Below are 72089 nucleotides of genomic sequence, written 5' to 3'. Positions count from 1 at the left end.
TGGTTGGTGGGGCTGTGTCCCTGCTTGGCTAGCTGCTTGGCCTGGGGTGTGCTAGGACTGGTGCCAACCAGCTGGTACGTGGGGCCAGGTCCTGGCACTAATAAGCTAGAGGGAGGATTCCAAAATGGTGTTCGCCAACACCAGTGTTGTCATGCTAATATGAGCCCACCAAAATGGCTGCTGCCAGCGCCTTGTCCCCAGCATGAGTCCCATTTGCCTCCTGCCTCTCTGGGAGACTCTCCAATGTCAGTAAGTGGGTCTGACCCAGGTTCCTTTCAAATTACTGTGTCTGCCCTGGGTCTTGGAGCATGTAAGATTTTGTGTAAGCCCTTTAAGAGTGGTCTCTCTTTCCCACAACCCTCTAGCTCTCCCCAAAGTAAGCCCCAATGACTTTCAAAGACAAATGTTCTGGGGGTTCTTCAACCTGGTGCAGTATCCCCGGGCTGGGGAGCCCAATGTGAGGATTGGACCCTTGCTCCTTGGGAAGAACCTCTGAAATTGTAATTATCTTCATGTTTGTGAGTCATCTATCTATGGGCATGGGTCTTGACTATACTGCATCTCTGCTCTTCCTACCCATCGTGTTGTGGTTTCTTCTTTATATCTTTAGTTTGTAGAAGATTTTTTTTGCTAGTCTTCAGGTGGTTCTCATCAATAGTTTCTCTGTAAATACCTGTAATTTTGGTATGCCCACGGGAGGAGGTGAATTCAGGGTCTTCCTACTGTGCCATCTTTGCCAAACCCCCAAAGTCATTGATTTGATGAAGTCCAAACTACCTATTTTTTCCCCCATTTTTGCTCCAGCACTGCTCCCCTTTGGGGCAAAAGTGCCAATACTGAGAGGGGGGAGAGCACACACTTAGAGGGAATGGAACCAACTTGAACTGGGCCCTGAGGGTTTCTGCTCCAGTACCTTTGGACCTGATCCCACCCTGATAGGGCAGTATTGTCTATTCAGCATAGGAGAAGCCCTGGCTCACACCCAGCTCTGGCTTCAGCCCCTCTGCCTCTAGCCCCATTGACCACCTGGTGATAGCTGCCAACACAGCCTGAGGTGACGTGATGAGATAAAACTAGTGGTCACTTCAGGTCCAGCTCTCAAACCAAAGCCACTGGGCACACAAGAATGTATAGGGACTTTCCCACACAAAACACACATTTAACCTTGGGATAAGTAACTGTTTCACCTAATTTCATAGAGACAGAGAAAGTTAAGCAAAATGAAAAGACAGAGAAATTTGTTTCAAACAAAAGAACAACAACAAAAAAGAAACCCCTGAAAAAACAACTAATGAAACAGAGATGAATAATTTACCAGTTAAAGAGTTCAAAGCATTAGTAATAAGAATGCTAACTGGGGACCTCCCTGGTGGCACAGTGGATAAGACCCCATGCTCCCAATGCAGGGGGCCTGGGTTCAATCCCTGGTCAGGGAACTAGACCCCACATGCATGCCACATCTAAGAGTTCTGACGTCACAACTAAGGAGCCTGTAAGCCGCAACTAAGGAGCCCACTTGCCTCAAATAAGACCCAGCACAACCAAAAAAAAAAAAAAAAGAATGCTAACTGAACAAGGAAAAAGAATAGATGGACAGATGGACACAGTGACAATTTTAATAAGGAGCTAGAAAATATAAAAAAGAAGCAGTCAGAGCCAAAGAATACAATAACCAAAATGAAAAATACACTAGAAGGAATTAACAGCAGACCAGGTGATACAGAAGAATGGATAAGAGATCTGGAAGACAGAATAATGGAAATAATCCAGAACAGCAAAAAGAAAAACAAATTAAAAAAATAAGAACAGTAAAAGGGACCTCTGAGACAACAACAAGCATACTAAAATTTGCATTAAAAGAGTCCCAGAAGGAGAAAAGAGGGAGAAAATGGCCAAATATGTATTTGATAAAATTATGATTGAAAATATCCTGAACCTGAAGAAGGAAACAGATACCCAGGTACAGGAAGCACAAAGTCTCAAATAAGTTGAACCCAAACAGACCTGCACAAAGACATATCATAATTAAAATGGCAAAAGATAAAGAGAGAATTCTAAAGGCAGCAAGAGAAAAACAAACAGGGGACTTCCCTGGAAGTCCAGTGGTTAAGACTCCATGCTTCCACTGCAAGGGGTGTGGGTGCAAACCCTGGTCAGGGAACTAGGATCCTACATGCCACACAGCATGGCCAAAGAGAGAGAGAGAGAGAGAGAGAGAGAGAGAAAGAGAGAAACAAAGAGTCACATAAAAGGAAACCCCTGTAATGCTATCAGCTGATTTTTCTTCAGTAACTGCAGGATAGAAGGGAGTAGCAAGGTACATTTAAAGTACTGAAAGGAAAAAACCTACAACCTAGAATACTCTACCAGCAAGATTATCATTCAAAATGAAAGGAGAGATAAAGAACTCAGACAAGCAAAAACTAAAAGATTCATCAATATTAGACTGATTCTAAAAGAAATGTTAAAAGACCTCCTCTAAGTGGAAAAGAGAAGGCTGATATAAGAAGTAAGAATTCACAGAAAAGAAAAAATCTCTGCAGTAAAAACAAATATACAGTAAAGGCTGTGGATCAACCACTTAAATAAGCTAGTATGAAGATTAAAAGAACTTAAATGACTATCAGTTTAAAACAAGTAGATCTAGTTAGCAGTCAACATATATAAACTCCATGGTAACCACAAACCCAAAACCTACAAAACACAAAAGCTAAGGAGAAAGGAACACAAGTATACCACTAAAGAAAATCATCAAACCAAAAGAAGAAGAAAAGAACAGAGAAGAACTACAAAAACAACCAGAAAACAAGGAACAAATGGCAATAAGTACATACTAATCAATAATCATTTTAATAAAATAATGATTTAAACGTCAATGGACTAAGGCTTCAGTCAGAAGACATGTTATCTGATTGGATAAAAAAACAAGACCCATCTATATGATGCTTACAAGAGACTCACTTAAGATCAAAAGATACACAGGACTGAAAGTGAAGGGACAGAAAGATATTTCATGCAAATGGAGACAACAAGAGAGCTGGGGTAGCAATACTCATATCAGACAAAATATACCTGAAAACAAAGTCTATAACAAAAGACAAAGGAAGGCATTATATAATGATAAAGCGTTCGATACATGAAGAGGATATAACACTGGTTAACATATATGCACCTAATATAGGAACACCTAAATAAATAAAGCAAATCTCAACAGTCATAAAAGGAAAAATTTACAGTCATACAATAATAGTAGGGGACTTTAACATCCCAGTTACATCAATGGACAGATCTTCCAGAGAGGAAATTAATATGGAAACAGTGGTCTTAAATGACACATTAGACCAATTGAACTTAATAGATATCTACAGGACACTACATCTCAAAATAGCAGAATACACATTCTTTTAAGTGCACATGGAATGTACTCCAGGATAGATCACATGCTAGGCCATAAAACAGATCTCAACAAATTTAAGAGAACAGAAATTATATCAAGCATTTTTTCCTGACCACATGGTATGAAACTAGAGATTACAGGAAGAAAAATGGGAAAAACACAAACACATGGAGACTAAACAACATGCTACTAAAAAAACAATGAATCAATGAAGAAATCAAAGAGGAAATCAGAAAATACCTCAAGACAAATGAAAATAAAAAGACAACTTGGGAATTCCCTGGCGGTCCAGTGGTTAGGACTCCACGCTTTCACTGCAGGGGGCACGGGTTTGACCCCTGGTTGGGGAACTAAGATCCCACAAGCCATGTGGTGTGGCACAAAAAAAAAAAAAAAAAGACAACTTTCCAAAATCTATGGGAGCAGCAAAAAGAGTTTTAAGAGGGAAATTTATAGTGATATAGGCTTACCTCAAGAAACAAGAAAAATCTCAAATAAAAAACCTAACCTACCATCTAAAGGAATTAGAAAAAAAAAAAAAAAAACCAAAGTCAGCAGGAGGAGAGAAATGATAAAGATCAAAGAGGAAATACATAAAACAGAGAGAAAAAACAATAGAAAAAAAATCAAGCCAGAGTTGATTTTTTGAAAATATAAACAAAATTGATAAGCCTTTAGCCAGGCTCATCAAGAAGAAAAGAAAGGTGACCCAAATAAAATAAGTAATAGGGCTTTCCTGGTGGTGCAGTGGTAGAGAATCTGCCTGCCAATGCAGGGGACACAGGTTCAGTCCCTGGTCTGGCAAGATCCCACATGCCGTGGAGCAACTAAGCCCATGCACTACAACTACTGAGCCTGCATTCTAGAGCCCATGAGCCACAACTACTGAGCCCATGTGTCACAACTACTGAACCACAGTAGTGCTAACTGGGGACCTCCCTGGTGGCACAAATTTAACCACAACCACAACTACTGAAGCCCACATGGCTAGAGCCTGTGCACTGTAACAACAGAAGCTACCACAATGAGAAGCCCGCACACCGCAACGAAGAGCAGCCCCCGCTCGTCGCAACCAGAGAAAGTCATGCGCAGCAACGAAGACCCAACACAGCCAAAAATAAATAAATTTACTTAAAAAATTAAGTAATAAAAGAAGAGAAATTACAACTGATATCACAGAGACACAAAAATATCATAAGAGAACACTACAAACAGTTATATGTCAAGAAATTGGACAACACAGAAGAAATGGATAAATTTCTAGAAACTTACAATCTTCCAAGACTGAATCAGGAAGAAACAGACAATCTGAACAGACCGATCACTAATTGTGAAATTGAATTAGTAATTTAAAAAACTCTCCTAAACAAAAGTCCAAGACTGTGCAGCTTTAAAGGGAAATTCTACCAAACATATGAAGAAAAGCTAATAACTATCCTTCTCAAACTATTCCAAAAAAATTGAAAAGGTGGGAACACTCCCAAATTCATTCTGTGAGGGCACCATTACCCTGACACCAAAATCAGAAAAAGACATTACAAAAAAATTTACAGGTCAATATCACTGAGGAATATAGACACAAAAATCCTCAACATAATATTAGCAACTGAATTTAACAATGTATAAAAAGGATCAAACACCATGATTAAATGCAATTTATTCCAGGGATGCAAGGATGGTTCAATATCTGCAAATCAATCAGTCTGATACACCACATTAACAAAAGGAAGGATAAAAATCATGTGATCATCTCAATGGAAGCATAAAAAGCATTTAATAAAATTCAACATCCATTCATGATAAAAACTTTTACCAGAGTTGGTATAGAAGGAAATATCTCAACATAATAAAGGCCATTTATGACAAACTCACAGCTAATATCAAACTCCGTGGTGAAAAGCTGAAACCTTTTCCTCTAAGATCAGGAACAAGACAAGGATGCTCACTCTCACTACTTTTATTCAACATAGTACTGGAAGTCCTTGCCACGAAAGTCAGAAAAGAAAAAGAAATAAAAGGCATCCACACTGAAAGGGAAGAAGTAAAACTGCTACTATTTGCTGATGATATGATACTTTACTTAGAATACACTAAAGTCTCCACCAAAAAACTATTAAAACTAAGAAATAAATTTGTAAAGTTGCAGGTTTCAAGATTAATATACAGAAATTTGTTGCATTTCCATACACTAATAATGAAATATCAGAGAGAGAATTTAAGAAAACAATACCATTTACAATTGCATCAAAAAGAATAAAATACTTGAGAATAAATTTAACCAAGGAGGTTAAAGACCTGGAGTCTGAAAATGATAAGACAGTGATGAAGGAAATTTAAGACAATACAAATAAATGGAAAGATACCACATGTTCAAGGATTAGAAGAATTAATATAGTTAAAATGTTCATACTATGGCAAGCAATCTACGAATTTAAGGCAACCCCTAACAAAATACCCATGACATTTTTCATAGAACTAGAACAAATAATCCTAAAATTAATAAACTATTAATAGAATAAACGTCAAAATCTAAATGATCATCTCATTAGATGCAAAAAGCTATTGACAAAGTTCAGTACCCCTTGACGAGGAAAATGCAATAAACTATGACTAGAAGAGAATTTCCTCGACCTGAAAAAAAGGCATTATTAAAAAGCTCAGAGGTAACAACATACTTCACAGCGAGCCTGAACACCTTCTTTGTAAGATCAGAAACAAGACAAAGATGTCTGCTCTAACCAGTTCTATTTAACACTGTAAGGGAAGTGCTACCAGGGAAATTAGGCAAGAATATGAAATAAAAGCATTTCAGATTTCATAGGATATATACACATAACTCCTCAGGCAGACACACAAAATCATACGGATGTTGTCATGGCACATACAGGAGGACACACGCAGACACAGACCCAAAATCCTCAGAGTCAATGGCTCAGACACACAGATGCTCCCATAGACACATGGATCTCAAGCCCTCTGCACTCCTCCCCAGTTTTCTTTCTCTGTTTAGGACTAATCACGATCAGATATGCTATAATTTTACTTAGATATCTTCTTTCTTCTCTATTAGAATGTCAGCTTTTAAGCACACAGGGATATTTCTTTGGCTTTGTTCACCACACCACCTACTAGTAGGGCACTCACGCTTCTATAATCACTTCCAGAAAAGCCCTGGTCACAATGTGACCGTTCCTCACTTTATTTTCCCATTAGAAGCTCAGTGAGGGCGACAAAGGTTTCTGTGTCCTCACTCGGCCTCCATGTCCTCTGGGAGGTCTCCTCCGTACGGTATCCATCACCCCCCAGGTCTCACCTGCGCACTGAGGTCGCTCCGGTCCGCCTCACAGGCCGTCCCCACCGAGCCCTTGATCGCTGTCCCCTACTTGAACTTCCACTGATGGGGAGAGAGGCGGCCTCCAGACCTCGGACCCCAGGTTTCCCAGCCACACAGAGAGCACTTTCTGGGACCCTGAAAAGCACTGAAAGCTGTTGCAAGAGCAGGTGGGGACATGGCTCCGCCCATTTCTGCCTCTTGAGAAACCCGGAGCTTGTCCTCCGATTAAGGAGGAGGCACCACCTCCTGCGCCTGTGCACTTCAGGGATCCCGGGCGTTTCCTGCATCTTATTTGGAGACAGTGTCGCGTTGCATTCTAGAGTTCTGGGAAGCAAAGGGGCCCCAGAAGCGGAGGGTCTGGCTGAGATCACAATTTCCCACAGGCCACGGGTCAGGAGTTCTGCAGAGATTTTCCTGCACCAGGAAAGGGTAGACACCAGCCTCAGCAGCAGAGGGCCAACTCTCTGTGGAGGCAGACACCGAGGTGAGGAAGCCGCGCGTGGTCGGTGCATACGCTGCCGAAAGCACGGGGTAGTATGTGCCAGAGAACAAAGAGAGGGTGGTTTGCTGACAGTGGGGTCTGCCTGAGTGATTACTAGACTTAGGGCAAGGCAGGGTGCCCCTTTATGACATTATTGTTTTGAGACTATTGTGGAACCATGCTTGTTGGTGCAACGCTGTTGCTTATGTGACAATGGGGAATATTGTGTCTGAGGGCGCTGAGCCTCATGACATGGGTTCTGGGTTTTGTCACTGCTTCACCTCACAGTCACCTGGAGTTACAACAAAGAAAACTGCCGGAGTGAGACAGTGTTGCATTTAAACGTGTTTACTGGTAAGAAGGCACAGAGTATGCTAGAGATGGGAAATATAAGCTGGAAATGGTCTCAAGACCGGCTCTGGGAACACGTGATGTTGATGCCCAAGAATTAGATTAGGACACACCCAGCCATTTTCCACTTGGGGAGGTCTGTTACATGCACCTTTGTGTCAGGCCACAGCATTGCCAAGATATGACCCGAGAAACCTGGAGTCAACTCAGAGGTGGACTCCGAAAGCTCTATTACTTTCTCACCAGTTATGTGAATGACAGCGAGAGCAGATGTAGCCCTGGAACGATTTTCCTAAATCAGATTTGGTACCAAGAAAAGTCCTGTTGTGGCCCATTCCTTTCCTAGTCCTTCCATTCTTCTGAAGAAGGATCCCAGAGGGTAGAAGAAATTGTGGAACATGTAAAAATCATGGTTTCGGAGAGTTTAACATTCTCCTAGCATGTGAAAGCATTTTTGTTGCTTTCTATTAGTTATTAAGTAGTATACACTGTTGGGGCCAAAATGTGCCTCAATTTTATATTGATTAATTTGGATTTTTTTTTTTTTTGGCCACACCATGCAGCATGCAGATCTTCCCCAGCCAGGGATCGAACCTGTGCCCCCTGCATTGGGAGCAGGGAGTCTTAACCACTGGACCACCAGGGAAGTCCTATTTGAATTAAAGTTACTTAAGAAATGGATAGGGGCCTCCCGGGTGGCACAGTGGTTAAGAATCTGCTTGCCAATGCCGGGGACACGGGTTCGGAGCCCTGGTCTGGGAAGATCCCGCATGCCGCGGAGCAACTAAGCCCATGTGCCACAACTACTGAGCCTGCGCTCTAGAGCCCGCAAGCCACAACTACTGAGCCCACGTGCCACGACTACTGAAGCTTGTGGGCCTAGAGCCTGTGCTCCGCAACGAGAAGCCACCACAATGAGAAGCCTGCACACCACAACAAAGAGTAGCCCCCACTTGCGCACAACCGGCCCCCATGCACAGCAACGAAGACCCAACGCAGCCAGAAATAAAAAATAAATTAATTAATTAAAAAAAAAGAAATGGATAACGCAAGAGGGATACTCTGACTCTTCCTGAAAGCAGGAAAGAAATCTCTTACGTGAAGGGTCTACTGCTTGCATGTGGAGGTAGCAGGATACCCTTATGACCCAAGATAGAGAATTCTGGTGAAGAAGCCTATAGAAATGAACCTTGTTACTTCTTTAATTCACTACCCCAAGCCCAAACTCTGTTTAGATTCTTCACTAATTGGGCACCCAAAACCTAAGTTTCTTTGTCCTGTCAATTCCACACAAGTTTATTATTTCTTTGTCTAAAAAGTACAAAAGCTGCCTGCTTTGGCTACTTCTTAGGTCCCATTTCTATGGGACTTCCATGCGCATGAATTAAAATGTTTTCTTTTCTCATGTTAATCTGTCTGCTATCAACTTTATTATTAGTTTAGCCACAAGAACTCAACACAGGTAGAGGGAGAAATTTCCCCCTCCTAACAATATATATACTATGTTAAGTGTAGTTGTTAGTTTTCACAAATGTATAGTTATACCGCCATCAAGACGGAGGACACTGTCACCCCAAGAGAACTCTCCTGTTTGTACTGAACCCTTCCCACCCTTAACCACTGATCTGTTTTAGCTTCCTATATCGTTGCCTCTTCCTGAATGTCATACAAATTGACCGGCATATTGCCTTGAGTCTTAATGGAAAATTTGACTCCGTATCTGTAAAACTGCATATTGATACAAACTTTGTGTTCTTCTGAGTTTGCGATTTTTGACATTGCCCAGAAGAGTGGCACACATTATGCTTTCAAAACTGAGAGATTTCATTGTCATCAGCTATATGAATTAAGTTAAGACCCCATGCTTAACTTTCTTCATTTGTATGTGGGAGGAATGATGGGGACAGATCAAATGAGATATTAATAATTGTAAAGTCACATGTCAACACTGCTAAGAAAGCATAAATTAGTACTGAAAAATAAGGGGAGCAAGTTTGAACTTCCACCGCTGTCTAATGAAACCAAACTGTCACCTTTTACCCTACCTTCCATAACATGTGAAAACGTAAACACGGATATGATCCCTGAAAACAGAAAAAAAAATGAGCTTTGAGGGCTTTGCGCATAAACCTCCCAGCTGCTCCTCTTATAAGAAGGCATAGAAAATATCCTAGTTTGAGGACGTCAAATATACCTCTTTTCCCACTCCATTCAGATATTACTCAAAATGATACCTCTGATTGCAGCTTACCTCATTTACTCCTTGGATAACTGCCCTCTAAACAGCCATAGCTATTTTTGGTGTTTCAATGAGGAAATCATATTGGACTTGCACAGATATCACTCTACTCATAGGAAAACTAATGATGAGCTACAGCTGTGCAGATGACCTTTACTCAAACCCAAAGGAACTCGAAAGTTTCATGGGGTACAAATTGTGTCCGTCGGTCTAAAATAGCAGCAAAATGATAATGCCAAATCAAAAGGCAATTTCAATTCCCTTCAAATGCTAATCAGAAACATAAATACTATGAAAACTGATAGCCAAAAAGCAAAGGGGAAACTCACATCCCAGATACCCATGTCCAAACTCATGATCAAACAGCACATGCACTAAAACTTTTAACCATGGCTAAAATGAAGATGAACCATGTCTATACCAACCACTGCTGCTAATCCCAAGAACGCAGGACTGAAGTATTGTTTACATCCACATCCAAGCAGTTCCTCAGTATCTTAAGATGTTAGATGGAAAAATGATCAGTGGTGACATCCTCACTCACTGAGGCCACTACCCTCCATAAAAAAGATATACAACATACCCTCCCTTCCCTATCATCTCACCTGTCATCCTTTCCTTTCCTTTCACACACTTATATTCTTTTATAAAAGCAAAGGTTTCTTATTTAACCATCTCTCTTTTCCTACAAAAATATAAGCACCCAGAAGTTCAGGAACTTCTTTTATACTTCCATATCCAGAGCCTAGAGTGCCTGGAAAATTTTTGCTAAACTGTATATGTTTTCAGTCTACACTGCCTGGCATATGAGGAATGTTGAAAAATTAGCATCAAGAGATTAGTCTCTGAGCAAGAAGGTTTCACTGGACCAGGTATCCTGACTTTTTCCTTTGCTTGGTTTGTGTTCTCTGAAAAGTTGTAAGCTTCACTTGACTCATAAAGAAATAACAGAAGAAAATCTAATTTGCTAAGGAGTTTGTCATTACAAATACATATTTTAAGTGTGTACTTCTTTTAAAACCATCCAGTACACTGCAGGAAATATTTCAGTATTTAGACAAGAAAGGCAAAACCTGTTTCAGATGACTGGGAGCTGGCCTCACACTCCCCACAAGGCCTAGATATATCCTGTTGAAGAGAAAAATGTGACACACATCCATCATCAGACAAAGCTACTCTGTGACCATGATGGATCAAAATGAAAACAAAGACAAAATGAAAACCGTATCTCTATAAATAATAAAAGAGAACAGATTCTAAAGTTTTTGTTTTGTTTTTTGTTTTTTCTGGCCACACCAGAAAAACAGGATCTTAGTTGCAGCTTGCAGGATCTTAGTTCCCCAACCAGGGACTGAACCGGGGCCCTCGGCAGTGAAAGTGCGGAGTCATAACCACTGGACTGCCAGGGAATTCCCTAAAGATTTTAAATGACCCAAATTCCCCTCTTCTCACTAATGATTGGTACTTCTTAAAAATTAACTTCAGGGCTTCCCTGGTGGCACAGTGGTTGAGAGTCTGCCTGCCAATGCAGGGGACACGGGTTTGTGCCCTGTTCCGGGAAGATCCCACATGCTGCGGAGCGGCTGGGCCCGTGAGCCATGGCTGCTGAGCCTGCGCGTCCGGAGCCTGTGCTCCGCAACGGGAGAGGCCACAACAGGGAGAGGCCCGCGTACCGCAAAAAAAAAAAAAAAAAAAAAAAAAAAATTAACTTCAACATCATGCCATTCTTTCTGCCTTGTTAGATAATAACTATTATGATTACCCATGACAGAATTTGGCTCACTTCCTCACAGCATCCAATGTAGAATAATGTCTTGCTTCCTTGAATAGCAATCAAATCATCTAACACAAGTCAAAATCCAATAGGAAGTCCTCAAGTGCACCGTTCCTGTTACACCCCACATTTTGTGGTCATTCCTAGTATGAGAACTCATTACACCCCTCCTTCTCCTTGACAACAGACGTGATCATGGTGGTCTTGGCAAAATGAGACAGAAAACACCACGATTTAAGTGCTTGGTGTTATGAATGAAGAAGAAACTAGTCTCATGACAGAAATTATAAGTATAAAAGAATAAAAAATAAAAAGTGCCTGAGGTAAAAATACCTGCCCTTGTATGCACAATAATACTGACTCAATGTATAATGATTAGGTGGAGAAAATTACAAGTTGATCTGAAATTCTATAATTACAATGGGATATTTAATATACCCTCTCAGGAAATGAAAAACAGTTATTTCCTAGCAGATGAGTGCTTGTTAAACAGCTAATAAAATATTTCTAAGAAAAAGCTACAAAAGCACTCATTACAGAAATTAATGCACATGCTTTGAATCATATACAATCAAAGAGAACTGAAAACATATTCAGGGATTACACTCAGATGTGAGTAAAAGGAAACACTGAGAATCTGCCTGATATGAGGAAGGTGCTGATTCTACACGGAAGGACTGGGTCTGAGCAGTCACTGCACAGTGAAGAACAGGAACAAACTCACAGGTAGTTCTTTTGGACTGCAACACAAAGGGGAATCAGGAGCACAAAGTCAACAGCAGTATTAACAGACCAAGGTGTTATTACAAATTAGAGCTTATATGAATACAGTCTAGAGAACAGTGTTCAGAGGATATTCTCAACCACGACAGCCTAAATTTCTTGCCAGGTGGACACAGTGGGCTTGCAGGAAAATCCAAACTGTGCTGAATCTTCTAGGTTGAACTTTGGAAAACACTGTGGAAGCCTACAGCTCTGATCAAATGGAAGTCAAACAGTCTGGTGGTTTTGAGGATATTCTCTTTTCCAGTTTTATTGAGAAATAATTGACATACAGCAGTGTATAAATTTAAAGAGTACAGTATGATTTAACTTATATACATCATGAAAGGATTATCACAATAAGGTTAGTGAACATCCTTCACTTCATATAGATACAAAATTTTAAAGAAATAGAAAAAATTATTTTCCTTTTGATGAGAACTCTTAGGATTTACTCTCTTTAACAACTTTCGAATGTTGTACATTACATCCCTAGTACTAATTATTTTATAACAGGAAGTGAGTACCTTTTGACTGCCTTCCTTCAATTTCCCCTTCCCCCCACACCTTGCCTCTGGTAATCAGAAATCTGATCTCTTTATGAGTTTGTTTTTGAAATATAAATGACCTACAACACTGTTAGTTCCTGTTACACAACATGGTGTTTCGATATTCCTATACATTTCAATATGATCACTAATATAAGTTTAGTTACAATCTCTCACCATACAAAGATATAATTATTGACTATATTTCCCACACCTTAAACTTCATACCTGTGACTCATTTTGCAACTCTAAGTTTGCACCTCTTAGTCTCCCTCACCTATTTCTTTCCTCCCCTACCTCTTCTCCCTCTGCCAACTACGTGTTTGACACAGTATCTGTAACTCTGTTTCTGTTTTGCTATGTTTGTTTGTTTTGTTTTTTAGATTCCAAAAGTAAGTGAAATTATACAGTATTTGTCTTTCTCTGTCAGACTTATTTCACTTAGGATAATACCTTCTAGGCCCATGCACAATGTTGCAAATGGCAAAATTTCATTCTTTTTTATGGTTGAGTAATATTCCATGATATATTATAATATAAATATATACAATAATATATATATATATGGATTAGATTGGTCCTTTTGGGACTGTAATTCCTGAACCTGGATGTCTGTTCCCTTACCAGGTTACGGAAGTTCTTGACTATTATGTCTTCAAATATGTCTTCTGCCCATTTTCTTTCCTTTCTTTCTGGGACTCCTATAATGAGAATGTTAGTATGCTTCTTGTTGTCTCAGAAGTCTCAAACTCTCATTTTAAAAAAATTCTTTTTCCTTATTTTCTGTTCAGATTGAGTGATTTCCACTACTCTGTCTTCCAGTTGCTGATTCATTCCTCTGTATCATCTAATCTACTACTGATTCTTTCTAGTGTATTTAAAAGTATCATTTATTGTATTCTTCAACTGTTTGGTTCTTTGTATTTTTAAATTTTTGTTAAAAATGACTAATTTCTCACTCTGTTCACCCATTCTTCTCCCAAGTTCTTTGAGCATCTTTATGATCATTACCTTGAACAAGCAGATTGCTTATTTCTGCTTCCTTAGTTCTACTTCTGGGGTTTTATCTTGTTCCTTGTTTGGAACATATTCCTGTCACCTCACTTTGCCCAATTTGCTTTTTAAATTTCTATGTATTTGGCACATTGCTTGTTTCCAGACGTTGGAGAAGTGGCCTTTTGTAGGAGACGTCCTATGTGTGCCAGCAGCGCTCTCTCCTCTGGACACCAGAGGTATATGCTCTAGGTGTGCCCCCTATGCGGGTCCTTCTCGTGCAGCAGGCTGACTAGGTGTGGCTGCCCCTTGGTCCAGTTGGTTGCCAGGTCCTGCCTTGTGGGGAGGTTGCTGTTGGTAGGTAGGGTCAGGACATGAAGTGGCTGGCTATAGAGCCCCAGGGGTTCCGAGGGCCAGTGCTGCCCCACTGGTGGGTGGAGCTAGTTTCCAGGGTGGGAGGTCATGGGCCTGGGACCCCCAAATCTACTGACAGCCTGGTGGTGACTGGGGCCAAATCCCAGGGTGGCTGGCTGAAGGGTCCAAGGTGTCTTAGAGTTGGTAGGTGGGGCTGAGGCCCAGGGGGTCCTGGGGTTAATGCCAGCTCACTGGTGGGTGGAGCCAGATCCTGAGGTCTTTGGCTGCAGTAAGCTGGGGGTCTCAGAGTTGGTGTCAGCCCACTGGTGAGCAGGGCTTATTTCTGTCACAGACGGCTACAAGGTCTGGGGTGTCCCAAAGCTGGTACTGGCCCACTGGTGAATGGGGCTGGATCCTGGTGTAGGCCCACTGGTATATTGGGTTGGGCCCCAACAGCTGGCTGTGGGGCCTCAGGGGTCCCAGAGCCAGTGCCAGGGCAACTGGGGGCTCAATGTGTCTTAAGGCAGCCGGCCATATGGTGGGTGGCGCTGCATCCCCACCTGGCTAGCTGCTTGGCCTGAGGTATCCCAATACTGGTGCCAACAGGCTGGTGGGTAGTGCACGTCTCTTGTGCTAATAAGCTAGAAGGACAATTCCAAAACCACACTTGTCAGCACCAGTATCCTTGTGGACAGCCCCAAAAGGGCTGTCACAGTGTCTATGTCCCGAGAGTAAACACCAGTTTCCTCCTGCTTTTCCAGGAGTCTCTCCAAGATCAGCAGGTGGGTCAAACCTAGGCTCCTTTCAAATTACTGCTTTTGCCCTGGATTTTGGAGCACATGAGATGTTATGTGCATCCCTGAAGAGTGGAGTCTCTATTTCCTACAGCCCTCTGAGTATCCTGAAAGTAAGCCCTGCTGGCCTTCAAAGCCAAATGTTCTGGGGGCTTGTCTTTCCAGTGCAGGGCCCTTAGGCTGGGGAGCAAGATGTGGGGTTTGGACCCCCTTGCTCCTTAGGACAACTTCTGCAATTGTAATTATCCTCCTGTTTGTGGGTAATGGGTCTTGACTAACATTTCTCCACACTTCCTACTGGTCTTGTTGTGGGTCCTTCTTCCTATCTTTACATGTAGAAGATCTTTTCTGCTAGTGTTCAGGTCTTTCTCATCAATAGTTGCTTGGTAAACAGTTGTAATTTTGATGTGCCCATGGGAGGAGGTGAGCTCAGGGTCTTCCTACTCCACCGTCTTGGACTCTCTTCAGTTTTGAGAATATTCCTGACTGGCAGAGCAAAAAATGAGGAAAATGAGCTGGAAGCAAGTGTCTGCAAAGGCCCTATGCTTCTTGTATGTCTCTTTCCATACAAGTGGCTCCAAAATCTACCTACTCCTATTTCACATCTGCATTTCAAGTTACCTGTAAATTAGGCTTTGGTGAATTCTAACATGGGGCCATAAAAGCAACAGAGTCTAGAAAATGTAATTCACAACATTACTCACATTGACGTAACAGAGTCAAAAAGAGTCCTCTCCAACTCTAAATTTTATTGTCCTCTCACAGGTCTCTCTCTCTTTTTTTTTTTTTTTCAGTACGTGGGCCTCTCACTGCCGTGGCCTCTCCCGTCGCGGAGCACAGGCCCCGAACATGCAGGCCCAGTGGCCATTGCTCATGGACCCAGCCGCTCCGTGGCATGTGGGACCCTCCTGGACCGGGGCACGAACCTGTGTCCCCTGCATCGGCAGGTGGACCCTCAACCACTGCGCCACCAGGGAAGCCCTCACAGGTCTCTCTTAATGCAAATTCCATAGCCCAAATCTCAGCCAGAAGGAATGACAAATAACAAAGGACAAAAGATGAAAACAATAATTCACATGAGAGTATATGATGAACTTTGCATACTTACAAATATATGCCAACTCATTGTTAGCAAAGAAATGGAATAAAGCTCTTCAGGCCAATGAAAAGTTAGTTTTCTCTTAAGAAGTAAAGGTGGAATATGTATATAATGTATAAGGGATGTTGAGTACTTGCTGCAGGAGGCCAGTACAATAAACAAACAAGTACCAAAGTGTCATTTTTCAGTGTTCTCTTATTTGCAGAAGAGTATTATATAAAAATTAACCCCACTTACATATTAGAAATACACTTCAATTCACCCATGGATCAAAGAGTCTTCAAAATAAAAACAAAAATTTTACTGAGTAAAGGATAAAATTACCTATTAAACTTAGGAACAATTGCCTAAAGAGTACCTACAGAATTATCTTACCTCAATATTTACTTGCAAAAGTAAGTACTACTCCATACTACAGATAATAATTTTAAGAATGTGCCACTGATAAAGACAGTATATGTTTAAAGTTTATAACACTTCTTCCATACTGTAACTTTGAGTATTCTACATGAATTAATTTGTACCAGGCTTACCCATATTACTTACATTAACATGAGTTTTTTCCAGTGCAGTTTTCACATGACTGCAAAAATATTTGTTTCAACTGAATAGTTTTACTTTTCAGTTACTTGCTATCTATCCAGTGTACATTCTCACATGGTTTTGTAAGGATGTAGGGCAAATGAAGGTTTTCATATATTGTTTATATTTAACAGAATTCTCTCTAGAGTGAGTTCTTTCCCAAGAAAATGGGACTGAAAACCTCCCCAATTCCTCATGCTTACATGGTGTGCACCATCTTGTGTCCTTAAAACGTTGTGTGATAAAGGCTTTCCAATATTCCTTACGTTCAGTTTCTGGTAAGAGTTCACATATTTGAACATAATAGGAATTGCTGAGGGCTTTACCATACAGTTTGCATTCACAGGGTTTCTCTCCAGTGTGAATTCTTTTTTTGTATTCAGAATGAACTGGGACAACTGAAGGTTCTCCTACATTCCTGACATTCATAGGCCTACTTTCCATTATGAGTGTTTTCATGGTTTTGAACAGAACTGGGACAATCAAAGGCTTTCCTATAATTTTCACATTCGTGTGGTTTCTCTCCAGTGTGAGTTCTTTCATGATTTCATAATGAACTGAAAAAAATCGAAGGCCTTCCCACATTCCTTACACTATTAGGTCCATCTCCAGTGTGCTTCACTTGAAAATTTAGTGACAGAACTGAAGGCTTTCCCAAGCGCTACTCTCCAATATGAGTTCTTTCATGGTTTCGTAAAGAACGGAGATGACTGAAGGCTTTACTACAATTCTTACATTCATATGGTTTCTCTCCAGTGTGAGTTCTTTCATGGTTTTGTAATGAACTGGGACAATCGAAGGCTTTCCCACATTTCTTACATGTGTAAGGTCCAACTCCAGTGTGTTTTATCATGTGTAAACGAAATTTTGAGAGAAAAATGAATGCTTTCCCACATTCCTTACATCCATAGGGTTTCTCTCCACTATGAGTTCTTTCATGACTTCGAAGGGAACTGAGATAACTGACGGCTTTACCACATTGTTTACATTGATAGGGTTTCTCCCCAGTATGACTTCTTTCATGTTTTTGAAGGAAACTGGGATAACTGAAGGCTTTACCACATTCTTTACATGCATGAGGTTTCTCTCCAGTATGAGTTCTTTCATGTCTTCGAAGGGACCTAGGAGTACTGAAGGCTTTACAACATTCCTTACATTCATAGGGCTTTTCTACACTGTGAATCCTTTCATGACTTCGAAAGTAATTGGGACAATCAAAGACTTTCCCACACTCCTTATATTTATAAGGTCCATCTCCAGTGTGCTTCATCACGTGTCTTTGAAATTTGATGAGAGAACTGAAGGCTTTCTCACATTCTTTACATTCGTAAGGTTTCTCTCCATCATGACTTCTTTCATGTTTTCGACAGGAATATGGACAACTGAAGGCTTTACCACATTTTTTACATTCATAAGGCTTTTCTCCACTGTGTCTCCTTTCATGGCTTTGAAAGGATCTGGGACAACTGAAGGCTTTTCCACATTGCCTACACTCATAGGGTTTCTCTCCACTATGACTTTTTTCATGTCTGCGAATGGAAGTGGGCCAATTGAAAGTTTTCCCACATTGTTTACATTTATAAGGCTTCTCTCCTGTGTGAGTCCTTACATGTATTTGAAATGAACTGGGAGTAATGAATGCTTTCTTACATTCCTTACATTTATAAGGTCCATCTCCAGAGTGACTTATCATGTGTGCCCGAAGGCTTGAGAGAAAAATAAAACCTTTTCCACAATCCTTACATTCATAGGGTTTCTCTCCAGTATGATTTCTTTCATGTTTTCGAAGAGAACTGGAATAACTGAATGCTTTACTACATCTTTTACATTCATAGAATTTCTTTCCATTGTGATTTCTTTCATGGTTTTGTAATCCTACACGGGAAATAAAAGATTAAACACATTGCTTACATTCATAGGGTTTCTCTCCTGTGTGAATCCTTTCATGTGTTTGAAAAGTTCGACGATATCTAAAGGCTTTTCCACATTGTTTACATTGATAGGGTTTCTCTCCCATGTGGGTTTTTTCATGTATTTGTAGTGCACTTAAAAAAGTAAAGACTTTCCCACATTCCTTACATTTATAAGGAGCATCTCCAGTGTGTATTATCATGTGTCTCCGAAAGGTTGTGAGCCACTTAAAGGGTTTCCCACATTCCTTACATTTATAAGGAGTATCTCCAGTGTGCATTATCATGTGTCTTTGAAAGGTTGTAAGCCACATAAAGGATTTCCCACATTCTTTACATTCATAGGGCTTTTCTCCTGTATGAATCCTTTTATGTGTTTGAAAGGATGTGCGAAAACGAAAAGCTTTCCCACATTCCTTACATTTATAGTTCTCCTGTCCACTGTGTTTTCTTTCATGTTTTTCAAAACACTGAAGATAACTGAAGGCTTTACCACATTCCTTACATTTATATGGCTTCTCTTCATATTTCTGATACTCATACAGTTTGTGCCCACTATGACGGTTGATATGCCTATTAAGGGATGAATGATGCATAAAGACTTTTCCACATGCACTGCATTCATGTAGTTTCACTCCAGTAGTTTTCTTCTTCAGACTGAGTTTTGGAATAAGGCTGAAGTTTCCTGCACACTGACTACCCTCTTTACTTTCACAGAGTCTCTCTACAACATGACTTCTGTAAAAAATGAGAATTGCGTTAGTAATGATTTCTTTACCAACAATTTAATATTTATTAGTAGGATATTTGAACTACATTTTTATGATCTATAGCAAAAGTGTAGGTTATCTCCCTTCCCTGAATTGTTTTTGATTGAATATAAGAAATGCCCTGCAAGAAGACTTCACTCTTGGAATTATCAAAACACTGATATTCACATATAGGGCTTGTTAATACTGTTTCCAAGAGAACTATTTTCCAAACACTTAGTATCTATGTCACATATTAGAAAGTATTTGGGGGAAAGTTTTTCTGAGAATAAATAAATGTCAAGCAGGCATTATGTGTTTAGGTCCCTTCTTTTAAAATTTCATCACATACCAGGACCCTCATATAAGGCACTACTTTCTGTTGTGAGTGTGACTTACCTTAGTTTTCTCCCCTGGTTTTTGTACTGATCTTCAATGTCATGATCCTCCCATTTTTTCCCTAAATTGCAGATGCAGAAAAACGAATCCAAAATATTAGAAATTATAAAATAATTATTAGATTCTATATTCATTGTTGGCTGTGACCAGGCCTAGTTTATACACCAACATCCTTCCTTCCACATAGGACATCTTAGAAGACCATCAATGAGCAAGAAACATTTGTTCCCTAATTGACAAAGTAAAGGAAAGCTGTCACCCTTACCTACTGAGGCCAGGTTTCTGAAGGTTTCCCACATCACATCTCTGTAGAGTTTCTTCTGTGAAGGATTCAGTAAAGCCCACTCCTCCAGGGTGAAATTCACAGCCACATCTTCAATGGCTACCGAGTCCTAAAATACCCCAAATATGTGTATAGCAGGATGAATGACACTGACAGGACTAGACATCTATACACCATTTTTGTTTTGTTTTGTGTTTATTTTTGGCTGCTTTGGGTCTTCCTCTAGTTGCAGCAAGCAGGGGCTACTCTTCATTGCAGCGCGCAGGCTTCCCATTGTGGTGGCTTCTCTTGTTGCAGAGCACAGGCTCTAGGCGCGCAGGCTTCAGTAGTCGTGGCACATGGGCTCTAGAGCGCAGGCTCAGTAGTTGTGGCACACGGGCTTAGTTGCTCCGTGGCATGTGGGATCTTCCTGGGCCAGGGATCGAACCCATGTCCCCTGAATTGGCAGGCGGTTTCTTAACTGCTGTGCCACAGGGAAGCCACATACACTATTTATATGAAGGTTATGTATGATTCTGTCATATCCAAACATTTATTCTATGACTTGATCATCAGGAACTTACTCTGTCTCTACTTCCTCACAAATTTAGCAGCATAATGAACATGGAAATATTTACTCTGATCCCATTACATCTCATTTCTCACTAACAGCAGGGTCCAGAACATGTTGGGAAATGACAGACATGATATACAAATGAAACAAATGTTACCATTTTAAGACCATCAATACTTTTGAGGAAAAACTCTTTCATCTCCTTCCTTTTTACATACCATTTTTAGCACTTATGAGGCAGAGGGTCAAATCTGCACAAACTTTTATGAATAAGAACATAGTGCTGAACTGGAAGCTTTTTCTTCTATTCCCATCACGAAACAAGAGTCCAAGAAAACTGTAAAACTTTTAATAGGATCCAGCTGGCCAATTTGGCCGTAAAGTAATCCAGGCCTTTATAAGTAGTCAGATGTAGGTGACAAAAAAAAAAAATTCTTGTGGGGAAATAGTGCTGTTAACTTGTGTAATATTTACCACAGATTCAGTTTTTCCTTTCTCTTTGTTTGATCTGATGCACTAGAAAGTTAATTGGCGCAGACAGTAGGAAGATAGCATGAAAACACAGACCACAAAATTCCTAGTCATGTACCTCAGGGCTGTTTAAGAGGCATACATAGCCACACAGAGTAAGACAATATGCCAGAAGATCTCTTTATGGCAGATCTAGAACACAGTGCCCTGTGCCTTTCTAACCTTGAGGAACAGATTAAGAGTTGTAGATTGCAAGTGCATTCACTGAAAATCACAAGGGTTTGATGGTGAATCTGCCCAAAAGTATGAAATACACAAAGGATTCAACAGTGCTTTCCTCCTAAAGAACATAAAATCTCCATTTTCAAATTGCAAGAGGAAGTTATTTCCTGACCAGCCACTCTAGAGGCTGCCCTGCCAACTTCTCTAATTTCCAAGCTCCAACAAGGTTTACAGGAACATGACAGCTTGACCCCTGGGGATAGGAATTCCTTTGTTGATGACAGCACACATTGCCAATAGTGTATGAAAGGTTTTATTACCTAAATAATTGAGGTATCTGAGGAAAGTAAGGCAGGCCTCTCCAGAGCTTTCAAGAAATGGCTTCACAAGCAAGGAAAGGTAATTGGACTTTTAAAAACTGAAGTTAGGGGCTGGGTTAGGATGAGGGTTCACACACAAGAGCAGGGTCTTAGGAGGATTGAATCTCTTGCCACTGCCAATGGAAGAAGGACTAAGGCTTTCTGATCACTTTGTATAGATGTGGGCAAAAGTGTAAAGAGAATGAATGAGGTTTTAAAGCAGTCAGCAATCATCAAAAATTGAAGACAGAGACTTACAGGTTCTAATCTGGCATATAAGGAGCTTAGAAGTCATCATTCCTGGCCTCAAAGAAAAAAAATGAAAAAAACTTGAACAAGTCTTCTTAGACCCATCAGAGCATTGAGGTCACAGGCAAAACACTCTCTCTAAAACTGGGAAAGAAGAAATAAAGATGGCATGTAAAAATAAGCACCAGGGACTTCCCTGGTGGTCCAGTGGTTAACACTTTGCCTTCCAATGTAGGGGGCGCAGGTTTGATCCCTGGTTGGGGAGCTAAGATATGCCTCGTGGCCAAAAAACCAAAACATAAAAATAGAAATAATATCATAACAAAATTCAATAAAGACTTTTAAAAATGTCCACATCAAAAAAAAAAATAATAAAAAATACCAAATACTCTGTTCTTAACAAGGCCTGTACTGAAAACAATATATTTCACCAGAGGCTAACACAAAGTCAAAAATACAAAAACAAAACAAACAAGACAGAACACGATATCCATGAACTGTACAGCAATGACAGGTTTAAAATACACAAAATGGGAATATCTGAAAAAAGAAAGGATACACAGAAAGGAACAGAAAAAATGAAGTAATAATCATTGAGATTTTCCTAAAATTAATCATAAATGGCATGCTGTAGATCCAAAAAGCTTAAAGAACACTAAACGTCAAAAATGCATACTAAGGGCTTCCCTAGTGGTGCAGTGGTTGAGAGTCCACCTGCCGATGCAGTGGACACGGGTTCGTGCCCCGGTCCAGGAAGATCCCACATGCCGCGGAGCAGCTAGGCCTGTGAGCCATGGTCTCTGAGACTGCACGTCCGGAGCCTGTGCGTCCGGAGCCTGTGCTCCGCAAGGGGAGAGGCCACAACAGTGAGAGGCCTGCGTACCACAAAAAAAAAAAAAAAAAAAAAAATGCATACCAAGTATATAATATTCTAACTAGAGAAAAATCAAAGAGAAAGAGAATATAGTGAAAAAAAGCCAGAGGGGAAACCCACCTTACTTATAGAGAAAAACGATTAGAATTAAATCAGACTTCTTTTCAGAAACCATGCAAGCAGGAAGAGAGTAGAGTGAAATATTTAAATTTTTGAAAGAAAAAACTACTCTTCTACTTTTCAAAACTAAAACCTGGTCCGCAGAAAATACTAATTATAATAAAATTGATTGACATCTAGTCAAGATAACAGAGAAGAGAAGGCAAAACAGAAATAATATCAGAAATGAAAGGAGGGGGGAAATGAACATTAAAAGATTTGATACAATTCAACATCCATTTATGGTAACAAACTAATAATAGAAGGGAACTCTCTGTCCTTGAGAAAAATGTCTACAGGACACCTGCAGCTAACATCATACTTAGATACAACACCCAAAACAAACAAACCAACCATGAAAGGAAAAAATGATGTCTCACTTTATTAAAAGGAAAATTCCTGTGCTGGGAAAGTGTTAAGACAATGAAAAGACAAGTCACAGACTAGGAGAATGTCTTTGTAACACACACATCTGATAAACGACTGGTATCCAGAATATACATAGAATTCTTGGGGACTTCCCTGGTGGTGCAGTGGATAAGACTATGTGCTTCCCAACGCAGGGGGGCCCGAGTTCAATCCCTGGTCAGGGCACTAGATCCCAAATGCATGCCACAATTAAGAGTTTGCATGCCACAACTAAGGAGCCCATGTACTGCAACTAAGGAGCCTGCAAGCTGCAACTCAGACCCAGTGCAACCAAATAAATAAATAATTTTTTAAAAACCCCAAACCAAAATATATATATATAATTCTTAAAACTCAACAGTAAGAAGACAAACAACTCAATTAAAAATGGGAAAAAGATCTGAACAGACACCACACCAAACAAGATATACAGATGGGAAATAAGCAACATGAAAACATGCTCAACAAATGTCTTTGGGAAATTACAAAAAAAAACCAACAATGATATGTCACTACACACTTATTAAATGGCTAAATTCAAAACACTCAGAACACCAGATATTAGTGAAGATGTTGAAGCTGCTGGTAATCCTCATTCCTTGGTGGTGGGAATGAAATTTGGTATGCCTACATTGGAAGATAAGAATTTTCCATCAATACTTAATATACTCTTATAGTAAGATCCAGCAATCACATTCCTTGGTAGAGACCTAAATTAGTGGAAACCTTAAGTACACAAAAAAGCCTACACATGAATGTTTCTAGGTGTTTTATTCATAATGGGCAAGAGTTAGAGTTAAGCATGATGTCCTTCAAGAGTCGAATGGATAAAAAATCAGTGTCGTTCCCACTGTAATAAGATGAAATATTGTTCAGTGAAAAAATGAAATGAGGTATCAAACCATGAAAACACATGAAGGAATCTTAAAAGTACATTGCTAAGTGAAAGAAGCCAATCTGACAAGGCAACACAAGATTCCAAGTATTTGACATTCTGGAAAAGACATTATTATGAGCCAGAAAAAGATCTTTGGTTCTGAAGGATTTGGGGGTTGAAGGGAGAGATGAATGAATAGATGAAGCATAAGGGACTTTGAGGGAACTGATACTACTCTACAGGATAGAGAAATGATGGATACGTTTCAATAAACATTTACCAAAACCCATAGATCCTATAACACAAAGAGTCATTGATAATAAAAACTGTGGACTTTAGCGCATCACTATTGGTTCAGTAATTGTTATAAATGTACTGTGGTAATACAAGATGTATAAAACAGTGCATACTGTGTGGATGCAGAGGGGTTATGTGGGAACTACTAAGGAAAAGAATTACAGGACCACAATGTTCAAGAGATAAAGGAATCCAAAGGAAAGAAAAGCAAATATTTGAATCAGCTGAGATAAGCACACTGCTTCCCTACCGTTCAAAACGAAAATCCACATTCAGAAAGTTAAATACATTCTTAAAATTGTGGTCCAGACACTCCCAACTGAGATAGAACCCCTAGAAGTGAGTCAGTCCCTGGTGAAGAAGGGTAGGGACCCAAAATAAACTCTGGCAGCTGCACATACTCTTCTCTTGCCTGGCCACGTGTGAGCCCTTCCTCTCCCAGGCTTCCATTCTCACAAGTGAGGAATTTCTCAGCAGGTTCCGACCCAAATGAACTGCCAAATTCATAAACCCTTTGTCAAGGAGACAGAACACCAACCTCCATAGACTTTCCTGTGCACAAATTACACTGAATGCACCAACATTTATGGATGCAACACTTAGGCATACATCTGCACCTGAAGAAACCACTATTACAACTGCAGAAAGAAATCACCGAGTCTCCTCCACTTACCCAGGTGCACTTCAACCCCCATCTTTCCAGGGCTCTGCACCTTCTCTCAGCATAAAGGCTCCTTCTGTAGTGGGTGTGGGCAGGTGAGAAAACCTACAAGGAGAGGTTCCCCAGGAAGAACCAATTGGCCTTCACTTCCACCTCTCTGTGCACGCTCAGAGAGGGCCTTGGTTTGGCTCACCCACCACAGGCCATACTCAACACTGGAGTTACTTGGCACCACTATTACATTTTTTTTTTTTTTTTTTTTGCGGTATGCGGGCCTCTCACTGTTGTGGCCTCTCCCGTTGCGGAGCACAGGCTCCGGACGCGCAGGCTCAGCGGCCATGGCTCACGGGCCCAGCCGCTCCACGGCATGTGGGATCTTCCCAGACCGGGGCACGAACCTGTGTCCCCTGCATCAGCAGGCAGACTCTCAACCACTGCGCCACCAGGGAAGCCCCTACTATTACATTTTAATGACACAAACACTGACCAATCCAGCAAATTCACTCAGATTCAGTGTTTATGTGGAAAGGAGGAAAGAAAACTGGAACGTACTTTACTAGTTCAACCAGAAAATCCCAAACATATATTCCTTTCAGCAAAGAAGATGTCAGTTAATTATTATTTCATGGCAAGACTTGTTTTGTAATTAATTAATCATACTTGAACACTTCTGGTCTGCAAGTCTAAACCCTGGAATTTCATTTGAAATCATCCAAAAGTAATGAACAGCCCTCTGAAACAACTACAGTCAGGGTAAGAGGGAGTGAAACCAGTATCTTAAGTGAAATGCAATACTGGAACCTTTCTTTTCACCCCTGAAATTCACCTCTTTTTTTTTTGCCTCTTTGGAAATGTTTTATGCTATCTTTCGAGCCTATTGATTAAATAAAAATGTATTTACCCCTACTGAAAACGAACACTTAAAGCAATAAATCTTTTCAGGTCAACAAAAGCAGGGAGGGGCAAGGCTGACAGAACAGATCACCCAGGAAAGTTTCAAAAAGGAACCTCCAACCAAAGGATTTTCCGTAGGATGTCTGGGCCCAGGAAAGATCCTGGGACGAGAGGCACAAGGATTTCATACAACATAGTTCCAGGCGGTCATTCTCGGCTTTCCTTTCATGTAAAATACACACAAAAAAATAAAGCTTTCAAAATCAGCCCATTCGTGGCTCTACTTAAGAAGGATAAACAATTAAAATATTGAGGCTATTTGAAATGTACCACGGCGGACAAACAGTAGAATATGTTGTGAATCAGAGAGAGGAAACTGGCGTTTGGGAATATGAAAGGGATTTTTAAATTTAGGGATTTATTGCCAACCCTAGGAAGAGCTACGCTGGTAAAACAGGGTTGTGGATTTGAGACCCCGCTCCCACCAAACTTGAAAAACTCAAGAGAAAACGTGTCGCGCTGGGGAGAAAGGAGGGAATGGGGACCTCACACACCACAGCTCCTCCCACGCATATGGCCCAGACCCCGAGTCTAACGACCCTCCCGCGGTCACCGCACAACCTGGGGGAGACGCGGGGCTGCGGGCGCAGAGCTGCGCAGAGAGGCTCCGGGGTCAGGGCCGACGTCGCCGCGCACCAAGGGACGGGACAGGACGCCCGGGGTCCCGGCTGCCGTCCCCGCCACGCCCCCACGCTGCGAGCCGGAGCGGACTGAGGTCCGAGCGGCGCCCCGGGTGGACTCGGGCCAGCGGACTCCGAAGTTGACCGCGGGGAGGCCCGGGTCCCGCCACGGCCGCTTCCGGCCGGTTCCCACCAGCCCCTCCTCTCCGTCTCCACATCCAGGGAAGCACACTCACCATTTCTAGGTTTCCTGGGTCTCCCCGAATCCTTCCTACGACTCCCACGACCCGTATAGATCACAGCACAACACAGCCTGCGGCAGAGGAAGAAGACCACTAGGGGAAGATAAGCATCCGGAGCAAAGCCAGAGCGGTTAGCTACAGCCCTTCCGTTGAGGGGCGTCACCCCACCCACAGGCCCCAGCGACCTCCCTGATTGGGCAGTTCCCAAGGCCTCGCCCCCTCGTGCCTGAGTGACAGCGGGGCGGGAGGACGCTTGGCTCAGGCGAAGAGGCTTCAGCCGTTGGTGGGTGACCTGTCCCCGCGGGAATATTTGAATTTAAACAGAGCTTATTCCTGTCCTAAGGCTGACTCTGTAGTCTTCCCGCAGCTTGGTCGGAACGCGAGGTCACAGGTGTGCACAGGGAATTCCTCATTCAGTTTGAAGATGAAGCAAGTATAGACAAGAGGGCGCCCAGACCAGGACAAACTGCAACAAGAAGGCTTGGTGTAACTGGAACTGTGACCCTTGTTTAGAAACGTAGCCACTTCAGTGTGACATCACTATCTGTAATAAAGAGTCAGGCTCCGTTTTTTTGTTTGTTTGTTTTTGCGGTACGCGGGCCTCTCACTGTTATGGCCTCTCACGTTGCAGCGCACAGGCTCCGGACGCGCAGGCTCGGCCATGGCTCACGGGCCCAGCCGCTCCGCGGCATGTGGGATACTCCCGGACCGGGGCACGAAACCGTGTCCTCTGCACCGACAGGTGGACTCTCAACCACTGCGCCACGAGCGAAGCCCTCAGGCTCCGTTTTAATCTTTGAAATTTGACAGCCTTGAGACTTCTACCCATCTCTTCCCCACCCCCACTCATTTGAGAAGAATCCCAGAGCGTTTGGCTCTAGTGGGGAGTTTGAACCCCACAGTCCTAGCTGGGGGAAGGGCCTCTTCTCTAAGCAGAGGGTGTGAGATGTGTCATTAAACTATCAGGTTTCATTAAATTCACATTTTACACTGGAAGGAAATTTATTTTAGATCAATGTTAGCTTGTGTCCCTAGAGAATTTTGAAATGTAAAAAGCTATAAGATCCCTAAAGCAATTGAATTCCTATTTTCACTAAAATAACAAAAAGAACAATAACAAACCGTAATGTAAATGTGAGATGCACCTGGAAAGTCTTTTTACCCCTCCAAGCTCTACTTCGAGGTATAACTGACTAATAAAATGGTCTAATTTGAGGATGACAATACGATGATTTGAGATACTTATACTGTATTGTATAAATGAAATTTGCTAAGAGAGTGGATCTTAAGAGTTCTCAACACACACACGCACACACATACACACACACACACACACACATACACGATAACAATTTGAGGTGATGGATGTGTTAAATAACCTGGAAACTCTTAGATGTCTAAGAGCCTGAATTGCTTGCATTGCAAAACTCTTAACGCATTTATCCACTTATTTGCACGCTTTATTGAGATACAACACACATACTATACAATGGACCCTTTAATGTCTAAAACTCACTGGTTTTCAGTGAAACCGAATTCCCCTAAAACAAAGTTCCCTTACTGAGTTTATGATTAATCTCTTTATCCAAAACTTTATTCCCTTTCTCGTCCCCTCTGACCTAATCAACTAGAGTCAAATTGCTGCTGTAGATAACATAGTTAATGTACTAAAATTGTTATTACAGATATCATCATTAACGTACAAACAGAGGTTGTTTCTCCAGGGCAAGATAAGCTAACAGACCTCCAAGCCATGGACCACCTGGGCTGGGAATCCTAAAGGAGAGACATCCTGACTCCTGAAGCTATCATTAAGAAATGTCACAGAAGTGTCACAAGATGATGATTAATCCCAGCCTCTTTATTCTTCCCCTTAAAAAAACCCTTAACTCAAAGACCGAGCTGGAGTGGATATGAGACTTGCCTCCCACTCCCTTGCTTGGAACCCTGCAAATAAACCCTTACTTTGCTACAAACACCCACTGTCAGAGCTTTCTGTGCTGTGGGCACACGAGCCCTTGTTCATAGCATCAGTATATTCACAGGTAGATTCAATAATCACCACTACAGCCAATTTCTGAACATTTTCCTCACCTTAAAAAGAAACTCCTCTGCTCTCTTCTATTCCCTAGTGGGAACAAATCAAACAGCTATCTATCCAGTGATTTATATACAGGAAGTGTCTCTGGGGAAAAAAGAATGCAGGTGACCAAGTGTAATCTCTTTGTAAATATACTGAAAACTGAGCTCTTGGTAAATAGACTAATAACCTTTGAGAGAGAAGAGTCCTCACCAAAAGAATACTTTTATTAGGACATTTCTGGTTTAGTATTTTTTATGGTAAATAAATCATAATCACAGATTTATAGAAGAGCATGACTACTTTGAAAATGCCACATAAACTACTCAACTGAGTGTAAAATGGAAATTTATAGTGACCTGAGTTAAATCAATCACATTTTCACTCTGGAAACTGGGCTCAAGGGACACACAAAAAAAGTTGACAATGAGATATAATTTCCCTGATCACTTGACTTAAAATTGCAACTCACTGCCAAACCCATTTCTGATTCACCCTAGTCTTCTCCAGTATTTTTCATAATGCTCACGATTTCCTTATGTAGTGTGTAATTTATTCTTCATTGTTTATTGCCTCTCTTCATTGGAATATAAGATGCATGAGTAAAGGAATCTACTCTTGCTTCATTGATTTATACTAAACCCTTGAATAGTGACAAGTGTGCAACAAAGTGTTAACTGAATGCAGGCTGGAGCTATTATGCATCATGTGCAAAATGAAGCTATAGGAATTCAGATTGGGGTTAAGAGATTGCATTTGTATGAATTATAGAAGTTAAGAAGGAGAGAGAGGGCTTCCCTGGTGGCGCAGTGGTTAAGAATTCATCTGCTAATGCAGGGGACACGGGTTGGAGCCCCGGTCCGGGAAGATCCCACATGCTGCGGAGCAACTAAGCCTGTGCGCCACAACTACTGAGCCTACGCTCTAGAGCCCGCGAGCTACAACTACTGAAGCCCGCGCGCCTACAGCCTGTGCTTCCCAACAAGAGAAGCCACCGCAATGAGAAGCCTGCGCACTGCAACGAAGAGTAGCCCCCGCTCACCACAACTAGAGAAAGTCCGTGCACAGCAATGAAGACCCAACACAGCCAAAAATAAATAAATAAAATAAATAAATAAACCTCTGTGAAGAAGGAGAGAGGCAGGAGGAAGACAAGAAAAGAGATAAGACAATATGAAAGAAAAGGAAAAAGGAATTGATGGGAATGAGGAAAAGGAGAGGAAAAAGTAGAGTATAGGATTAACTCATCTCTAGAGATCTTTTAGTTCTTGTCCTTATAATCATTGGTTGTTTATCTTCTTGGATCTCTAAGGAATTCTCTAAGAGACCCCTATACGTAACTACACTAAACCACATATTTCCCAAACATTTAAAAAGTGGATTTCTAGTTCCTGACACACAAAGAACTCATGAGAAAGAATGAATTCCCTGAAATCTACTACAAAATATTTTAATCTAATTCAATAGTAACATGAACAATAATCACAGTAAAATCATTTTGATGACAAACAAAAGTATTCTCATTTTTTTAAAAAATGAATGAAACCTTTTCTTTAAAATGAATGAATCTTTCTTTAAAGGTTGCATTCAAATTTTTATAAATCTGATACTTTTGGAGATATGTGTATTTTTAAAATTTCCAATAAAATTATGAAAATATAATTGAGAACACTAGTTCCTTGGTAACACATTACTTCTAGTCCACAACAGCTATAATTAGAGTTCACTGTTCTCCTTTTGACCTTGCAGAAACAATAAATGTTAATGAGGCACTCATTTTTTGTGTGGAGTTGTTCAGCAAAAAAACAAAACAAAAAACCATTAAAAATTCACCTGCTAACATCTGGGGTGCCCACAGACTTTACACAGAGAGTTGAATGCCTTACTCTCAATGATGCACAAAATATTCCCATGTTGACAAAATATAATCTTGTAGCTCCAACACCTTGTTATTAAAAACAAGATAATAAAAAGATTAAAAAAAAAACTCCTCTGCTCTTTAGCTATCACTCCCAATGTTCCCAATTTCTTCCTCCAGTCCCCATGCCTAGACAACCACTAATCTTTGTATCTATATAGATTTCCCTACTCAAGGCTTTCAAATGAATGGCATTATATAATATATGGTCTTTGTGATTGACTTCACTCACTTAGCATGATTTTTTCAAGGTACTCCCATGTTGTAGCATGTATCAACACTTCATTTGTGTTTACGGCCAAAAAATATTCCACTGGATGAATAAAACACATTGCATTTATCTATTCATCCATTAATGTACATTTGGAATTTTTCTATCTTTGGCTACTATGAATAATGCTGCTATACAATTCATGTACGGGGCCTTCCCTGGTGGTGCAGTGGTTAAGAATCCGCCTGCCAATGCAGCGGACACAGGTTCCAGCCCTGGTCCAGGAAGATCCCACATGCCACAGAGCAACTAAGCCCGTGCGCCACAACTACTGAGCTTGCACTCTAGAGCCCACAAGCCACAACTACTGAAGCCTGTGTGCCTACAGCCCATGCTACGCAACAAGAGAAGCCACTGCAATGAGAAGCCTGCACACCGCAAAGAAGAGTAGCCCCCCGCTCACAACTAGAGAAAGCCCGTGCACAGCAATGAAGACCCAACACAGCCAAAAATAAATAAATAAATTTACTTTAAAAAAATAAATAAAATTCATGGGAGACGCAAGAGGGAGGGGATATGGGGATATATGTATACGTATAGCTGATTCACTTTGTTATACAGCAGAAACTAACACAACATTGTAAAGCAATTATACTCCAATAAAGATGTTAAAAAAATTCATGTACAAGTTTTTGTTTCAACATGTGTTGTTATTTCAATTGGGCATATAGGTAGAGAGAAATTGATGGATTATATGGTAATTCTAGGTTTAATATTTGAGGAACAGCCAGACTGTTTTCCAAAGTGACTGCACCAATTATTATTTGCACCACTCAGTTATGAGGGTTCCAGTTGCTCCATATATCCTCAACAACACTTGTTATGATTCTAGCTTTTTGATTCTAGCCATCCTAGTGGCTATGTAGTGATATTTCATTAGTGGGTTTTTTTTTCCTTTTTTTTTTTTTTGGCCATACCACACAGCATGTGGGATCTCAGTTCCCCAACCAGGGATTAAACATGCTCTCTGCAGTGGAAGTGCAGAGTCTTAACTGCTGGACCACCAGGGAAGTCCCTCATTAGTGTTTTGATTTGCATTTCCTTGATGACTAATGATATGCAGCCTTTTTTCATAGCTCCTGGTCATTTGTATATCGTTTTTGGACAAATATGTATGCAGATCCTTTGCCATTTTTAAACTGAGTTATTTGACTTTTATTATTAAGTAATAATAGTTCTTTATATTTTTCTATATAAGTCCTCTATCAGATATATGATATGCAAAGTTTTCTTCCATACTGTGGGCTGTGCTTTCACTCTTTTGCCTTAAAAACTTTACATTTAATTGTGGTAATATACACATATTATAAAATTTACTTTTTTTTTTTTACTATATATAAAATAGATAAACAAGAAGATCCCACTGTATAGCACAGGGAACTATATTCAATATCTTGTAATAAGCCAGAATGGAAGAGAATCTGAAAAAGAAAAATAAAAGCATGGGGTAAATCTATAAGCACTGATCTATATGTGCTGTAGAATGATGTAGCTAAGTTAAAAATTTCCAATTTGCTGGGAATTCCTGGTGGTCCAGTGCTTAGGACTCCACGTTTTCACTGCCAAGGTCCTGCATTCCATCACTGGTCAGGGAAAAGAAAATTTCCAATTTGCAGTTATATATATATATATATGTTTCCATCATGGTTACCTCTACTGAGTAGGACTGAGGGTGCTGAAGAATGGTTAAATTTCTCCACACTTTGAAATGTTTATTATGTATGACTTTTTACACTTAGTTATTATTTTTTTAATTTTAATTTTTTAATTTATTTATCTTTTGGCTGCATTGGGTCTTTGTTGCTGCACGTGGGCTTTCTCTCTAGTTGTGGTGAGCGGGGGCTACTCTTCGTTGCAGTGCGTGGGTTTCTTATTGCGGTGGCTTCTCTTGTTGCGGAGCATGGGCTCTAGGTGTGCGGGCTTCAGTAGTTACGGCGCGCGGGCTTCAGTAGTTGCGGTGCACGGGCTTCAGTAGTTGCGGTGTGTGGGCTTAGTTGCTCCAAAGCATGTGGGATCTTCCCGGACCAGGGATTGAATCTGTGTCCCCTGCATTGGCAGGCGGATTCTTAGCCACTGCGCCACCAGGGAAGTCCCTACATTTAATTTTTAAATGTTTAATTAAGCAGGTAATTCATGACTACCAAAAATAAAAATAAAATAATAAATTAGTCATTTGACTATAAAGTATTAAAAATAAAATATGGGTACATTTTTTTTGTTTAGCATGATTTATTTTGTATATCAACTTTCAAAACCTCAGCCTGAGACATAGAGGTATGCCTGAAGACTCACTCCTGGCATGTCTTCTACCATTGGTGACTAAATTCCCCATGCTCCTGTAGATAATGATGTGATTTGTTGCTTATAAGTCTTTTCAGCACTTACGTAAAAAGAAGCTTAAATTGCTTCTTTTAAATTATTTAAATTATATATATTTTTGTTTCTTCCTCTTGAAATGCAAAGGTAATGTGGTTTACATTTTGAAATATGCTTGCTTTCTTGTTCATTTAAAATAAATCCTGGAAATTCCCTGGTGGTCCAGTGGTTAGGACTCTGTGCTTTCACTGTCAAGGGCCTGGGTTCAATCCCTGGTCAGGGAACTAAGATCCCTCAAGCCAAGCAGCTCTGCAAGGAAGCAAGCAAGCAAGCAAGAAATAAATAAATAAATAGATAGATAGATAAATAAAATCCTAAATAAATAAATAGATAAATAAAATAAATCCTGTACATGTTTTCCTATCAATGGTGGTGTGCTACCAGCACATGTGAGCAAGAGCACTGGAAAGCTGCTGCTACAATCCCTAACCAGGCCACTCCTAGTCTGCAATGGCACCCAATGGGCAGCAGGATTAGTTAATCTCCAGGCAATCATGCTAGAGGATGCCCTGGGCAACAGTTGACCTCATCTGCACATTTTTACAGACTTTTAGGCCATTATCATGGTGTAGGTACTTGGTACCAAGAACAATGTTAACCAAATTTTTCTAAGTGGAGATCTGATTGCAATTAAAAACTATTTATTTGGGGTTTGTTAGGACTGCAGCCCAGGAGACACGGATTCAAGAAGCACTTGAATTGTGTTTTGCTAGACTACAGAATAGGGGTGGTTTATAAAGGCAAAAAGCTGCAAAGCTACGGTCAGTTACATAAATTGTTTGTCAAGAATTATAATTGGAGCTGACAGAAAGTGAGGGTACTTGTTATGCAAGGATTGGTTTGGGATGTGAAATGGTTGCACAGTTACCAGGGGAGACCTTGAGACAATAAGGTTGTAGCTGGCAGGTGTTGTTCTGAATATGGCTGGTGGTCCCTGGGTCTGGTTCAGTTCAAAGAAAGTTCAAGTTCTCAGTGGTAAAGAGATGTCTGAGATTAAATCCTCAATGGCCACCTGACTCCGTTTTAGTATGCCTGAATTGTGATTACTCGATTATAATTTCAATTTGTCATCAACAACAACTCCTTATCCAAGGGTGTCTCTTCGGGATAAAGCACTCTGAGATGATCTTGCCTCATAATCACACAAACACAAAGGTCACGTATCTCTGCACTTACTAAAAATCAAACTTCAGTGCTTCATTGCAATCCTCAGGCTGGTAAATTAGTTCAAATTTCTGAAACACATACTGACACCTCAGTTGCACTCGGGAGCCCAGAGAACAACCTGGGTGAGGGAGGCAGACTTTGCAGTGTCAAGAGGGTGAGGTGCCCTGTGTTCCCACGGGAGGATGTGAGCGACTTATTTGATTGCTTTTGTGGACAGACATGGAATGATACTATACTACAGACTGATAAGACTGTAATACAGTCATCCTTAGGTAACCAGGGGGGATTGGTTCCAGGAGACACTGACTATACCACAATCCACCGTTGCTCAAGTCCCATAGTAGGCCCTCTATATCCCCAGGTTCTGCATCCACAGATTCATCCAACGTCCAATGGAAATTTCAGTCTGAGTTTGGCTGAATGCTCCAACGCTAAACATGGGACTAGAGAGGACCGACTCTATATATGTTGAAAAAATCCGCATGTAAGTGGACCCTCGCAGTTCAAACTCATGTTTTGCAAGGGTCAACTGTACTATTCTGTAAAAGTACAATACTATACACTATAAAGTAATTATGTATATGCTAATTATATATAATATATTCTATTTACATATAGTATAAGTTAATTACATATAATGCTATACTACATACTACCTATGCTATGTACAGATAATATACTACATTTTACAGGTAATATACTACATTACAAAGTGTAATATACTACACTTTACTTTTTTTAGCTTAAAAAAACATTTTTTTTTTAATTTTAATTTTGGCTGCCTTGGGTCTTCATTGCTGCGCGCGGGCTTTCTCTAGTTGTGGCGAGCAGGGGTTACTCTTTGTTGCAGTGCACGGGCTTCTCACCGCAGTGGCTTCTCTTGTTGCGGATCACGGGCTCTAGGTGCACGGGCTTCAGTAGTTGTGGCTCGCAGGCTCAGTAGTTGTGGCGCAGGGGCTTACTTGCTCTGTGGCATGTGGGATCTTCACAGACCAGGGATGGAACCCGTGTCCCCTGCGTTGGCAGGTGGATTCTTAACCACTGCGCCACCAGGGAAGTCCTACGCCATTTTATATAAGAAAAACTTCTCAGGAGCGTGAAGAGGTGAGGGTCAGGGTCTGCAATGCCAGGAGTTATCCTGTCCCAACCACTCACGCTGCTATAATCACTTTCAGAAAAGCACCCCTCACGATGTGACCCTTCCTCACTTTATTTTCCCATTGGAAGCTCAGTGAGGGCGACAAAGGTTTCTGTGTCCTCACTCGGCCTCCATGTCCTCTGGGAGGTCTCCTCCGTACGGTATCCATCACCCCCCAGGTCTCACCTGCGCACTGAGGTCGCTCCGGTCCGCCTCACAGGCCGTCCCCACCGAGCCCTTGATCGCTGTCCCCTACTTGAACTTCCACTGATGGGGAGAGAGGCGGCCTCCAGACCTCGGACCCCAGGCTTCACAGCCACAGAGAGAGTACTTTCTGGGACCCTGGAAAGCACTGAAAGCTGTTGCAAGAGCAGGTGGGGACATGGTTCCGCCCATTTACGCCTCTTGAGAAACCTGGAGCTTGTCCTCCGATTAAGGAGGAGGCACCACCTCCTGCGCCTGCGCACTTCAGGGATCCCAGGCCTTTCGCGTGTCTTATTTGGAGACGGTGTCGCGCGTTGCATTCTAGAGTTTTGGGAAGCAAAGGGGCCCCAGCAGCAGAGGGTCTGGCTGAGATCACCGTTTCCCACAGGTCACGGGGCAGGAGATCTGCAGAGATTTTCCTGCACCAGGAAAGAGTTGTCACTAGCCTCGGTAGGGGAGCGCCAAACTCTGGAAGCGGATGCCAAGGTGACGGACCCCCCGGTGGTAGGCACATGTGCTACCGAAATCATAGCGTCCAGGGTTTTCGAACAAAGAGAGGATGATTTGGTAACAGTGGGGTCTGTCAGAGGGACTCTATAGCTAGGACAAGGCAGAGTGTCTCTTTTCGACATTATTGGTGGTTTTGAAAGTATTGTGAAACTGTGTTTGTTGGTACACAGCTGACCTTTATGAGACAGCAGGTAATACTGTGTCTGAGGGGCCTGAGCCTCGCACTCATGACACGGGTTCTGGGTTCCATCACTGCTTCACCTCACAGTTACCTGAGGTCACAACAGAAAATTTCCAGAGTGGGATAGTGTTTGATTTAAACATGTTTCCTAACAAGCGGTCACAGAGTACACTAGAGATGGGAAATTTATAAGTTGGAAATGGTCTCAAGACCTTCTCTGGGAACACGTGACGTTGATGCGCAAGGATTAGATTAGGACACACCCAGCTGTATCCCATTGGGGAGGTCTGTGACATGCACCTTTGTGTCAGACCACAGCATTGCCAAGATATGACCCAAAAAACTTGGAGTCAACACAAAAGTGGACTCCAAGAGCCCTATCACTTTCTCACCAGTTATGTGAATGGCAACGAGAGCAGGTGTAGCCCTAGAAGGTACCTCTTTCCTAAGTCAGACTTGGTACCAAGAAAGTCCTGTTGTGACCCATGATCTTCCTCCATTCTAGTCCTTCCATTTCTTCTTATGAAGGATCACAGAAGGTGGAAAGAAGTGTTACACGTGTAAAAATCAAGGTTTGGGAAAGTTTAACATTCTCCTAGCATGTGAAAGCATCTTTGTTGCTTTCTATTACTTTTTAGTATATACACATACTATTTGGAGTGTAGTTGTGAAATTTTACAAATGTATAGTTATACTACCATCAAGATAGGGTATACTTCATCATCTCAAAGGAACACTCTAGTGGTGCCTGGTTGTAGTGAACCCTCCCTACCCTTAATCACTGATCTGTTTTAGCTTCTTATACCTTTGTCTCTTCCACAATGTCATATATATGGAACACCATGTTGTCTTATGTTCCCTGCTGGAAACTCTGATTCTGCATTTGTAAAAGTACGTAATTATACAAACCTTATAGTATCCTTCTGAGTTTGCAATTTTTGACATTGCCCAGAAGACTGGCACACATTATGCCTTCAAAACTGAGAGATTCCACTGTTATCAGCTATGGGAATTGAGGTAAGACCCAATGCTTAACTTTCTTCATTTGTATGTGGCAGGAATGATGGGGACAGGAGATCAAACGAGATACTAATAATTGTAAAGTCACATGTCAACACTGCTAAGAAAGCATAAATTAGTACTGAAAAAAAAGGGGGGGAGCAAGTTTGGACTTATTTTGCTGTTTAATGAAACCCAAACTGTCACCTTTTACCCCGTCTTCCCTAACATCTGCTGAAAGTGTAAACGTGGAAATGATCCCTGAAAACAGAAAAAATGAGCTTTGAGGGCTTTGTGCATAAACCTTCCAGCTGCTCCTCTTGTAAGAAGGCGTAGGGACTTCCCTGATGGAGCAGTGGTTAAGAATCCGCCTACCAGTGCAGGGGACATGGGTTCAAGCTCTGGTCCAGGAAGATCCTACATGCCGCGGAGCAACTAAGCCCGTGTGCCACAACTACCAAGCCTGCGCTCTAGAGCCTGTGACCCACAACTACTGAAGACTGTGCGTCTAGAGCCTGTGCTCCGCAACAAGAGAAGCCACTGCAGTGAGAAGCCCGCACACCACAACAAAGAGTAGCCCCCGCTCGCCACAACTAAAGAAAGCCGGCGCACAGCAACGAAGACCCAACACAGCCATAAATAAATAAATAAATTTATAGAATAAAGTTAAAAAAAAAAAAAGAAGGCATAGAATATTTCCTGCTCTGAGGAAATATACCTCCTTTGCCACCACATTCAGATATTACTCAAAATGATACCCTCTGTCTGCAGCTCACCTCAATTATTCCTTGGATAATTGCCCTCTAAACATCCATAGTTACTTTTGGTGTTTCAACCAGGAAATCATATTGGACTTGCACAGATATCACTCTACTCATAGGAAAGTGCATGATGAGCCACAGTTGTGCAGATGACCTTTACTCAAACCCAAAGGAATACCTTTAAAAGATGTATTCACTTGATGTTAGTCTGTGTTCAATTAATACATTTTATTTAATCAATAAAACTTGAAGCACAGTATGAAATTATATCTAAGATACAATAAAGAGATAAATATCAGAAAGAAATAAAAATATTCCAATATAATACTGCATGTATTAAAAATTGTTTCTTTTTTCATTTCCAGATCGTGTGCAGTAATAGTCATGAGGTGTGTTCTTTTATTTCAGGTGAGTTCAAATCGATTTCCAGGGCTTAGACTTGCACTCCTGAAGTGTTCAAGTATGATTATATTCAAAACAATTTTTTTGCCATGGAAATAATAATTAACTTTTTTCTTTTTATGGAATGTAATATTCAACAGATACTTGTGGGTTTTCTTGTTGAGCTAGCAAAATTCCTATAATTTTCTTTTCTCTTTTCCACATAAACACTGGGTTTGAGTGAATTTGCTGGATTGTTCACTTGGTTTTTGTATTTAAAATAGCAGTGGTGGTCCTAGCAACTCCAGTGGGAGCAGAGGCCCTGAGGCCAGTGACTCCAAGCTAAGGCCCCCTTGAGCCTGCGAAGGGAACTGCTTGAAGGCCTAGTTGATTCTTCCCAGGGAGCCTCTCCCTGCAGGTGTCCTACCTGCTCACACCCACCCTGGAAGGAGCCTTTAGGCTGAGAGAAGCTACAGAGCCCTGGAAACCGGGGATGCACATGCACTTGTGGGGATGGGGGCTAGGGGGCGAGAGAGGAGTGGACAGGGAGGTGATGCCCTTTCTGAGGTTTTAGCTGTAGTTCCCTTGGGCCTTCTTGTAGAAAAAGGTTGGAGTTTTGCATCCAGTGTAGCTTCACTCAGAGTGTAACTTGTATACGTTAAGAAAGTCACAGGGGCTTCCCTGGTGGCGCGGTGGTTAAGAGTCCACCCGCCAATGCAGGGGACATGGGTTCCAGCCCTGGTCCGGGGAGATCCCATATGCCACGGAGCAACTAAGCCTGTGCGCCACAACTACTGAGCCTGCACTCTAGAGCCTGCGAGCCACAACTACTGAGCCCACGTGCCACAACTACTGAAGCCCATGCACCTAGAGCCCATGCTCCGCAACAAGAAAAGCCACCTCAATGAGAAGCCCGCACAATGCAACGAAGAGTAGCCCCCGCTCGCCACAACTAGAGAAAGCCCATGTGCAGCAACAAAGACCCAATGAAGCCAAATTAAAAAAACAAAAAACCTTTAAAAAAAAAAGATTAGTAAATAGTAAAATATAGTCTATATAAATTTCTGTTTTACATACAGAGTTTAATTAAATCTGTAAGATAGTAAAGTCTAACTTAAGAACTTAACCCACACAGCCTGGTCCCCTCCAGTGCTCTTCCTCCTGTCACCGCGAAATACAGTTTTGAAAATTTCTTGAGCATCCTGTGTTTCTTTTAAACCAAGCAATTGCGAATGCATATTTATCTTACCCAGGTCTGTCCGTGCAGTGAGCGGTCAAGACTCCACATTTTTAGATGTTTGACTGCTCACCCCTTAAGCCTCACCCCACCCTCTTCCCCTTGTGCCCCTACTTGGACAAGCTGAAGAGGAAGCCTGGGTGGTCTCTCCTCTAGAGCAGGCAAGAGATTCCAACCATAAGCCCTGCCAGTGCGCAGGGACTCTTGCCCTAGCCCCATGCCCAACCACAATGAACACCCAGGCTCCTCACCTTGCTTTCTGAAGCCATTTCAGAGCTGCTTCAGAGGCCAGCCCTCCCTCCTCCCCCAAGACCTGAGTCATAAGCTCTTTCCTACCTTCTTGGTGTGTGTGTGTGGGGGGGCACTTTGGCATCAGCCTCAACAAGGAAACCACACCTCTGCAGGTGACAATAATAATTGTCGCCGGGAGCAGCATATCCACACATGACCGCCACCTGTGGGTCTGTCTTCTCTTGCTCACCTGCTCTGCTGCATGATGGTTGCCAGCGCTGTGGGCTTCTGGGCGCTGGGGAGCTTGTGCCGTGAGCTGTGCTGCCCTTGCACTGTTGACCCCGCCAGGCCTCTGTTCTATGGTTGGCTGACCAGAATTGAAAGTTTCAAGAATTTCTAAGCCTTTGGGAGCAGGGGTGTGGGATTGGGGCTCTGCTTAAAGTAGTCCTGGGTTGATGTCTGTGCCAGGATTTATCTGTGTGTTATAGAGAAACTGTGACAGAGGCTGGGTTGACCCCAAAATTCCATGGGGATGGGGTTGGGAGAAAGGGACTACACCCTGTGAAAGAGGTAGCCTCATTGAGTGACGGGGTAGTCCTGAAAAAGCAGTCAGTTAAGAAGAAAAGGAGGACTTCCCTGGTGGCACAGTGGTTAAGAATCCGCCTGCCAACACAGGGACATGGGTTCGAGCCTCGGTCCGGGAAGATCCCACACGCGACAGAGCAACTAAGCCCGTGCAACAAAACTATTGAGCCTGCTTCCTAGAGCCTGTGTGCCACAAGTACTGAACCTGTGTGCCACAGGTACTGAAGCCCATGCACCTAGAGCCCGTGCTCCGCAACAAGAGAAGCCACTGCAATGAGAAGCCCGTGCACTGCAAGGAAGAGTAGCCCCCCTCTCACCACAACTGGAGAAAGCACACGCACAGGAACAAAGACCCAATGCAGCCAAAAAAAAAAAGAAGAGGAAAGGGGGAAAGGCAGCCACTAGGTTGCAGGCTGAGCCCACATTCCTAATACAAGAAGGCTCACCAGGACCCTTCAAGACTTCTGTTGCTGCACACCCATGGCATCCTTGTGGCACAGCCAAGGGATTAATTCAAACCTGACTTAAGCCTGGGTTCCTTAAACCCTATAATGCAACCAATTGTCATGGGGAAGACTCCTAACCTTGATGGCACTGTTTTGAGGCTCTCGAGAGGAAAAAAATTATAAATACAAGGGTAGATGTAGGGCGCGGCTGGATAGCCATTGCACATGCGCTAAGCATGCCGCTAGGGCGCATGCACCTAATATGCTAATCAGGTTTTGAAGCAGTGGCCTATCCAAAGTCCGGCTTGCGAAATGCGATAACCATACGGACGAATCAGGGACTTACACGAGTCCTTAAGCCCTTATATAAGCAGACAGGCTCGAGCGTACGGGGTCTTCCTTCCATCCGCCTGAAACCAAGCTGTACTCCAATAAAGTGTGATGCGAGAAGAATCTAGCGTGTGGTGATTCGTCATTCTGCTGGTCAGAAGCGGCACGCCGCAGGTAGAGAGACACCCCTTCCCCAAAGTATATCCAGTGAAGAAGGACACAAAACAGAGTAGATCAGGAGGAAGGAAATAATAGATACAATACTAAAACAAAGGTCCACAATTTGATGCAATTGGAAATCCAAAATATACTAAAATAGTTTACAGAACAAAACAGATGAAAGTACACTGCTTAGCTTTTGGGCCTCTACAACATAGGTTCAGAATTAATTTTGCTCTCTGATATAAAGTACTAATTCAGATACCTTCAAGCAGTTAATAAATACTAGGTCTCAAAGTACAGATCTACCTGAGATCCCACTAAATTTAAGCAAGATACCTCTGATAATCTTAGGAGCACTAATGAATACAGAGGACAAATAGGACAGTGTTTCTCCTTAACCATCAGAACCATGGCTGTGCCTACATTCTCCATGGTCACAACACCCATTGTCCTAAAACATCCCATAATGAGCTGGGAAGCTCTGAACCAATGACTCATAGATTAAAATTAAAGTTTTTGCCACTTAAACATTGTCTTGGATTTCCCTGGTGCTCCAGTGGTTAAGACTCTGCACTTCCAGTGCATGGGTTGGATCCCTGGGTGGGGAAGTTCTGCATGCTGCGTGGCACGGCCAAAACAAAAAAGGTCTGGACCTCACAGACCTTACTCCCCAAATAAGTTAGTTCATATGGCCCAACATAAATTACACAGGGCCTTGATGGACTGAAAACTGTATATAAAACCTAGTTAGTGAAGGGTTAATTATTCTCCATCCTCCTTCTAACAGCCCAGTTTATCCCATTAAACCAGGAAAGAATGACACCTTACAGTGAATTAAGGCAACCTCAAGGCTGTGGTCGTACCAAACAGAACCCTATTCCTAGTCTCCAACATTATAGAAATTACCGACTCCATCTAATAAGCAATTGATAAATATTCTGATATCACAGATTTGGCTAAGTCTGTTGTGTTCAGTGCCTAGTTCAACAGCCTCTCAGCTGCACTTGGCCTTCACCGCTGAAGGGATGTGTGATACACCTTTACTGGGTTATCCTCATGGATCATTAACAGCTTTGCCCTCCCACACAATCATTACAGCCAAGATCTGAACAGCATGCTGGTTTCTCCAAGAACACAGGCAGAACATTATATTAATGACATCTCCTCTAAGGACATTAAGGACATACAAATATTGAAAAAAGCAGCTCACAAAAAGCAGATGGGACAAGGCCATGCTTATAATGTGAGTCCCTGATAACTCTGTTAAATTTCTGGAAATTATTTGATAAGCTGAGGCCAGCTCCCTCCCTAACACCATGAAGAAACGGCTATCGTTCCCCATAGCACCTACAACATCTACATCGTTCTTTTGATGTTCTGGAGGCAACATATTCCGTGTTTACAAATTTTACTTGAGCCCATTTTTGTTGTTATTTGCAAGTTTGCCACCTTGTATGGGTACCCTGCCACAAAAGGCTAAAGGCTCTCTTCAATTACAAGTGGCACTCCAGTTAGTGCCCTTAGAGAATCCTTCCCTAGAGGCAGTATGTGGATGACTTGCCTCTTTGCTCTCCTTCTCAGGCCTCCTCACAGGAAGATAGCAGCCACCTCCTAAAGCTTTTAGCCTTAAGGGAACATAAGGTCGCCAAAGAAAAATTGCAGTTTGCCCGAACCCAGGTTCAATATTTAGGGCATCTGATATCAGAACATGGGCGACACATAGATCCAGATAGACGTCATAGTTTCCTAAGTTTCATGGTTCCCAAAGTAAGCACCAATGGTGAGGTTTTCTCAGGCTAGTGGGTCACTGCCAAAACTGGATTCCAAATTTCTCTCTTATGGCTAAATCTGTGTATGTTTTACTCAACACTAACAACCCTGACCCAATTTTATGGAAAGAACCGGACAACAAAGCTTTCAAGGCCTTTAGAAGGGTTTGATGGGGACTTCCCTGGCGGTCCAGTGGTTAAGACTCTGCGCTTCCAATGCAGGGGGCAGAGGTTCAATCCCTGGTTGGGAAACTAAGATCCCACATGCCATGTGGCGCAGCTAAAAAGAACAAAAAAGAAAAGAATTGCAAAGAAAAGAGGTGTTTAATGAACCCACCTACCCTTGGCATTCCAATTATCAGATTCCCTTCATCCTTTTGGTATATGAAAAGGAATGGAATGCCCTTGGGGAACTCAACCAAAAACATGTACCACCATCCACCCATAGCATAGGGTTTTATAGCTAGCCAACTGGACCCTGTGGCATGGGGACACACCCCTGCCTCAGCTTAGAGCCATTATGGCCACTGCCCTTTTGGTTATGGCCATGCATAAAATAATTGTGGGATCCCTTTTAGCCATTTTTGTACGTCATGCATTTGAAGCTCTCCTAAATTTTCATCACACAACATTTCTCAGGCAGCCGCCTCACCTCCTATGAAGTCCCTTGTTAACTGCCCCTCACATAACTCTTTTACGCTGTAATAACTTTTAACTCTGCTACTCTTCTCCCTTCCATCACTGATGAAGTACTCACAACTGTTTTAACACTGACGGACCACCTCCTGACTTGTAATGATGTGCAGGAAATTCCATTGGGTAATGTTGACTTCTCATGGTTCACTGATGGTTCTTTTTTTTTTTTTTTTTTTTTTGCGGTAAGCGGGCCTCTCACTGTTGTGGCCTCTCCCGTTGCGGAGCACAGGCTCCGGACGCGCAGGCTCAGCGGCCATGGCTCACGGGTCCAGCCGCTCCGCGGCATGTGGGATCTTCCCGGACCGGGGCACGAACCCGTTTCCCCTGCATCGGCAGGCGGACTCTCAACCACTGCGCCACCAGGGAAGCCCTCACTGATGGTTCTTATTTAAAAGGTGACAATGACAAATACTGTGCTGGGTATGCTATTACAACTCCTTTTGATGTTGTTGAGGCAGCATCTTTACCTATGGCTGCTTTGACCCAACAGGCTGAATTACGTGCTCTTACACAGGCTTGTACATTAGCCAAGGACAAAACTGCCAGTGTTGGTACTGATAATAGATACGCTTTCACAGTAGCTCGCGATTTTGCAATGCTGTGGAAGCAACGTGTCTTCCTTACTTCCGATGGAAATAAAGTTAAAAATGGCCTCTATGTTCAGGAATTACTGAATGCAATAATTCCCCTTCCGCATTAGCTATTAAGATTCTGAGGCTTTTTTTTTTTTTTTTTTTCTTGGCTGCGCTGCACGGCTTGTAGGACCTTAGTTCCCTGACCAGGGATTGAACCCATGCCCCCCAGCAGTGGAAGCGTGGAGTCCTAACCACCGCCAGGGAATTCCCCAAAGGCATTTTAAATTTGACTCTCTGAAGCTAGGGAAAATCACCTTGCTGATATTTCTGCAAGGAATGCTGCCCTTAAAGGGATCTAGAGCAGCCAAATGTCTGTCATAGACCAAAGGGATATTTGCCCAAATAATTTAGAAAAACTGGCTAGACAGGCCCAACAATTGGTCTCAGAAAAGGAAAAACAAGATTGGAAATTCAACAACTTTTCATTTGATAAAAAGAGAAAGCTCTTGTTTGGACTAAATACCAACCCATTCCTACCAGAGATTCTAAAATTCCCACTCCTTACCACTATCCATGCATTAAACCATTGGTCAACTGACAAAATGATATCCTTTCATCACTCAATATTGGTGGGGAAACATTAACAAGTCCACAAAAAGTGCCTACCTCACTTGTCCCACTTGTCCAAAGCATAGCCCAGTGAAGCCTGTCTGTTTCGCCAATAAACATTTAAAACTGCGTAATGGGGATTTCCCTGGTGGCGCAGTGGTTAAGAATTCACCTGCCAATGCAGCGGACACGGGTTCAAGCCCTGGTCCGGGAAGATCCCACATGCTGCGGAGCAACTAAGCCCATGTGCCTGTGCTCTAGAGCCCACGAGCCACAAGTACTGAGCCCGAGTGCCACAACTACTGAAGCCCACGTGCCTAGAGCCCGTGCTCCGCAACAAGAGAAGCCACTGCAATGAGAAGCCCGTGCACTGCAATGAATAGTAGCCCCGGCTCACCACAACTAGAGAAAGCCCATGTGCAGCAACGAAGACCCAATGCAGCCAAAAATAAATAAATTTATTAAAAATAAAAATAAATAAAACTGCCTAATGAACCATTTGAGGCCAGCAAATAGATTTCATGCAACTTCCTGTCTGATGGATATAAATATGTTTAAGACATGGTCTGTTATGTTTTCATACTGGACTGAAGCCTTCCCTTACAGACATGCTACTGCCTCTACTGTGGCTAAAATCCTTTTGGAAAAGATTATCCCTACCAGGGGAACTCCTCAAATTTCACAGTGATTGAAGAACCCACTTTACTGGTTAGGTGCTTTGACAAGTCTCTGCTGTTTGACAGGCAACACTGTCACCGTGCTTACCACCCTCAATCGTCTGGTTTAGTCAAACACACTAATGGTATTAAGACTCAATTGGCAGAATTTATTGAGGTCCTACAAATACCTTGACCAAACGCACTGCCGTTAGTTCTTCTAAATCTCAGACCCACCCCTTTTGGAACTCATAAACTCTCACCCTTTGAGACAGTCACAGGACACCCAACGCACTTGACCTACTGCTTCTTTTGACCCACAACTGATAAAAGGGGAGATGCTCCAACATTGCAAAGGCCTAATTGTTTCTATGAAAAGTAATCATGTTTTGGTAGAAGAGTCTTTTCACAGTGTACCCTTGGGAAACAAAGACCTTTAAGTATCACATCTTGCAACCTGGAGATTTCATTTATTCAAAAATACACCTCCAGAAGAACTCTCTTCAACCTCATTGGAAACACCCCTATCAAGTACTGCTGATCAACCCTTGTGCCATCAGATTCCAAGGAATGGACTCTTGGATTCACGTGACACATCTATGACACACCTAAAGAAAACATCAAACCCTGACTGGAGCTGCACATCATCTGGTGACCTGCAAGTAAAGATTTCCCAGAATTGAAGCAGACAAGATTTGATGAGACAGCTTTCCCAAGATATCAGGACCAAGTCTGCTGGAAGTTTGTTGCCAAACCCTTGATGATGACATAACTCTTCAGATGATAGCCAATGCTTATTATCTTAATAACATATGGACTAGATAAAAAGTGCCTGAAGGTTCTCTCTTACCCCTTCTTGTTACTCAAATGTGACCTTAGTAGGTTTCTTATCTGGTCACTTTCCCTTTGACATGAGATACTAAACCCAGGAAACCCTGACATTGAGGGAAAAAAGCTGCTGAAACTATATAGAAAACCTGACTCTTGATCAATGATGCTTTCAGAGAAAGATTTTCATCAAAAGGGGAAAATGGAAAAAATGAATACACAGAAACCTCAAATAGAGTGGGCAGACCACAAGGGGGAGCTCTCACATACTGCAATGACAGTAGAGCCCAACAGGAAAGAAGAAAGATACCTCTTCTTTCCTGGCAAGGACTCAGCCAATGAAAAGTCACTGATGCTCTGTTTACTACAGCCCTTCCAACTTTCTTTTCTGCTCTACACAAGTGTTCACCTTCCCTTGCTGTGCAGGAACCTGCAATGTGACTCACCATGTTGCAGACCACGAGTTGCAGTGCTCTGCTGATCCTGAATAAACTCACCTTGGCTAGAGTAATATCTTGTAGTCTACTTGTTTCAGGTCAAGAAGGTAAAAGGTCAGGTTATTGATTTGCGATCTCTTGTTAACATAGGCATTAATTGCAAATAGAAACATTTCTATGTACTATTTTAGACGCAAACTATAAACTTTGACTCCTTAGGCATGATATAATTTTCCTCATTATCTCTAATTATATATTTTTTTGCTTTAAAGTCTATTTTGGGGGCTTCCCTGGTGGGGCAGTTGTTACGAATCCCCTGCCAATGCAGGGGACATGGGTTCAAGCCCTGGTCTGAGAAGATCCCACATGCTGCGGAGCAACTAAGCCTGTGCACCACAACTACTGAGCCTGCGCTCTAGAGCCCGTGAGCCATAAGTACTGAACCTGCGTGCCACAACTACTGAAGCCCGAGTGCCTAGGGCCCGTGCTTCACAACAAGAGAAGCCACCACAACGAGAAGCCTGTGCACCTCAACCAAGAGTAGCCCCACTTGCTGCAACTAGGGAAAGCCCGTGTGCAGCAACCAAGACCCAACACAGCCAAAAGTAAATAAATTAAATAAATAAATAAAAAATAAAGTCTATTTTGCTAGATATTTTTATAATCTCTCCAGTTGTGGAATCATACTCCCCTAGACCTCATTGCTTCCTCCCATGGTGGTTCCACCTTCTTAACTGAAACCTTTCTCCTTGACATCAGTGTCTAATTTGCACCCATGAGATTTTAATTTGTGGAGATGACTGGCAACACTGTTGGTGGGTGGGCTGAGTCCTGACACGAAAATGTACACTTTTTTTTTTTTTTTTTGCAGTATGCAGGCCTCTCACTGTTGTGGCCTCTCCCGCCACGGAACACAGGCTCCAGACGCGCAGGCCCAGCGGCCATGGCCCACGGGCCCAGCCACCCCGCGGTACATGGGATCCCCATGGACCGGGGCACGAACCCGCGTCCCCCGCATCAGCAGGCAGACTCCCAACCACTGTGCCACCAGGGAAGCCCCACACTTTAAATTAAATACAATAATACATGACTGAAGACATATTAGGGATTACACTCAGCTATGAATAACAGGAAACACACAGAACCTGCCGGATATGAGGAAGGTGCTGATGCTACACAGAAGGACTGCATCAGAGCAGTCACTGCACAGTGCAGTAGAGGAACAAACTCTCATGTGGTTCTTTTGGACTGTACCACTGTAACTGTCATAGTGGAATGGGGAGCACATAGTCAGGAGCAGTATAAACAGAACAAGGTGCTTACAAATTAGACCTTATACAAGTAAGATCTAGAGAACAGGGCGCTCAGTGCTTCAGAGAATATTCTTAACCATGACAGTCTAAATTTCTTACAAGGTGGACACATGAGAGCTTGCAGGAAAATCCAAACTGTATTGGATCTTTAATGTTGAATTTGGGGACAACTGTAGAAGCCTACAGCTCAGATCAAGTGGAAGTCAAGCAGTCTATGGTGGTTTTGAGGAGAGGGAAAATAATGTGGAAAACGGGCTGGAAGCAAGTGTCTACAAAGGCCCTATGCTTCTGTCTCCTTCCATACAGGTGACTTCAAAACCTGACTAAATCATACTTCATTTCTGCATTCCAAGTTTCATGTAAGTTAGGCTTTGGTGACTTCTCACAATGGATCATAAGGCAACACATTCTACTCACATTAATATAACAGGATCAAGGGACATTGCCAAATCTAAATTTTATTGTCCTTTCACACGTCTCTCTTCTTTTTTTTTTTTTTTCAGTCTGCGGGCCTCTCACTGTTGTGGCCTCTCCCGTTGTGGAGCACAGGCTCCGGACGCGCAGGCTCAGTGGCCATGGCTCACGGGCCCAGCCGCTCCGCGGCATGTGAGATCCTCCCGGACCGGGGCACGAACCCGTGTCCCCTGCATCGGCAGGTGGACTCTCAACCACTGTGCCACCAGGGAAGCCCCGTCTCTCTTCTTAATGTAAATTCCATAGTCCAAATCCCAACCAAAAGAAATGACAAAGTGTAAAGGACAAAAGATGAAGATAATTCACAAGAGACTGCACTATGATAAACTTTGCATACTTACAAGTATACAGCAATTATATATTCCATGGAAAATAGAATAAGGATCTTTAGGCAATAAAAAGATAGTTTTCTGGAAAATAAGGTGGTTTTACTTGCCACAGGAAGCCAGTAGGAACAAAAAACCAAATTGGCATTTTTCAATGTTCGTTTCCTTACATATATATAACTTACAAAATTAGGTAAAATTTAAACCTACTTGCATACTAGAAATAAACTTCAATTCATGGTTCTAATAGACTTCAAAATAGACACACAAAAAATTACTAAATAACTAAAAGAAAAGACTACCTATTAATTTTTAAGGAACTCTTGCTTAATGAGTATCTACAAAATTATCTCACTTCAATGTGTACTTTGAAAACAAATTAGAAATCCATACTAGATAGAATCACTTTAAGAATGAGTCAATTACAAAGAAAATTTATAACATTTCTTTCATGTTGTGAATTTTCAGAGAGCATACCCATAGTACTTACATGGAGATAATTTCTTTCCAGTGCAGTTTTCATATGACTTTGAAAATATTTGTTAAAATTGAAAAGTTTCTCTAATTTTTCAGTTACAAAGTCTTTAATGGGTGTTTATTTTTTTTTTTTTTTTTTTTTTGCGGTACGCGGGCCTCTCACTGTTGTGGCCTCTCCCGTTGAGAAGCACAGGCTCCAGATGCGCAGGCTCAGTGGCCATGGCTCACAGGCCCAGCTGATCCACGGCATGTGGGATCTTCCCGCACCGGGGCATGAACCCGTTTCCCCTGCATCAGCAGGCGGACTCTCAACCACTGCGCCACCAGGGGAGCCCCGCATGTACATTTTCACATAGTTTTGTAAGGATGTGGGGCAAGTGAAGGTTTTCCTACATAGTTTACATTCAATACAATTCTCTCCAGTGCAAGTTCTTTCGTGGCTTTCCAAGGAAATGGGACTTAAGGCTTTCCCACATTCCTTACATATATAGTTTCTCTCCAGTGTGCACTCTCATGTGTCCTTGGAAACGTGTGATACATGAAGGCTTCCCCACATTCCTTACATTCAGTTTCTGTCTAGTACGAGTTCTTTCATGTATCTGAATATAACAGAGAGTGCTGAAAGCTTTGCCATACTGTTTGCAAAAATACGGTTTCTCTCCACTGTGAGCTATGTATTTGGAATGAACTGGGACAAATAAAGGCTTTCACACATTCCTTACATTCATAGTGCTATTCTCCATTATGAGTTTTTTCATGGCTTTGAGAAGAACTGGGACAACTGAAGGCTTTACTACAAGTTTTACATTGATAGGGTTTTTCTCCAGTGTGAGCGTTTTTATGTGCTTGTAAAGAACTGGGACAATCACACGCTTTCCCACAATCCTTACATTTGCAAGGTCCATCACCAGTATGCATTATCATGTGTCTTTGAACATTTGAGGGATAAATAAAGGCCTTTCCACATTCCTTACATTCATAGGGTTTCTCTCCAGTATGAGTTCTTTTGTGTTTTCCAATGGAACTGAGATAAGTGAAGGCTTTACCACATTGCTGACATTCATAGGGCCTCTCCCCAGTATGACTTTTTTCATGTATTTGACGACAACATAGAAAACTGAAGGCCTTACCACATTCCTTACACTTATATGGCTTTTCTCCACTGTGAGTCCTTTCATGACAACAAAAGTAATTGGGACAATCAAAGACTTTCCCACAGTCTTTACATTTATAAGGTCCATCTCCAGTATGCTTCATCATGTGTCTTTGAAATTTGGCAAGATAACTGAAGGCTTTCCCACATTCCTTACATACATAGGGTTTCTGTCCAGAATGAGTCCTCTCATGTTTTCGACAGGAATTTGGACAACTAAAAGCTTTACCACAATTTTTACACTTATAGGGCTTTTCTCCACTGTGTCTCCTTTCATGACTTCGAAAGGATCTGGAATAACTGAAGGCTTTACCACATTGCTTACATTCATAGGGTTTCTCTCCAGTATGAGTTCTCTCATGCTTTCGAAAGGAACTTGAACAACTAAAGGTTTTACCACATTTTTTACATTCATAGGGCTTTTCTCCAGTATGTGTCCTTTCATGTCTTCGAATGTAACTGGCACAACTGAAGGCTTTACCACACTGCTTGCATTCATATGGTTTCAATCCACTATGAGTTCTCTCATGTTTTATAAAGTAACTGGGACAATTGAAAGCTTTACCACATTGCTTACATTTATAAGGTTTCTCTCCAGTGTGCGTTATTTCATGAATTCGACAGTATCTGAGAGAACTGAGGGCTTTACCACAGTGCTTACATCTATAGGGTTTCTCTCCAGTATGAGTTCGTTCATGTTTTTGAAAGTTGTGGTGATATCTGAAGGCTTTTCCACATCTTTTACACTCATAGGGTTTCTCTCCAGTGTGAATCCTTTCATGCCTTTGAATAGACTGGCGAAGCTTGAAGGCCTTCCCACATTTCTTACAATCATAGGGTTTCTCCCCAGTGTGAATCTTCTCATGGGTATGTCTGGACTGACGATGCTTGAAGGCTTTCCCACATTCCTTGCATTTATATGGCTTCTCCTCATATTCCTGATACTCACGTGGTTTGGGTGTAGTGCGAGATGTCATGTGCCTATTAAAGGATGAATGACGCATGAAGATTCGTCCACATACACTGAATTCACATAGTTTTATTCCAGTTTTCTTTTTCTGATTATGATTTGAAATTTGGCTAAATGTTTCCCCATACTGACTACCTTCATTATTTTTACAGAGTCTCTCTACCATATGACTGCTGTAAAAAATAAGAAGCATATTATCAATGAATTGTTTATTAATTATATTTAGTAATAGTTATGACAATGAAAATTTTACCATTTTAAAGGAAAGTGCACATTTTCTGCACATTCTGATTGAAAGTGAATTTACTAAAGCTCTGCAAGATAATCATAGCAATTATCAAAACAGTAATATTCATAAATGGTGATTCTGAATACTGATTTACAAGTGTACTATTTTTCAAACACTCAACATTTAGGACACATTTGAGAAAAAAGGTTTGATGCAAAAATTCTAAGATTCATTAATTTTAAGGCTGGGATGATTTATCTTATTTCTTTGTTTTACAATGTCATGGCATAAACAATCTTGAGAGAGAAGAAAGAAGCTAGAGGAATCAGGCTCCCTGACTTCAGACTATACTACAAAGCCACAGTAATCAAAACAGTATGGTGCTAGCACAAAAGCAGACCATAGATCAATGGAAAAGGATAGAAAGCCCAGAAATAAACTCATGCACTTATGGTCAATTAATCTATGACAAAAAAGGCAAGAATATACAATAGAGAAAAGACAGTGTCTTCAACATGTGGTGCTGGGAAAACTGGACAGCCACATGTAAAAGAATGAAACTAGAACATTCTCTAACACCAAATACAAAAATAAACTCAAAATGGATTAAAGACCTAAATGTAAGACTGGATACTATAAAACTCCTAGAGAAAAAACATAGGCAGAACACTCTTTGACATAAATCACAGCAATATTTTTTTTGGATCTGTCTCCTAGAGTAATGGAAACAAAAGCAAAAATAAACAAATGGAACCTAATGAAATTTAAAAGCTTTTGCACAGCAAAGGAAACCATAAACAAAATGAAAAGACAACCTACTGAATAGGAGAGAGTATCTGCAAACGATGCAACTGACAAGGGATTAATTTCCAAAATATACAAATAGCTCATACAGCTCAATATCAAAACACCAAAGGACCCAATCAAAAAATGGGCAGAAGACTGAAACAGACATTTCTCCAAAGAAGACACACAGATGGCCAACAGGAACATGAGAAGATGCTCCACACCACTAATTATCAGAGAAATGCAAATCAAAACTACGAGGTATCACCTCACACCGGCCAGAATGGCCATCATTAAAAAGTCTACAAACAATACATGCTGGAGGGGGTGTGGAGAAAAGGGAACCCTCCTACACTGCTGGTAGGAATGTTAATTGGTGCAGCCACTCTGGAGAACAGTATGGAGGTTCCATAAAAAAGTAAAAATAGAATTACCATATGATCCAGCAATCCCACTCCTGGGCATATATCTGGAAAAGACAAAAACTCTAATTCGAAAAGAAACATGCACCCAGTATTCATAGCAGCACTATTTACAACACCCAAGACATGGAAGTAACCTAAATGTCCATCACGGATGAATGGATAAAGAAAATGTGGTATCACTTACACGTGGAATCCAAAAAAATGATACAAATGAACTTATTTATAAAACAGAAATAGACTCACAGACATAGAAAACAAACTATGGTTACCAAAGGGAAAAGGGTGAGGAAGGGATAAATTGGGAATTTGGGGTTAACAGATACACATTACTCTATATAAAACAGATAAACAACAAAGACTTGCTGTATAGCACAGGGAACTATATTCAGTATCTTGGAATACACTATAATGGAAAAGAATTGGAAAGAGAATGGATATATATATACGTATAACTGAATCACTTTGCTGTACACCTGAAACTAACACAACATTGTAAATCAACTGTACTTGAATAAAACAAAAAATATCATGGCATACTAACATTCTGTCATGGGACATTGCTTTCTCATGTGAGTATAACTCACCTTAGATTTGTCCCATGATTTTCATACTGATCTTCAGTATCAGGGTCTTCCCATTTTTCTCCTAAAATGCAGACCACCAACAACAAAAAATCATAATAAGTTATAAAATATCAGAGAAAAGTTGTTACATGACAGGTCCATGATGAACTATGACCGTGCCTGGTTTATTTACTAATGTAGTCCCTTTCCACATTTCACCTCTTGAAAATGTTGATAAGCAAGCAACACTGGTTCTCTAATTGACTAAGTAATTAAGTAAGAATGTCATCATCCCTACCTATTGAGGTCAAGTTCTTAAAGGTTTCCTGCATCACATCTCTGTAGAGTTTCTTCTGGGATAGATCCAGCAGAGCCCACTCCTCTGTGGTGAACTTCACACTCACATCCTCAAAGGTCACTGAATCCTAAAACATCCCAAATACGTATGTGAGAGAATGGACAGAATGAAGAGCACCAGCAATCCATACTCAATTCATAGGAAGTTCACATATGACTCTGCGGTCTCCAAACATTTGTTCTGTAACTTTGTCATTAGAACTCTCACTCTACGGTGACACTCCCTCAGGAATTCAAGAGCATCATGAACACAAGGAATTTACTGCTACATTTGTACTGTGATCACTTCAAGTCTTTATTCCTCTCTGTCAAGACATAGAGCACCTTGGAGAAATAAGAGAAACTTGCTATACAGATGAAAGAAATAATCCGTTTTAAGCACACCGGTTCATTCTGATAAAAACTTTCTCATTCCCTCATTAGTACCCACCATATCGTGCAGCACTATACGAGCACGGGTTCACATCTGCATGAGGTTTTAACAAATAACAACACAGTGAAGAACTGGAAGGTTTTCTTTCTATTCTCATCATCAGACACGAGGCCAAAAGTCCTGTGGAAATCCAACCTGTAACAAGATCCAGCTAGTCATATTGTCCTGAAGTACTCCAGGCTAACAGAAGTAGTCAGATCCAGGTGGGTGAATGAAAATATTCTTGTGCAGGAGTATAAATTAAAATTTATATAATATTTATCACACACTCAGTTTTGCTTTCCTTTCTCTGTCTCATTTCATGGGGCTAGGAAGTTATTCAGAGTCAGAGCCGAGACATGAGGAGGAAAACAGGACAACTCACACCTCCACAAAATCCCTATATTCATGTGCCTTGGGATGGCTTCTGAACAATTTTTAGAACACCCATACTGAGATGATAAGATCACAGAAGACCTCATTTTGGCAGAATCATACAACTATAATCTGGGCCTTGATGACCTTGGGGAACAGGTTAAGACAAAGTTTGCAAGGGCTTCATTAAAATCTTCAATGGTTTCATGGTGAATTTGCACAAATTATAAAAATACATAAAGAGTTCAACAGTGCTTTCTCAAGAAAATACACAAAACCCTTTTCTCTTATATCAGCAAGTGATACCTGACCAGCCACTCTAGAGGCTGTCCTCCCACCTTCTCTCATTTCTGAGCTCCCAGGTGGGGCACAGCAGCATGACAGCCCAACCTAGGTATAGGAATTCCCCAGTGGCATAATTTCCTAATGCTGGTCCCTGAATGAGACCAATTACCCGTTGATGTCCATGTGAAGGGAACAGAAAAAAGGCTCCCATCCATCAATTCTGATGCTAGAATTAGCTTGTTTGGTAGAGCAACATCAACGAAGGAACACCTCTCTTGTTGTGGGTCCAGGGAGTAAGAGGAGCGGCCTAGGGCAGCCCTAATTACTCTTTCTTCACTGGAACAACAGCACTTGCTCATAACAAAATCCAACTACCTAGTGTGCAAAAGACAGTGAACATTAGCAGGCCCAAGAATGCTTAGCCTTAGAAATGCTTGCTCACAAATTTCATCTTTCACTAGTATCTGGGATCTGTGATTTTTGGGAGTAAGCCGACCAACCTTACAGATAAAAGTGCCTCAGTGAGCCTAAAGTGTATATGGTAAACTCCTGTTTTCCTTTGGAGAGTGGTAATTTTGTGTCATGTTCAGCAGAAGGTGCCTACCTGATCAGCACCCACCTCCCTAAACAACTATGGTCACTGAGTCTCTAATCTGTTACTTGGAGAACTGAGCCCATCCTACGTGGTAACACCAAGAGACAACATTTGAGAGCCTGCTTCTGGTTTCCTCCACACCAAACTTAATTCAATACTAAACAAGACTAATACAAAATATTTAATGATCCTCAGGTAAAAAATTTTTTTAATTATTGGGTAATGTTAAAGTAGACTGAAGTAAGTAAAATGATGGCATGTGTTCTTAGAAAGAATTCAGCGTCGCCCAGATGTCATCTCTCCCAGATGATACATTTCTTAAGTTTCGCAAATACCTAAAACAGTTTTTAGGACTTGATAAAAGCTACTCCTCCAAACCTAATACAAAGAAGGAATGTCCAAAAATGGACAAAGTCTTCTATGGAAAAACATGGCAGTCTACCTAACACACCTCTATGGTAATTCAGAGGATACAAGTATTAGCAGAAAGAAAAACAAACAGAACAAAGGAAAGGAAAAGTGTCTTCCATAGACCAGCATTTAATATGGAAAGTTGTTCAAGGACAGAACAGGAGAGTAGTGGCAAATATCATGAACACTTGACTACATAAGGGACAAACTACTATCCAGTTGGAAAAATGCAGCATATTTCCCTTCATTCCATAGACAATGGCCTCCTCATTGTAGATTTAAATGTGAAAGATAAAACTAGGCCACTTTTAGAAGTCAGAGGTAAAGGTTTTATTGATAGAAGAATAGAAAGAGTATCTCATATAAGCAAAAGAATGATCTATAAAGACAAAGACAAATTCAAATGTATTAAAATTAAGGTAGTTAAAAGATACATAGGGCTTCCCTGGTGGCGCAGTAGTTGAGAGTCCACCTCGGCAGGGGACACAGGTTCGTGCCCCGGTCTGGAAATATCCCACATGCCGTGGAGCGGCTGGGCCCATGAGCCATGGCCGCTGAGCCTGTGCATCCGGAGCCCGTGCTCCACAACGGGAGAGGCCACAAAAGGGAGAGGCCCGCGAACAAAAAAAAAAAAAAAAAAAAAAAAAAATTACATAAAAAGGAAAATATCTGCAATGCACACAGATATAAAAATAGAAAAGGGCTACTTTGTAGAGTTAAAATGAACAGAGACAATTTTAGAATGGAAAAAGAAGCAAAACATATTTAACAGATATGAAAAGGATAATATATGAAAAAATGTCTATCACCTTGGCAACTGGGTAATAGGACACTAATATGTCCAGTAAATCCCATTTCACAGTGATTAGAACAAAACTTAGTCAATTTAATAATCTCAAGTGTTGGGACTTCCCTGGTGGTGCAGTGGTTAAGAATCTGCCTGCCAGTGCAGGGGAACAGGTTCAATCCCTGGTCTGGGAAGATCCCACATGCTACGGAGCAACTAAGCCTGTGCTCCACAACTACTGAGCCTGCATGCCACAACTACTGAAGCCTGCGTGCCCTAGAGCCCATGCTCCACAAGAGAAGCCACTGCAATGAGAAGCCTGTGCACTGCAATGAAGAGTAGCCCCCACTTGCCACAACTAGAGAAAGCCCGCGCGCAGCAACGAAGACCCAAAGCAGCCAAGAAAAAAAAAAAAAGAAGAAAAAGAAAATCCCAAGTGTTGAAGACCATTGGGGGAAAAAATCATTAAATTATGCACAAATGGAGGAATGGAATGGCCAAGTGATATACTCCATTGCTATTTTCTGTGAATATGGACTTGATCACTATTTACAGCCCAGCAATTCCCAACAATGTCCACAGAATTTATTGCATAGTTGCACTTGGAGAGATATACAAGGGTGGCATACACTAATATCAACAGATCTGAAGGTTTTATCAATAAAACAGTAAAGCAAAGAGTACTGCAAAAAGTGCAGCATGTTACCTGTTCTGTAACTGTTATGGTCTCCTGGAAAGACAGATAAAGCCTCACCCGAGATTTAGTTCAGATATCTGCACTGATGATAACACATACACACGTAAAGAGCATGAAAGGGGTTTCTTACTTCTATAATGGAAGTGTTTGGGAAAAGGAAAGGAAGCCTCTGAAGAAGGTGAAAAATGCCTTGAGACATCAAGGAAAGAAGGAAAGGAGCCTGGCCTGGGTTTTTTATTGAGCTTAGGGGATGGTATAGGGTGAGAATTCAAGTACACGAGCAAGGCCTTCTGTGGATTCAATCACTTGCCAGAATCAAAGGAAGGGAGACTGAGGCTTTCTTATCACCATGTACAGATGTGGGCACAAGTAGATGAAAGAAAGAGGAAGTAAGGTTTAAAGTTGTTAGCAGTCAAACATCAAAAAAAGGAGTCAGAGACTTCTTATCTATGGTCTGGTATCTAAGGAGCTTGGAAGTCAGCTTCTGGTACCTTCTAGTCCTCAGAAGAAAAAAAGCCAAGAAACTTAAAAGCAACAACTCTTCCACCAGAGACCTGAGGTCACCGGGTAAACTGCTGTCTCCAAATTAGAAATAGAAACAAAAAAGTATACCCAGACACCTGAAACTAAAACAACATTGTAAATCAACTGTACTCCAATAAAAATTTTTAAATAAAATTGGAACAATACAGAGAAGATCAGCAGGATGACATGCAAATTAATGAAGTGTTCCATATTTTTATAAAAATACTGAATCACTATGCTGTACACCTGAAACTAATACTGTAAATCAACTGTAAAAATAAACAAATAAAAATAAATAAATAAAAAAATATATACCCAGAATAGTCTCTTCTTTTTAACAAGGCCTGTCCTGAAAACAATCTATTTCACAAGCACGCAACTAACTGGGATTTTGCTAGAGCCTAACTGACCTGTGGCTGTAGGGAAATAGCCAACGTGAGTCTCTTTTAGCATTTTCTGCTCTCAAAGGTGGATAACAGTGTTTTTTTCCCCTCTGAGGATAACAGTGTTTTTTTCCCCTCCTAACAACAAATATGTGGTGTCCCAATGCCACTTCTCCAACTCTCTGTCACCAAATAGATGTCCAACAATTCAATTCAATTCTAACACCAACTCACATATGTTACACTCTATAGATTTAAGCGCTCAGTACTAGACAATGCCTCTACTTCAGATGCCAGACACAAATGGCGTGCTTTGGTTACCAACGTTTCTACTCAGCCATCTACAAATCATAGATTTCCTTGACACACCATCAGGTTTCATAATTTACCTAAAACAAAAGACACTCTATCACCCTTATTACTCAAGTCATTCCAAGGACTTCCAAAGTTCTTGCTAGGAATGCGGAACAAAGACCAAACATCTTTCTCATTGTATCACAGAAAGTCAAACCCAGAGATACAGGATCACTAAAAGATTGAGATCAAATCAGTGTCCTAGAGAATGCTTCCCCTCTGCCCACATCTACTTCTACATCAACTGGCCTCTTGTTTAATATAAATGGACTATACAGAAAGACCTAGATGCTTTCTGGTAACATCAAGAAGAAGGCAAGGATGTCTTCTCTCACCATTCCTTTATCAATCTTATACTGGAATTTTTAGCTAATGCAATCAGACAGGAAAAGTAAATAAAAAGGATAAAAAATGAGAAGAAATAAAACTGCCTTGGCTGGCATATGACAAGACTATCTTTGGAGAAAACCTCAAAGAATTCCAAGAGCAAAAAAAAAAAAGACCTTGAACTACTAAGAGAATAGAGGAAGGTTGAAGATTAAAACATTAACATGCACAAGTCAAGTGCTTTCCTACAGATCCACACATAATAGTGAACTCAACTTTGACGAAGGACCAAAGGCAATATTTAATTTAGAAAAAATTTAGTCTTTTCAACAAATAATGCTGGAAAAATTGGATATCCACATGCAGAACGAAGAAATGAATCTAGACAGAGATTTAAAACCTTTCATAAAAATTAACCCAAAATGGGTCAGAGTAGTTAGTATAAAATGTAAAACTACAACATTCCAAAAAGATAACATGAGAAAATCTAGGTGACCTTGGTTTTGGTGATTAATTTTTAGATACAAAAGCAAATGCAAGATCCAAAAGATAAAAATAACTTTGACTTCATTAAAACGAGAAATTCCTGCTCCGTGAAACACAGTGCTAAGAGAATGAAAACACAAGCCACAGACCGGCAGAAAATCCTTGGAAATCATCTATATGATAAAGCGCTGGTGTCCAAAACATCCAAAGGACTCTTAAAACTGAACAAAAAGAAAACAACCTAATTAAAAATGAGCAAAAGATCTGAACACACATTTTATTGATGATATACAGATGGTAAATAAGCACATGAAAAAATTCTTAATATATTACCAGGAAACTGAAAATAAAAGAATGAGATATCACCCGACACTTCCTACAATGGCTAAAATTACAAACCTTCAGAACACCAAATAATGGCAAAGGTGAAGAACTGGTGGTAATGGAAAATGGAAAGCTGGTGGAGTTTTGATGTGGATCTTGTGAAGCCATTAGTGGAAAACTAAACCTCTCAGGAAACAGAAATTAAACAGTTGGTGGTGCTTTTGAGGATAAGCTTGATTGGAAAATCAAAGAATGTGGAAATATTTAAAGGAGCAAAAAATCTGAAATTATTTAAAATATATTGAAAAAAACACTCTTCTGTTTTCAACAACAAAAGCTGTCCTTTGATGAGATCAATTTATAAAAGTGATAAGTATCTAGTCAACAGAGAAAGGAGGGAAGACAGAAATTACTCATATCAGAAATGAAAGAAGGGGGAAATGAACATGAAAAAGGACTTGACACCATCCATATCCATTTATGATGACAAACTAATAATAGAGGGGAACTCTCTCTTTTTGAGAAAGAACATTTACATGACACCTGGAGCTAACATCATACTTAGTGGTGGGAAACTAGATGCTTTACTGGTAAGACAGGAATGGAACAGAGCAAGAAGATCCCTCTCACCACTCCTATTCAACACTACTACAAACAACACACACACACACACACACACACACACACACACACACACAAAGAAAAAAATAAAAACAAAACACATTGTACTAGAAGCCCTAGTCAATGCAGTAAGAAAAGGAAATAAAAGATATACAGATTGGGAAGCAAGAAATAAAACTGTCTTTGTTCTATATGACATGATTGTCTATGTAAAAGATCTGAAAGAATCTACAACAGAGATTACTCTTGGAATTAATAAGAGCAGAGCAAGGTTGAAGGATACCAAAGGAAATAAGGTATCAAGCCATGAAAACACATGGAGGAACCCAAAAGGGACTTCCCCGGTGGTCCAGTGGTTAAGGCCCTGTGCTCCCAATGCAGGGGGCATGGGTTTGATCCCTGGTCGGGGAAGTATGATTCCCCATGCCGTGTAGCCGAATTAAAAAAAAAAAAAAAGTATATTGCTGAGTGAAAGGAGCTAATCTCACAAAGCTACACACTGTATGATTCCAAGTATGTGACAATCTGGAAAAGACAAAACTATGAGCCAAGAAAAAAATCTCTGATTGTGAAGGATTTGAGGGTTCAAGGGAAGAATGAATGAATAGGTTGGGCATATAGGATTTTTAGGGAAATGAAACTACGCTATAGGATACAGAAATGAAATGAAGGATATATGTCATTAAACATTTGCCAGGATCTATAGATCTTTTAACACAAGGAGTCAATGCTACTGTAAACTGTATACTTTAATGTATCAACATTCACTGAACAATTTTAACAAATGTTCCACACACAAGATTTAAAAATAGTGTAAACTGTGTGGATGCAGAGTGGTTATGTGGGAATTCTCTGTACTCTCTATTTTTCTTTTTCTGTAAGCCTAAAATTGCTCCAAAAGAAAACTGAAGTGAATTAGAAAAAAAAAAAAGTTGAAGACAGACTCATTGCAATTCACCCCTGATGACTGATGACCAAAACGGGACACCTTTCATACAACTGATTTGAACTTATTTCAATAAGCCAGTATGGTGCTCCATGAGCCTGAGACCTGTTAACGGAAGTGAAACTTCAACTGAATGTCATGTTGGAGAGCAACACTGTATTTTCTGAGAAGTGCCACGGTTACTACCAGTCATGTCTGGGACTCCAACATGGATAAGAGTGTCCTGGTGAGTCCCTACATTGTGGACCTAGTATATGTACAGGTGAGAATAACCCTGAATTCTATTTTGGGTATCTCTAAGTCAAGAGATCCCAACATTCCTTTTAATACAAAGGGGCAGTTCTCAGACATCGTCCAAAAGGCTGTGAATACATGTAGATGGGGCCAATTTTTGGCCAGTATCAAGATGACTCTCTGATGTTTGGTTAGCTGTGTGGTTTGGTCATTTATCAGGGATATCACAAGGGATGAAGAGCAGCAACTCTCCACTGAGCTCATCATGCACAAATGCATATTGTCATCCTTAATGTCTATGCAAACCCCAGAGCTATGCATTCAGTTAATCCCAAGAAACTCCCGAGGGAAGTCTCCATCTGGGGGAGTAGTGACCTCTTCCAAGACCACAGCATCCTTTAATGGACTGAAGAGAGAACAGGTCACCCTCCTGCAGGATGCATAAACCAGGACAGGTTTCGCTCCATCATTGCACACAGTGGTGCTGGTAGGCATGCCAACCCGATGGGGTGCTAGTTCTAGGGTCAAAGGCACAATGGGCAGCTCAGCAGAGGGTCACAAGCTCAGTGCTTATGAGACCTTTTCTTTTTTTTTTTTTCTTTTTGGCTGCGTTGGGTCTTCATTGCTGTGCGTGGGCTTTCTCTGGTTGCAGCGAGCGGGGGCTACTCCTCGTTGTGGTGCACGGGCTTCAGTAGTTGTGGCTCGCGGGCTCTAGAGCGCACGCTCAGTAGTTGTGGCACACGGGCTTAGTTACTCTGCGGCATGTGGGATCTTCCCAGGCCAGGGCTTGAACCCGTGTCCCTTGCATTGGCAGGCGGATTCTTAACCACTGCGCCACCAGGGAAGCCCCAAGACCCTTTATTTTCAAGACAGCTTAGTGTGTGACAGTCACTGCAGCTCTAATGGCAAACAGTGTGAGGCACAGAGCAGTTTCTTGCATCAGAAGCCTATGGACAATTTAAGGCCATCGTGGGTAACTCCAGGAGGTATGAAAGGTCACTGAAAACTCTACAGTGAAGGAGGCTAAGAGGACTCTAACACAAGTTAGTGTTATGTATGGCTGTTGTATGGCAATTTAAACACAGTCTAGAGCCTTCTGTGGTAGGGGTGACCTCAAGGTGGGCAAATTTCCAAGCAATAGCAAATATGGGCTCAAGTAAAATTAGTAAACAAGGAAAACGTTGCCTCCCAACACCAAAAGGACCCAGCAGATCTTGTGGGTACTGAAAAAGACTATATAACCATTTCTTCACAGTGTCAGAGAGGGAGCAGCCATCTAATTATCCAAGAATTTTCAGGAACTTGACCAAGGCATGACGGTCTTATCTTATGCATGGGTCAATGGCCCATCCATCTCGTGTGAGCTCCCATTCCAATACTACTTCTGAATGAGTGTGAAACGAATATCCTCAGAGGAGGACGTCATTAGTGTGATGTCATACCTGTGTTCCTGGAGCAAAGTGCACGCAGTGCAGATCCTACCTGCAGAGACTGTGAAATGGCAAGGATGCTGAGGTTCCCTGAGGATAACCAGGTGAAGATGTATCATGGCTCTTCCTCCATGACATATAATTTAAGTAACCCAAGCTTAAATCAGTTAAAGCTAATTCCTTTGCTGTGTCACAGTGAGGTTATTGTGTCGTCCCTAATAACTCAGAGGGTCAGGATCTTTGTTGCAGTAGAGGGAGAAGCAGCTGCAGCAGAGGTGCTGCCGATGAGCCCTCTGGTATTTGGAGAGTATACTCAGTCCACCAACTACTGGCTCCCTTCCTTCTCTTCTCTTTCTTTCTCTTTGAAATAATTGCTCTTTAAGAAGTAACCCCTAGGCTCACCTCATTCACAGGGTATAATAGTATTCATAACACCCTAATGTAACAGGGGCTATTTGCTCTCTTGCCTTGTTACAAAAGTCCTTTTACACACACACACTCACACACACACATATGTGTGTGTGTGTGCGTGTGTGTATGTATATATATATACATATATATATATATATATATGTATATATATATACATATATATATATATATATTCCCCCCCACCCTTTGCCGAGCCAGTCAGCTTGCGGTATCTTAGCTTCCCGACCAGGGGCTGAACCTGGGCCACAGTGGTGAAAGCACTGAGGCCTAACCACTGGACCACCAGAGAATTCTCAGGCCTTCTATATTTTATTAACTGACCTGATTAAGCTGTACTAACTTCACAGAATGCACTAAAGTATTTTACTTTGTCCTCCTAAACTTCATCCCCTACAGCATGAAAATCATTAACCAAACCCTAATTCCTAAGAATAACAGCACTTTTGACTAGCTGTTTTCCAGGGCTAGATGGTATCTACAGATAAGGGTGACTTAGGAGCTGGGACCTCCTGCCTCCTGGGAAAATGCCACAAGAAGATGAAAAACTGCCCTCTCACTTCTCCTCCTAGCATAAAAGAAACCTAAATTCTTTTCTGAATTAAGATGGTTCTTTAGGAAGTTAGTCCACCTTCTCGGTTTGCTGACTTTCAGAATAAAGTCACTACTTCTTGCCCCAACACCTCACGTCTCATTTTATTGGCCTGTCATGCAGCTGTAAGCAGGTAAGTTAGGGGAACCTCAGGGAAAAAGAACCCTGGCTTTCTTGACATAAGAGAAGCCATTTCTGGCCTAAGCCATTTTGTGATCTAAGCCTGGCCACAATGCTTGCCCTTGAACAGGTCTCAGTAATCAATGAGCTTAAGGAACAAAGGAATGAAAGAACAGAGAAAAAGTAGTCAAACAATAGTGCAGTGATACAGCAGAGTCCTAGTTCCTCCTCAAGGGATATAGATATATATACAAAATAATATATCTTTGAGTTCTGCAGGAACGAAGGCCCCCACCCGGGTGCAGGACAGAATGATGATGTTGACCCTCCTGACTTCACAAACCAAAGCTTGGACTCTGTCGACCTTTGCCCCAATTTTATGCTGAATTCTCCTCTGCTAAACCCCCTTCATGAATATGCATATACCCTTAGCTTAAAACTTCCCCAATTTTGTTGTTCAGGGTAACAATGCTTTGGGAAATATCCCCAGTGTTCTCCTTACTTGCTGCAAGTAATAATAAATCCTTCCTTCTCCCGATCTTTGGCTTCGTTGTATCTATTGGCTCAACACCCACCTAGAGGTGAACCCAGTTTTTGGGTAACACAGTGAGCAGTATGAGCTTGAACTTGGTAACACTAAACCCCTCCTAAAGTTGGGGAGACACCAGCCTCAGACACATCTTCACTCCAAACACATAGATGGGTTACACCCAAGACATCCACCCAGAAACACTGTAAGGAGGGCCCCATTCCCATACTCCTGCTCCCAAAGGACAAAGAATTACAGAAACTGCCAATTCAGAATCCTCTGTACATAGAACCCAGCGTTGCTGGGATCAACAGTGCCACACAGGGCAGGAGAGCGCACAGGAGGAGACCCCAACAAACAGCAGCAGGAGCTTCCAGGCTTTCTTATCAGCCTGCCCAGGTAAGAAGCGCTAGGGGAAAAGGGAGGGGTGAGGCTTAAGTTTTCAGTAGTCAAACATCAAATATGTGGATCCCCACCACCCCACCCAAGAACAAACAGAAGAAAAATGTGCATTCACATGACTTGGTTTTATATAAAGAAACACTAGCAGGATGATGGAAGTAATCAAAACTGGTTCTTTGCACAGAAGTGGAGTGGGATATGTGGGCAGGGAGTTGCCTTTAGTTTCCTATCTTAGGGATTTTTTTAACCTTCCCATGAATTATTTATTTAAAAGAAGGAGAAAAAATTTTATACGCCGTATTTTGCTATGCTTAATAATTATTTTATATTAACTTTTACATTTAAAAATTAATTTAATTTTAACTTTTCTACATAGGAAACCACACCAAGACTTAATCCTTTAAACAGTAAGGTGTATAAGACTGCAGACTGTAAATAATTTACAAATCCCTTTCTAACGAAAAGGACTAGGGGCCTTACAGTTTGTCCTTCCACTATATTTCACATTGGTGATGTTTTCAGGAACGAATGGCATACTCTAATACACTAGGACTTGCAAAGTAAGAGCTGAAGTAAACTAAGAATTTCAAATATTTACAGAGGCTTTGAGGATTTTCCTCATATCGATGAAAATAGAAATTCAATTGTTTTTTTCCTCACATTCATTAAAATAGGAACTCATTTACCTTAGGAATAGTATAATAACCTTTTAAATGTCAAATTTCTCTAGGGACAGGCACATACACTGATCTAAATATGAAAAAAGCACCTGAGAACTTAAATATGCCCATCTCACATCTTGAGGTTCTCTTGCCTAAATGGAATAAAAATCCTATTTGGTTCCACAATTTTCTTGCCTTACATCGTATCTCTCGATCAACTTACACTTTAAAATCCCAAGTGCTGGTGCAAACTAGAGTTAAAGGGCTGCAATATTTTGGATAAAAGAAGCCAAATACTGAAATCAAAACAGATGAGCAGGCTGCTTCCCTCAAATTCAGAAGAAAACCCCATTTTCAGAAAGTTGAACATATTCCAGACTTGGTGTCTAAACACTCCAGGTTGAGATGGAACCCCTAGAGTGGGTCAGTCCCTGGTGAAGGAGGGTAGGGACAGGTTAGCAGCCACACAAATCATCTCTGGGAGCTCTACATGTCCTCCCCTCTCCTGTAAGCATGGAAGCACTCCCTCCTCCAGGCTTCTCTTGTCACAAGTCAGGAAACTCTCAGGCTGATTCAGTTTAAGGCTCTGACCCAAAGGAACTCCCCAATTCATAAACCTTCTGTCCATGAGACAGAACACCTGATCTTCACAGACTCTCAGTGTGTACAAATTACACTAACTGCACGTACACTGTGGATGCAAAACTCAAACACTCTGTCTAAAAGTGTCTAGGCCTACGGAACTACAACTACAACCTAAAAAAGGCATCATCCCCACCCCCACGTGCAGGTGCACCGCCAGCTTTCCAAAGCTCTGCATCTTCTCTCACTATAAAGTTTCCTTCTGTGGTGGATGCGAACAGGGAGGACACCTGAAAGGGTAAGGCTTTCCAGGAAGAACCAACTAGATTTCGCAGTACTTCCCTTTCCAACCTCAAGGGGGCCTTAGTGAGGCTCACTGACCACAGGCCTCTACTCTCCCTGGACTTGCTTTGGATCCCTGAGATTTTAAATGACACAAAGCCAGTTTTTGAACAATACGGCAGAATAACTTAAATCCAGTGTTTATCTGGGAAGGAGGAAAGAAAATGGTAAGGCACTTTAGTAGTTCAAGCAGAAAACCCCAAATATCTATTCCATCCAGAATAAAAGATGTCAGTTAATTATTATTTCCATGGCAAGAAATTCATTTGTAAATAATTAACTATACTCGAACACTTTCGGTCTAAGCCCTGCAATTTCATTTGAAAATATCCAAAAGTAAACACAGACCTCAGAAGCTTACTACACACGTTCAGGGAAAGAAAGAGTGGAACCAAAACTCTCAACAAATGTAATGTAATACAAGAATATTTTATCTTCTCTCAGAGTCACCTCTTTCTTGCCTGTTTGGAACTATTTTATACCGTCCTTATAGCTCTATCGATTAAATACGTTTTTCCTTTATTGAAAAATGCAGACTAAGTCAGTAAATCTCTTTAAAGTTACAAACCCAGGGAGAGGCAGTGCTGACAGTTTCCACAAAAATAAACTCCACCCAAAGGCCTTCCCATAGGATGTATGTGTCCTGTAAGGATTCTGGGGGAGAGGCACAAGGTTTTCATACAATGAACATGGTTCCGTGTGGTTATTCGTCTTTCTTCACATGTAAAACATCCACAGATAGAAAAAATAAATCTTTAAGGGCCATCCATGGCTCTGTGGGAAAAGGATAAACAGTTAAAATATTCGGTCGCTTTGAAATGCACCACAGAGGACAAATAGTTGATAGTGATGCTGTGAATCGGAAAAGCGAAGCTGGCTTTGGGAATGAGAGGAGGTATTTATTGCCAGAGCTAGGCTGGGGAAACAAGAGCTGTGAATTTGAAAGCCTGCTCTAAAAACCACAACACTCGTAAAACTCAGAAGAAAACGAGTCCCGCTGACGTGAAAGGAGAGACTGTGGACTCCATAGAGCACAGCTCCTCCCACGCACGATCCCCGGAGACCCAATCACAACTGTTCCCTGATGACCCTCCCTGTGGTCACCGCACAGACTCGGGGAAACGACAAACTGCGGGCGCAGAGCTGCCCAGAGAGGCTCCGGGGTCAGGGCCCAAGTCGCCGCGCGCAGTGACGGGACAGGACGCCCGGGGTTCCGGCTGCCGGCCCCGCCCCCACGCTGCCAGACCGAGGGGACTGAGGTCCGAGCGGAGACACACGCGGCTCGGGTCCGCAGACCCCAGAGTTGACCGCGGTCAGACCCGGGTCCTGCCAGGGCCGGTTCCGACCAGACCCTGCACCGCATCTCCACATCGCTGGGCAGCGCACTTACCATTTCTAGGTTTCCCTGAGTCCCTCCTATGACTCCCACGACCGCTGCAAAGCACAGCGTGAGGGACACTGCGGCAAAGCCACAGAGACGATTAGGGGCGAGTAGGGATGTCTGCGCCAATGCAGCGCATGTCCCCACCCACTTTCCCCAGCGGGATTCTTGATTGGACAGTTTGAGAGGCCTCGCCCCCCACGCTTGAGTGACAGCGGGGCAGGAAGATGCATGTCTGCGGAACCAGACTCTGCGGCTGGGCGGCGACCCGATCCGGCAAAGGATGTTTGCATTTAAACGGAACTTCTTTCCGGCTTCGGGCGGCCTGTGTTGTTTTCGCCCAGTTCTTTATGAACGCGGAGGTACAGGGAAATGCTGATTAAATACCCAAATGAATAAAGTAAGTACAGCACTGGAAGATGGCCCATATCAGGCGACACTGAAACAATAGGGTCTTACGTCCTATATGGGTCAGGGTCTTGGCTTAAGTCTGTCAGACCATTCTAAATTGTGACCCTTGTTTAGAAACAAAGACACTTAAGGTGACCCCGCCATCTGTAATAGTCTGGCTCCATTTTAATATTTGTCCTTTGACAGGATTGAGCCTTCCATCCATCCCTGCGTCTTCCCCACTCATATAAAATTATGAAACAACTTGCCAATTTCTTACAAAGATTATAGCTGGCATTATAATAGGTATTACATTGAATCTTCAGATCATTTTGTGAAGTAGTGCCAGTTCAGCAGTGTTAACTCTTCTGAACCATGAAATTGGGATGTTTCCTATTTACACTTGTCTTAATTTCTTTTCATCATGTTTTGTAGTTTGAAAAGTACTCATTTTATACTTTAGGTTTAGCTTGTTCTTTTTCTAGTTTTTGAGGTGTAAATTTAGGTTGTTAATTTGATAGCATTCTTTCTTAATATAGGTGTTTATAAGTTTCCCTTTTACTATACCTTATGCTGTATACAAGTCTCCTTGTATTTATCTCCCCTGCTGCGTTTGGGTATCCCTAGAAACCCAATGTTAAATAGTCTGTGTCTTAAAACTCTGTTTTAATCCACTCGTTTTATACTGAGCCCTGTTGATACGGTAGGAAGGTACTGGTGTGGAAAAATGTTCTCTTATGATTGAACCTGTAATGTTTTGGCAGGACAGAATCCCTGGACTATGAGCCTCAGAACAGGTTCTTAGTATTCATTCCTTCCCTTTTGACACAGAGAAAACCTGAAGGGTCACGGAGCTGTCTGACTGCTCTGCCCCATTTCAGATAAGGTTTTGGCAAGTTAATTTTTGAGAGCCTGAGTTACAGGGAACAGAGTGCTTTGTATGCTTATCAAAATTGTTTTCCTGATTCGTGCATGAAGCATGAGGCAGTGTTTTTCCATCATTCATGAGGAGAACCTGGTTGGGCTCCTGTAGGAAAAATTCATAAATTTGGGGGGTTCCCTGAGACTGGACTCCCTAAATGTTTTAAATCTCAAGGTAGTCCAATCTGTGTCTCCAGCAAATTCAAGTTACCAGTTTAAATGTTCCTAGAGGTTACTAGCTCCAGTTGCTTCACCTCCAGGTAACTGACAGTTCTATTTATCTGTCTCTGATTTGGGGAGCATTGATTGCCATGTACTCAAATCTTTCATGAATCTAAGAACAGGTGTTGCCTTTCAGGTTGTTTAGTTTTTCTTTCTTGTTGTGAAGATAACAATGATCTCTCAGAGCTCTTTACATATCTGAGCAGAAACCATCCATTCAGTTGTGCTGTTCTGTATTTTTCCTTTATAAGACTGTTTATCATTTCACTTATTCATTCCTCTGCTAGTGACCATGTAGGTGGTTTCAAAGTTTTTCTTCTGTGATCATATTTGGATCTCTGTATTTGAATTTCTTTCCTCATGTTGTAAAATATCTTACCCTGAATACATGTTTGTCACCCTAAAGACATTTTCCATGCGTTACCTTCTGTTTTATCATTGCCCTTTGGGGGCAGAATTAACACCTTACCCAAAATGGGATCAGATGTCAACACTGATGTTCTCAAGTGCATCAAAAGAAAGATGTTGGACTTCCCTGGTGGCGCAGTGGTTAAGAATCCGCCTGCCAATGCAGGGGACATGGGTTCAAGCCCTGGTCCAGGAAGATCCCACATGTCACGGAGCAACTAAGCCCATGTGCTACAACAACTGAGACTGCGCTCTAGAGCCTGTGAGCCACAACTACTGAGCCTGCATGCCACAACTACTGAAGCCCGCACACCTAGAGCCCGTGCTCCGCAACAAGAGAAGCCACTGCAAGGAGCAGCCCGCTCACCTCAAAGAAGACTAGCCCCGTTTGCTGCAACTAGAGAAAGCCTGTGCGCCGCAATGAAGACCCAATGCAGCCAAAAATAAATAAATTTATTTAAAAAAATAGAAAGATGTTTATTACTCAGAGGTACTTTCTAAGGAGAGTCGGGCAAGGGTAAGCTACTTCAGGTGCCTTGTGTAAAGAATGGCTTGGCTATTTAATGTGTGTATAAGTGGAGGCTGCAGGTTTTCAAGTTTTGACCCTCCCACCTGCTGACACAAAAAGAAAAGGAGCAGGTGTCACCCTTCCTAACTTAGTTATGCACTGTAGGCCAGACAGGTGAGCAGATACCCGAAGCCTTAAGAGTCAGATATCAGAAATGAGGTCAGTTCTTTCACTCCTTAAGTTTACAGACTGAATGCTGCCACATCTCATTGAAATGAATTTGAATATTACTTGAAAAGCCATGTGACACAAGCAACATAATTAAGATGAAGCTTCGAAGCAATATTGGAATCCTGTCATCCCTGGGTATTTTGAGGGATCCAGGAAAGTGTGTCAGTATGGTTCTGGAATTCTGTTCAAATATTTCAATAACGTTGTTGTTTATTTTAATTTGCTGTCTCATTTGTGTTACTGGTGGCACCTTGCCAGTATATTCCACCCACATGCAGCAAGCAGCCCTCCTAGGGGAACAGAACTCTCCCTCCCTGGCTCATAAATAGTGCAAAGCCAAGTGGTCATCAGCTACCATGTCCACTAGAGAGTTGTTCTTCATGGAAAACACCTGAGGCATTAGCTGACTACTACAGGTATTTTGAAAGTTTTTGACATTTCTTGATTGGCATTAATGATATGTTTGTTGAATGACATTATGTGTGCCCAGGTCAGTGCCAGGGGCTCCAACGACAATGAGTCTGTGATTGTAAACTGTAGGAAAAGAGCACATTTGTGTTGGA

At 41.6% G+C, this 72089-nt stretch overlaps 2 protein-coding genes and 1 pseudogene across 3 annotated transcripts; 1 reads left to right on the top strand and 2 right to left on the bottom strand.

Moving 5' to 3' along the window:
- Positions 1 to 16303: 16303 nt before the first annotated feature.
- On the bottom strand, positions 16304 to 27109 carry LOC112414777 (zinc finger protein 709-like). Its single transcript, XM_024767439.1, is given in 4 exon segments — positions 16304 to 19356; positions 19767 to 19827; positions 20032 to 20158; positions 26990 to 27109. Coding segments are annotated over 4 exon segments (2178 nt in total). The 5' UTR covers positions 26993 to 27109; the 3' UTR covers positions 16304 to 17369.
- A 23257-nt stretch (positions 27110 to 50366) lies between these two features.
- On the bottom strand, positions 50367 to 68975 carry LOC112414779 (zinc finger protein 709-like). 2 transcript variants are annotated; one of them, XM_024767441.1, is made up of 4 exons: positions 68856 to 68975; positions 54557 to 54683; positions 54280 to 54340; positions 50367 to 52428 (listed from the first exon to the last, which is right to left on the bottom strand). In XM_024767441.1, exons 1-4 carry the CDS (start codon positions 68856 to 68858, stop codon positions 50865 to 50867), a joined length of 1755 nt encoding a protein of 584 aa, XP_024623209.1. In that variant the 5' UTR covers positions 68859 to 68975; the 3' UTR covers positions 50367 to 50864. The 2 variants fall into 2 exon arrangements, with proteins under 2 accessions (XP_024623209.1, XP_024623210.1); XM_024767442.1 differs by having other exon boundaries at positions 50367 to 52266.
- On the top strand, positions 58825 to 58918 carry LOC112414945 (uncharacterized; annotated as a pseudogene).
- Positions 68976 to 72089: the final 3114 nt, after the last annotated feature.

This window comes from Neophocaena asiaeorientalis, unplaced genomic scaffold, assembly GCF_003031525.2.
Source record: "Neophocaena asiaeorientalis asiaeorientalis breed wild unplaced genomic scaffold, Neophocaena_asiaeorientalis_V1.1 scaffold87, whole genome shotgun sequence".
Lineage (NCBI taxonomy): Eukaryota > Metazoa > Chordata > Mammalia > Artiodactyla > Phocoenidae > Neophocaena > Neophocaena asiaeorientalis.
This window is presented reverse-complemented; position numbering and strand designations above follow the sequence as displayed.

Bases quoted from the DNA above. Each gene is read 5' to 3' on its own strand.
- LOC112414779 (XM_024767441.1), bottom strand. The intron at 54,341-54,556 runs GTAGGGATGATG...TCTGCATTTTAG, and splicing joins TAAGAACTTGACCTCAATAG to GAGAAAAATGGGAAGACCCT. The intron at 52,429-54,279 runs GTGAGTTATACT...TATTTTTTACAG, and splicing joins AATCATGGGACAAATCTAAG to CAGTCATATGGTAGAGAGAC.